The sequence below is a fragment of the Lissotriton helveticus genome, chromosome 7, assembly GCF_964261635.1.
Source record: "Lissotriton helveticus chromosome 7, aLisHel1.1, whole genome shotgun sequence".
Classification (NCBI taxonomy): domain Eukaryota; kingdom Metazoa; phylum Chordata; class Amphibia; order Caudata; family Salamandridae; genus Lissotriton; species Lissotriton helveticus.
Window position 1 is genome coordinate 1,133,615,313 of NC_136068.1, and position 72,089 is coordinate 1,133,687,401.

Sequence of the window (72,089 nt, forward strand, 5' to 3'; positions counted from 1 at the left end):
CATACCCTTCCCACTTAGGGCAACATATGCAAAAGAAACAATTTATGGACATAATGCTGGACAATGCAAACATTCACCCCCAGTCACAAGGATCTGTGTTTAATCCATTGTTCTTTTGCTCACCCTACCACCCCAGTTTCAACCCAGTCATAATCAAATCAGTCTTGACCCTGCTCCTCATGGGAACAGCCCAGCCAAAGCATGTCCTTCCAGGACCGGAAGCAAGCATTGTGCGACTGCTTTTTGGGCATCACCCCTCATCAGCCAGGCTAGCTTGATTCCAGTGGCGCAGTGAGTACGGAACCCACATCTAGGCAACCCTTCCCCCTCAGGGTGACAAAATAATAAGGCGTTGCATAAAAAAATGGAACATTGCGTCATGAAACATAACAGGTCTAAAGAGCAATGCAACTGGATTAATTTCTCTTATGCAAACAAATTATAGAATTCTAATAGCTCTACAGGAAACATAGTTACAGTCAAAACTACAATGGAAAAGTTACATACATGCCAGCACAAACAGGGGGAAACAAGCTTTGGCAAAGTCAATAGGCAATGCCTATGTGAGATCTAATGGCTTTGTCAATGTGATTTAGCCATGATGCAAATGGCCAAAAGTAAAGAAAAATAGATTTTGTGGCACAGCCAACAGTGACTCCATTATCACGATTTTTAGTTAATTAGGTTCAGCTATGCTGCCCTGCAGTCTGCATTGCTGTATAATCTTTACTATAATGTCCATATTAGTCTTTACTGTGGGGACCATAAGTGCACTCCTGACCTTTGCATGCGACCCCCTGTTCAAAATTTGCAGGCATCTATTTACGAGTTCATTGACATGAAAGGAAGCAAGCAACTAAGGTGTCCTGCACGGTTAACTTTTGGGCCAACTTCATTTTTTTTTACATACTGGAACAAAAGTGTAAATTATGAAAAAGTCACTTTAAGATTTTTGAATGTTTGTGCAGCTGAGGAATGTTTGATATGGTTGTGTCTAAATTGAAATATAAAAAAGGTGTGGGTCCAAGCAAGCTCCATGGATAAAGAACGCTGCAATACTCTTTCCTTTGAACGTTCTCACTTTGAGGCCAGCCAAAAGCCAAATTAACACCAGGCTTCCTCAAAGAGACAGCTTGACATCTGACCTTGGTTTTTAATGCCCAGCAAGTGTTATAATATCAGAATACTTTTACAAGCTGTTTTATTTCAGAAAAAGAGTGTGTGGAAGAAAACTGTAAACCCTGCTTTGGCATAGGGAGGGACAAACTCGACCTGCAATTTGAGACATGCCTATAACATTTCATAACAATTATTAACAGAATAGCAAAACAACCCTTGATGCTGAAAGACAAAGACTCATTTTCAAAAAGAGCACATGCATGGATGATTCTGATCAAGAAAAAACTCCCAAATCACAGTTTTACCTAGAAACACCTTGGTCTACAAGACTAAAAAACACACTTATTAAAGCACGGTTTGGCCTCCTTCCAGTATCAACTCATGTAACCATGGCTCCATGGTTGCGCTCATCAAATCCTATGTTCTGTCGACTGCAAATGGTGAAGAAAACATCACCCACTTAGTCTGTATATGCCAGGTATTGGCTGAAGAAAGAAGGGTATTACTAAAGAAACATTTTAATACTCAAGGAGTTCGAACCTGCAGACAAGTTCTGGTAGTGTGTTTTAAATCAACGAATATAGTCATGAACTCGAATTTTGCCAAATGTTTTATTCGGGTAAAAAGGAAACAAGGCTCTTGTGATTTCAAGTGCAAGAGGAGAGATTGGGTTTGGATGTGAGTCAGGAAGAAGTGGCGCTCAGCGGGTGCCTGGTATATGGGTAATGTCCGTAGAAGGAGTTGGTACGGTGCAAACAGGGCAGGGGAACAAACCCAGCACAAAACTGCCCCAGCCAAGATAGAGAACGTGTCCCCCTACCAAACAAATGCAAAGAATGTCCTGTGCACACGTATATACGTAATATAGTTCTCATGTGAGAACCCAATACATCTTGGTGAAAGTTCAATAGATGAGGTCGGAGTCCAGCGTCGTAGATTGTATATAAATGTAATGGTTCAGTGTGGATCAGTACATACGAGAACAAATAGCCGACACGTGTTTCGTAACACCGTGTGGGGGCTGTGACTCTTCAAGGCTGGGAAGGACACAATATATGTATAGATTAGCTGTAGTAAAATACTAAATACTTATTGTGACTAAGTTGGGGTATATTTGTTGTGTAATAGGTATCTAAAAGTGGTGACAGAGTGAGGTATTTAGAACACCCTAAACTAGGTGGAGACCCTATATTAGTGAAAAAAACATGGCATTAAGTGACCTGGAATACACAAGAGCATAATCCAAAATTTGGGCTGTGACACAGTGGAAAGACAAGATAAGTAAGGACGAATCAAAACGATCGTCAAATGGCGTGAATGACAAGCGGTAGCCGAATGATCTTTAATTGTTGTATCTAAGAGAAGACAAACTAATACTATTCAGAGGTGAAGCAACACGACACAACTGTGATGTCGGTATTACAAGCACAATGTAAGTTCAGCGTAAAGAACACTATCTCTAGTAGGCAAATTTGCATACACAAAGGACGCGTAAAGATTGGTGGATAAGGCCAAACGGAAATGGTGAAGGTGATCGTATCTCCGAAACAAATGATAAGGAGAGAACATGTCGCGTGTGTGCGCAATACCGTGTGGAATTAGCATTTTGAAATAAAGGATTGGCAAGGCCCAGGGAGGCATCTAAAAGAAAACAGAATTGCATGATCAGATGTACAGTAGTGGTGCGCAATATCACGTATAAATGTATTCTTAAACAGGTATCATGGAAGTATCTAAAAGAAGACAAAAGATAAAATGGCGAACAGTATTGCTAAGTAAAAGGCGAATGATAAGGGCACAATGGCATGTCCAAAGGGCTTGTGTTACCGTAATAAGAATCAAATCGGGCTATGTATAAAACAGTACATATAATACAAAGCGCGTTGGTACTTCTGAACATATAACTTGATCTGATAAACAGAGAAATCGAGCTATGTTAATCACAGTACGTACAATACAATGTGCATTGGTATTAATAAACATGCAGCAGGAAAAGATCTAAAACAGAGAAATTAAGCACGCATGAATAGGAACTAGAGCACTTGAGAAATAGTGCACTGTGTGCCTTAGAAGAAAAGGAATCGAGAAGTGAAATACGAAAAAAGCTTGCATTGGGTAGAAAAGGGAGAGCTGTAAGGACAAGGTAAAGGGTGTTACCTGTAAAGAGAAAATGAGTCTTTAAAACGTCACGACGCTGTGGGGAAAGATGGGGTAAATTAGCGGTCAAAACATGTGCTAGCAAAGAAATGTAATTAAAAGGAAAAAAGGAAAACGGTAGCTGAGAGCGCTTACCGCCAGCGTAATATGGCCCAAGATCTGGCAGCGCGGTTTGAAATGCCGAGCGCCTTTACGTAGTGAGTAAAACGAAGCCTCTGGACGGGTATGTCAGAGTTGGCATACTGTGGGGGTAAGAAAGGAAACATGCCCATCAGGCTAATTCAACAGGGGAGTAATTGGCATCAATATGGGGAGGACAAATGGACCTCTTACCTGGGCGAGTAGTAGTGAAGCACGGATGTGTGCCTGGAGCTCGGATCAACATCCAGGTAGTGGATAGCCCAGACAAAGTCATTTTTGTAGAGAAGAAATGAAAAGGAGAGTAGCAGTGCCGGAAGGGGCGGGATGGTAATCAGAGGAATGAAAAGTGGATGACTAGAGCGCCTAATGACTGAAACCCATAGGACAAACAGAAGTGTAAAAAGGCATGGTGGCACTGTGACGTGTAGTCCCATGGGGCACGAGTAGTATTCATGACGAAATGGAATCGCGATCGCGATCGCGGTGTTGTGCAAATTACCCCGAAGGAGGGAAAAAAAGAAAAGGGCGAGATAAGAGGGATGGCAGTGGTGAATAGGGTAAATTAGAAATGTAGATGTGTGTATGTAAGGTGAAGAATAGTATGTAAAGGACAGTAAACGTAGGTAGTAGACAAAATAAAATGAGTGAAAATTTAAAACATACACAGAAAAGAGCACATTGGTATGGATTAATTAGTCATAGGAAAATAGATAAATAAACCAAAAGACACAACAATTGGTTACATGTATATAAGTTATGAACTGTCATAATCACAGTGACAATATCCAGGTTTAAATGGTCGCCAAACAGGGTTCTGGTAACTCGGGATATAAGTGAAGCAAAACACAAAATTTTAACATTAATAGAAGGTTTCTTTAGTCACAAAAGGTCATGTAGGAGAACAAGACCCATTTCAATCAATACAGCAAAGGTTAGAAGTAATAGCTATATGCCAGTCTCATGAACCTAGGAAATGTTAGAGTTCGTGGTTGATGTTAAGCCCCTCCTTAACAGTTTGCAAGCGCATTATCCAGGTAGCTTCTAGTCTTCTCAGCTTCAGTTCGCGGTTACCCCCTCTGGTGTTAGGTTCCGTGACATCAATTTCAAAGAACGTGAGAGTCTTGTTCGGTCCTTGGGAGGGGCATGTATTAATGTGGCAGGCTACCAGGGATCTGGCGTCATAGTGAAGCATGGCCCTGATGTGTTCCATGATACGTTCCTTGAGGGCCCTAATGGTACTACCCATGTAGTGTCTTTTGCAGGTGCATTCCAGTATGTACACGACATACTTCGTATTGCAGTTTATGTTCTTTTTGATTTTGTAAATCCGATTTCTCCAGTCTTTGAATTCCTTTGTACTATTGCGTGCCCATTTGCAGGCTCCACAACAGCCACATTTATGGAAACCACAGGATAGATTGGTCATCCAGTTGGAGGTAATGTTCTTGATGGGGACAGTGGGGCTGAGTCTGTTTCTCAGTGTTCAACCTTTCTGAATGTGATTTGTGGTCTCCAACACGCTGATACTAATTCTCATAGAGAACGCTGAGAGGAAGGTAAGCAAACTCCAAACAGAAATCGTGAATCTAGAGAAAGAAATAGAGGAACTCGACCAGAAAGAAGCAACTGATAAGAACTACGCAATATTAAAAGAAGTACTCACTAAACGCCAGAACGAAATCAAAGAAAGAAAGACTAGACAATTAAAAAGGGACGAAGTAGACTACAACGAGGGTAGGGTCTTTACGTTTGCCCGCAAATACGACTGAGTCTTACAAAATACCGTGAAAACTAAAACCACAGGCCCAACTGAGACCGCCTCCACCTCCTCAAGTACATCATCACTTAGCACAATACAAACAAGTGGTAGCGATCCGGACAACCAAGATCAACCAAACTAAAGAACAACTACATACAAGTTTTTACAGGAGGTACGGAAAGGAGAACAGAACGCAACAAAGAAGGGATACAGGGGACAAAAAACTCGCCGTGGGCAAAGAGCAGGAAAAGGAAAAAGAAACCTACAAAAAAAAGTTGAGATCAGGGGACTGAGTACTGCGGAAGACGTCCAAGTGATCAACTTATCATCGACACCACTTGACGAGAACATGATCTCTCTTCTGAATAAAGGACTTCATTTCAATCCACACGAATTAGGGAACATGTGCAGATCCAAGATCGACCTTTTCAAATTTTTAGGAGGACTGACACTCAGGAGACACTTCGCCAGGACACCCGATGACACCAGAAATACTATCAAGTCACACGACACACGGATGCCCTGCACTGAGACCATTAACAACATCAGAGCGACCCATGTTTTACTTTCTATAACCGACACAGACATAGACCATAGACGACTCACCGCTAAGTGTGGGCCTCCTTCTACAAGAACTAGATATTGACCCTACCAATACCATCCCCAGCGGCTTAAAGACCAAGTCCAAATTGACTCCCACCCTTTCGGGGGGCAACCATATCGATATCTTCTACAATCTTGTGTTAGACGACCTTGAAAAGTATGAAATGAAGACCCGTACCAACCTAAACACATTAAAGACAAACTAACTAGAGGAGAGAGAACAGCACTTAACACCCTGAGTAAAAAGGACAACATCATAATAAAGGAGGCTGACAAGGGGGGCAATGTGATTGTGATGGACCGATCTGACTATGACCAAGAGATCATGAGACAATTACGGGATAACTCCTGCTACACAATCCTGGATGGTAACCCTATGGGCCCACTTACCATTGTTATCAATAGAAACCTACGGGAATGGCATTCACAGGGCCTGCTTGATGAGGATGAAACCCTGTACTTGAAAGTCGTGAGACCTACCTACCCTTGCCTGTACATACTTCCCAAGGTACACAAACAGGCACCATTCCCACCTGGGAGACCCATCATCTCTGGGATTGGGGGACCTACCGAAAGACTAGCAGAGTATGTGGATCTGTTTTTGAACCCGATGGTCAAGAATCTGGCATCCCACAACCAAACACATACTAGGAATTTTAAGCGACATCCAATGGCAACCCAATATGATCATGGCCACACTGGATGTGGTATCTTTATATACCTCGATCAATCCTACCCTGGGCCTAGAAACAGTAGCCAAATTACTGCACAACAGACCAGCGACACTATGGGCCCACACCAACATGATTGTCTCCATGATGGACATTATACTAAACAACAATTGCTTTATTTACGACCAACGTTGGTACAGACAGACGATAGGGGTCGCCATGGTCTATAAATTTTCCCCTTCCTTTGCCAACCTTTTCATGGGCGCGCTTGAGACAGAATGGATCTGGGGCACTAGAGGTGCCTCTTGGACGGAATATATCATCTACTGGGGAAGATACATTGACGATTGTCTCCTCCTTTGGACCGGATCCCAGGACCAACTCCACTCCTTCTGCGCACACCTCAACTCGAACAACATGGAGATACAATTCACCTGTCACTCTAGCTCCACATGCATTTCGTTCCTTGATATCGAACTGTACATAAAAAACAATGTTCTACACAGCAGACTATACCGTAAGGAGACCTCATGTAATGCGATACTCCACGCATCCAGCTCCCATCCCCTACACCAAATACATTCAATCCAATATGGCGAATTCACGAGGGCAAGACTGAATTGCAGTGAACAGTCAAAATTCAACAAAGAAATCTCCAATATGAGACAAAGGTTCTCCAGACGAGGATATAAACCCCGCATCATTGATAAAGCCACGATGAGAATACACAATCTTGACAGAAAAACCACTCTGGCCAATACCAAGAGGGCTGAAACGCCGAAACAAACAGCAAGACTCATCACCGACTACAACGAAATCAGACAAAGTCTTAATAAACATTGGAAGACTCTTCTCAAAGATGACATACTTAAGGAATATCTACCCACCAGACCACAAATCACATTCAGGAAAGGTCGGACACTGAGAAAAAGACTCAGCCCCACTGTCCCCATCAAAAACATTACCTCCAACTGGATGACCAATCTATCCTGTGGTTTCCATTAATGTGGCTGTTGAGGAGCCTGCAAATGGGCACGCAATGGTACAAAGGATTCAAAGACTGGAGAAATCAGATTTACAAAATCAAAAAGAACATAAACTGCAATACGAAGTATGTCGTGTACATACTGGAATGCACCAGCAAAAGACACTACGTGGGTAGTACCATAAGGGCCCTCAAGGAACGTATCATGGAACACATCAGAGCCATGCTTGACTATGACGCCAGATCCCCTGTAGGCTGCCACATTAATACATGCCCCTCACAAGGATCGGAATTGATGTCACGGAACCTAACACCAGAGGGGGTAACCACCAACTGAAGCTGAGAAGACTAGAAGCTACCTGGATAATGCGCTTGCAAACTGTTAAGGAGGGGCTTAACATTGACCACAAACTGCAATATTTCCTAGGTTCATGAGACTGGCATAAAGCTATTACTTCTAACGTTTGTTGTATTGATTGAAATTGGTCTTGTTCTCCTACATGACCTTTTGTGACTAAAGAAACTTTCTATTAATGTTAAAATGTTATGTTTTGCTTCACTTATATCCCGAGTTACCAGAACTCTGTTGGATGACCATTTAAACCTGGATATTGTCACTGTGAATATGACAGTTCATAACTTATATACATGTAACCAATTGTTGTGTCTTTTGGTTTATTTATCTATTTTCCTATGACTAATTAATCCCTACCAATGTGCTCTTTTCTGTGTATGTTTTACATTTTCACTCATTTTATTTTGTCTCCTACCTATGTTTACTGTCCTTTACATACTATTCTTCACCCTACATACACACATCTACATTTCTAATTTACCCTATTCGCCACTGCCATCCCTCTTATCACACCCTTTCCTTTTTTTCCCTCCTTCGGGGTCATTTGCACTACACCGCGATCGCGATTCCATTTCGTCATGCATACCACTCGTGCCCCATGGGACTACGCGTCATAGTGCCACCATGCCTTTTCACACTTCCATTTGTCCTATGGGTTTCAGTCATTAGGCACTCTAGTCTTCTACTTTTCATTCCTCTGATTACCGTCTCGCCCCTTCCAGCGCTGCAACTCTCCTTTTCATTTCCCCACTACAAAATGACTTTTTCATTGCTGCGCTGGGCTATCCACTACCTGGATGTTGACCCGAGCTCCATGCGCACATCCTTGCTTCACTACTACTCGCCCAGGTAAGAGGTCCATTTGTCCTCCCCATATCGATGCCGATTACTCCCCTGTCAAATTAGCCTGATGGGCATGTTTCCTTTCTTACCCCCACAGTACGCCAACACGGACATACCCGTCCGGAGTCTTTGTTTTACTCACTACGTAAAGGCGCTCTGCCTTTCAAACCGCGCTGCCAGATCCTGGGCCATATTACACTGGCGGTAAGCGCTCTCATCTACCGTTTTCCTTTTTTCCTTTTAATTAAATGTATTTGCTAGCACATGTTTAGACCGCTAATTTACCCCATCTTTCCCCACAGCGTCGTGACGTTTTAAAGACTCATTTTCTCTTTACAGGTAACACCCTTTACCTTGTCCTTACAGCTCTCCCTTTTCTACCAACCACAAGCTTTTTTCGTATTTCACTTCTCGATTCCTTTTCTTCAAAGGCACATGGTGCACTATTTCTCAAGTGCTCTAGTTCCTATTCATGCGTGCCTAATTTCTCTGTTTTAGATCTTTTCGTGCTGCATGTTTAATAATACCAACGCACATTGTATTATACTTACTGTGATTTACATAGCCCGATTTCTCTGTTTATCAGATCAAGTTATATGTTTAGAAGTACCAACGCACTTTGTATTATACGCACTGTTTTATACATAGCCCGATTTGATTCTTATTACGGTAACACGAGTCCTTTGGACATGCCATTGTGCCCTTATCAATCGCCTTATACTTAGCAATACTGTTCACCATTTTATCTTTTGTCTTCTTTTAGATACTTCCATGATACCTGTTTAAGAATACATTTATACGTGATATTGCGCACCACTACCGTACATCTGATTATGCAATTCTGTTTTCTTTTAGATGCCTCCCTGGGCCTTGCCAATCCTTTATTTCAAAATGCTAATTGCCACACGGTATTGCGCACACACACGACATGGTCTCTCCTCATCATTTGTTTCAGAGATACGATCACCTTCACCATTTCCGTTTGCCGTTATCCACCAACCTTTACGCGTCCTTTGTGTTTGCAAATTTGCCTACTAGTGATAGTGTTCTTTACGCTGAACTTACATTGTGCTTGTAATACCGACGTCACAGTTGTGTCGTGTTGCTTCACCTCTGAATAGTATTACTTTGTCTTCTCTTAGATACAACAATTAGGGATCATTCGGCTACCGCTTGTCATTCATGCCATTTGACTATCGTTTTGATTCGTCCTTACTTATCTTGCCTTTCCACTGTGTTACGGCCAAAATTTTGGATTATGCTCTTGTGTATTCCAGGTCACTTAATGCCATGTGTCTTTTCACTAATATAGGGTCTCCACCTAGTTTACGGTGTTCTAAATCCCACACTCTGTCACCACTTTTAGATACCTATTACACGACAAATACCCCAACTTAGTCACCATAAGTATATAGTATTTTACTACAGCTAATCTATACATACATTGTGTCCTTCCCAGCCCCGAAGAGTCAGAGCCCCCACACGGTGTGATGAAACACGTATCGGCTATTTGTTCTCGTATGTACTGATCCACACTGAACCATAACATTTATATACAATCTACGACGCTGGACTCCGACCTCATGTATTGAACTTTCACCAAGATGTATTGGGTTCTCACATGAGAACTATATTATGTATATACGTGTGCACAGGACATTCTTTGCTCTTGTGATTTCAACATAGCTAATTTGGTGGTCTACATTTGCAGAACTACTGTAAAAAAGCTTTCAAATTAAATATGTATAAAATCTAATTTGCGCAGTAAAATTAGCACTAAGAAAAGATGCGCATTTTTGAAATCTTTTTTAAGAAGGATATTAGGCTCTGTAAACTGATTTTAGAATAAATAGTAAGCAGATAACCTAAAGGTATTTAAGGAGGATCCTTAGATGTGTAAGAAGGACAAACCCCATGTGCCTAAAGTGCCTAAAGTATTGATTTGATTATGTGTGATCTTTTTTGTATATGTAACTGTAGGATGTTTAGACTTGTAATAAGGATAAACCATACATGCCCAATATACAGTTTTTTATGTGTGAGCTTTCCCGTTTAAATAACAGTATGATTTTTAGACTCATATGCCCAATGTATTGCTTTTACCATGTGTGTACTTTTTATGATTTTATATTGTATGATTTTAATTAATCAAACAATAATAATTACTTACCTGGGGAGTCTAAATCTAATAAAGCCACCAAATGGAAAGCCAGAAAACTTGAGTTACATACCACAAAGTCAATGGCAAGCAATAGGCAGAATGCATTGCCGGTCAACTTACTGAAACTTCCTGAGATATCTTTTGCATACAACACAAATGATCTGTCAAGTAGGCTGCGACCTTAAAAAAGCAGGAATGTTAGAGGCCTCAAAGACAATGGAAAGGTTAGGAAGGTCGTCACATACCTAAAAAGGTACAATATAGATGTTGCAATCCTGCAGGAGACACTCCTTAAGGTGGACAATAATGTGCTGACACAGCGCAGAATACAAGGCCAGTGCTTTGCAGCGGGCTTTACGTCACATGCCAGGGGGGTCTTGATCTGGGAGGGTGAAATTTGGTAGTGAAGCTAATTAATTGGACTTTGCAGGAGGCAGATTTATACTAGCCAACTGCTAAAAAGATGATCTGGGCTTTTTGCTGATAAGAGTGAATGGGCTGAATTATGACGATGCCCAGTTTTATCACTACCTAGGGGCACGACTGTATCAATGGACAGGACTACCACAGATTTGAGAAGGTGACTTTAATTGTATCCTGAACCCAGACACAGATCACTCCAAAGGTCCCCATAGGCACCCTTCGGAGTCCGGTGTGCCATCCTAGACTTGACGCAGAGGGAGAGTCTGATAGATATATGGAGACAAGAATCCCACACCGATGTGGGATACACACACAGTATTCATCCGTATATGATACACACGCTTGCATAGATTACTGGTTGATCTCCAGTGGATTAAAATCTTGGATCATGGACTGTGTACCACCGCCTCAAACGTATTCAGACCATTCCCTAGTGCAGCTGACACTAGAGTGTCGGGCACGTGGAGTCTCGGCTTTCACTTGCCATTTCACACCATACTCTCTTTTGGAGTCTGTCTTCAGAGCTGAGTAGGCACAGGCCATAGAGGAATATTTCCAACATAATGTAGGCTCAGTTACTACATTTGCATCAGTAAGGGAGGCCATATTCTCACAAATAGGAGGTTACATGGTTCCTTTCATGTGGCAGGATTCACCTCACATGCGAGGGGTGTGATAACATGGGTTGTATTGAAGTCAGGACTTAAGTTTGAACAATTAGAGACAGACCAAGATGGTCAATTCGTGATCACTAGATGCAGCGGACTCTGGTTGGATATGGTAATTGTGAATGTGTATGGGCCAAATTATGATAACCCACAGTTCTAAATATTGAACATTGCCAATGCTCTGGAGGGGAGATCTCAACTGTGTAATGGACCCAGAGCGAGATCGTTCGACTGGCCCATCACGCAGCATCTCGTCTGCAGCTAGAGCCATACATGAAGCAATACTGCGACTAGACATGGTAGATGTGTGGCGGATCTGTTCTCCCAACCAGGGTGCCTTCACACATTATTCAGCCCCACATGACCTGCATACCAGGATTGATTACAGGTTCGCCTCGAGGGCAATAAATACCTGGATTCAGGCCTGTGAGGTACACCCATGTCCGTATTCGGACCACTCCCCGATTGGCCTGACCATAGAAAGCCCCAAAAAGAGAATTGCTCCATTTACAGAGAGATTTCCGCCGTACTCACTACTTCACACCCCGTTTAAGGCAGAAATGGCAGAGGCCATAGACGACTTCTTTGACTTAAACGTTGGCTCATTAGAGAAGTTTTTGACTGTATGGGAAGCCTTTAAAGTGTATATACATGGGGTGGCAATGGCTAAGCACTCAGGAGTTCTAAAAGCACTTAGAGGTCAATAGAGTACCCTAGAGGGCAGCGTGAATGAGATAGAGCAACGGATATTAGATGGTTAGGGAGTGGAAGCTTGTGAGGAGCTGAGAAGTACGCTGTTAGAATATCAAGAAGTAGCAGATGACGAAGTGAAACATATGGGGGATTGACTGAAATAAACACAGATAGCGGGGAAAAGCTGAGGGAACCAGCAGAAGTAGCCAACAGATTCAGTCAGTACTACTTGCAGTTATACAGTTCAAGAGTATACACTGGGGAAGAAGAGATACTAAAATATTTAGAATATATAAAGCTTCCATGGTTGGAAGACGCACACAGGGAGTATCTAATGAGGCCCCTGGATACATTTGAGCTGCTATCGGCACTAAAAACAATGAGAGCAGGGAGATCCCAGGACAGGAAGGACTGACAGTTACGTTTTACAAAGCGGTTGCAGAGCTGCTTTTCCCACATCTGAAGACATTCTTTGAAAAGATGAGTGAGGAGGGTCAGATGCCTCAGTTGATGAGGGAGGCATTGATAATTACTATTTTTAAACCCCGTCAAATGTGCATCATACTGACCGCTCTCGCTCCTTAATGAGGACATGAAGCTGTACGCCATGATACTGGCCAACCGCATGGCCCCATTGGGTCCGTTGTTGGTGAAAACAGAACAGGAAGACTTTGTACCAGGGTGAAATCTGACTTATAATTTAAGGATGGTATTCAGATTCATACAACATACTATACCAGAAACTAAGGCGGTAGCGGTCTCTATATAGAGAAGGTGTTTGATTTGGTAGAGTGGGCCTTTATGAGTTGGGTGTTGCGCAGAATGGGGTTAGGGGAAATCTTTTTGCAATTAGTGAGTGTCCTATATAATATCCTTTTTGCCAGAGTGAGAATTGGTGACATAGTTACTGCCCCCATCAAAATTCCAGAGGATGCGTCAGGGATGTCACCTATCGCCGCTACTATATGTATTAGCGGCAGAACCTCTGGCCTGCGCACTCCAGGAATATCATAGCCACAGGGGGATCCGATTACCAAGATATAATTTAATCATATATACTTATGCAGATGACACACTATCTATATATATATAAAAACGAATGTATGTCTCTCTGTCTGTCTGTTTGTCCTTTAAGCATTACTACACCATTCATCCGATCACCAGGAAACTTTGGGGAGTTGTTGAGTACACTCCCGTGAAGGTTTCTGGCATAAAAATGGTTTAACTATCAGCCCCCCGGGGCCCTCATAATCTTTCAAATACTGATGTACGCATCAGACAGAAAAACAACAAATAGTGTATCCACAAGCACTCGAATAAATAAATAGAATTAAAACACCATTCATCCGATCGCCAGGAAACTTTGGAAAGTTGTTGAGTATACTCCAGCAAAGGTTTCTGGCATAAAAATGTTTTAAATATCGCCCCCCCCAGGGCCCTCATAATCTTTCGAATACTGATGTACGCACAAGACGGAAAAACAAAAAATCGTGTATCCACAAGCACTCGAATAAATAACTAGAATTAAAACAGCTTTCATCCGATCGCCAGGAAACTTTGGGAAGTTGTTGAGCACACTCTCGGGAAGGTTTCTGGCATAAATTTTTTTTTAATATCGGCCCTTCAGGGCCCTCATAATCTTTAGAATTTTGAAGTACGCACCAGACGCAAAAACAAAAAATCGTGTATCCACAAGCCCTCGAATAAATAAATAGAATTAAAACGACACTTTGAAATGCTTTCCATATTAAAATGAATACGTTTCAATAAAAATGACACAATGTAAATTGAATGTTATCAGAACGAGTTTCCTTGAATTTCCTTTCTTCGAAGATCGCAGCAACGCGCGATGGGTAAGCTAGTTGTATATAAGGGACCCGGTTACTAATATGTCGCCAGTGATTAGAGAAGTGGTAAGATATGGGGAATTTACTAAACTAAAAGTTAACTGGTCCAAATCTATTATATTTCCTTTGACCTCGACGGTTGATCCCATGGAGCTCGATTATCTGCTTCAATGGACTTCGGAACTTGTGAGGTACTTGGGCGTTAAGGTGCATACGGACTCTGCAGTGGTATTTACAGAGAGTTATGGGAAACTGGTGGGCAACCTAGAGGCCAATATAGAGCATTGGATACGACTGCCCTTGTCTTTCATGGGACGAGTGTCTATTATGAAAATGGTCGTCCTGCCAAGGTTTTTATTTCTCTTAGTGAATATCCCAATGGTATTGCCAAGGCACTTTTAAATAAAATTAAAATATTGATGGTCAAACTGGCTTGGGCAGGGAAACAAGCGAGGGTCAAGTGGGACATTCTCACATTACCAAATGCGATGGAAGGTCTGGGAGCCCCAGATCTAGACCAATACTATAGGGTGGCACAATGCTCACATGCACATGCCTGGATACACAAAATACCGGGATTTCCCCACATGCAGATAGAGAAAATGGTTGCTGCCCCTTCGCCTCTCCCTGCTATGATATTTCAAGTCCCCACACATAGGGCGGAAGTGTTATATTCTGCAAATGCTACGATACATTCTTGGCACTACTTACTTAAGCAACAGGCTGGAGCTATACTGTATTCACCTAAAGCCCCGATAGGATAGTGCAGCTGGTTGTCAATATGTAGGCAAAAGGCAGTGGTAAATGCCCTAAGATCTGTTGGCATAAATGATATAGGAGACTTGTTTACTGATGGAGGGCATGTGAGTTTCTTGTTGATTCCGGTGTAGAGGGAGTTGCCGTAGTCTAGCCTGCTGCTGATGAGAGCATGTGTGACTGTTTTTCTGGATTTGGATGGGATCCATGTGAATGTCTTTCAAAGCATGTGGAGGGTGTTGAAGCAGGTGGAGGATACGGCATTGATCTAGCTGCTCATTGTGAGCTATGAATCTAGTATGATGCTGAGGTTTTGTGCGTGGTCCGTCGTGGTGGAAGGATTTCTGATGGTGGGGGGTCCCAGGTGTTGTCCCATGCAGAGGGAGTGGAGCCAAGCATGAGGACTTTTTGTTTTCTCAGAGTTGAGTTTCACACAGCTATTCTTCTTCCAGGTGACAACAGCTTTAATCAGTTCTTGGAAGTTGTGTTTGTTGATGTTGTGTTAGTTGGAGAGGGGGAGGATGAGCTGGGTGCCGTCTGAATAGGAGACGATGTTGAGCCCATGGATTCTGACGATGGTTGTGAAAGGTGCCATGTACATGTTGAAGAGGGTGGGGCTGAGGGAGGTGCCCTGGGGCACACCACAGTTAGTATTTGTTAGTTCTGAGAGGTAGGGACGGAGTCTGACCCGCTGAGTTCTGCCAGTAAGGAATGAGCATATCCAGTCGGGGGCAGCAAAACGGAGCACCATCCCAGCCGTGAGGGAAACGGCGTCATAGACCAGCTCCTCACCACCTAGTCCCGCCGTGAGGGGAACGGCTCCTGTGCTTGCTGTCAGACGCCCGGTGCCACATGCAGCTGGGGAACCACAACACCCAGCTGACCCGGGGCTCGCGCGGCAGGACTGACGCTGTGCACGCGCCAGGAGGCGCCCTATCTACAGGAGCGCCGACGCGTTTGGGGGGCAGCAAAATGGAGCACCATCCCAGCTGTGAGGTAAACGGCGTCATAGACCAGCTCCTCACCACCTAATCCCGCCGCGAGGAGAACGGCTCCTGTGCTTGCCGTCAGACGCCCGGTGCCACACGCAGCTGGGGAACTACAACACCCAGCTGCCCCGGGGCTCGCGCGGCAGGACTGACGCTGTGCACACGCCGGGCGAACAAAGCGATACAAAAGGGGATGATGGCCGGAGCGTTTGAGCAAATCAAACACTCACCCCCAGTCAACTGATCTGGGTTTAATCCATCACCATTCTTTAGCCCACTCAGCCACCCCATTTCAGACATGGGTATATGCAAATCAGTCTGACCCTGTGCCTCATGGGAACAGTCCAGCCCGAACTGCCAAGCCATGTCTTCCATGGACCGGAAACAAGCATCCTGGGACCGGTTTCGGATTCATAATCCTCATCAGCCAGGCTATCTTGAATCCAGTGGCCAAGTGAGCAAGGGACTCACGTCTGAGCATACCCTGCCACACTTAGGGCGAACAAAGTGATACAAAAGGGGATGATGGACGGAGCGTTTGAGCAAATCAAACACTCACCCCCAGTCAACTGATCTGGGTTTAATCCATCACCATTCTTTAGCCCACTCAGCCACCCCATTTCAGACATGGCTATATGCAAATCAGTCTGACCCTGTGCCTCATGGGAACAGTCCAGCGCGAACTGCCAAGCCATGTCTTCCATGGACCGGAAACAAGCATCCTGGGACCGGTTTCGGATTCATAATCCTCATCAGCCAGGCTATCTTGAATCCAGTGGCCAAGTGAGCAAGGGACTCACGTCGGAGCATACCCTGCCACACTTAGGGCGAACAAAGCGATACAAAAGGTGATGATGGATGGAGCGTTTGAGCAAATCAAACACTCACCCCCAGTCAACTGATCTGGGTTTAATCCATCACTATTCTTTAGCCCACTCAGCCACCCCATTTCAGACATGGCTATATGCAAATCAGTCTGACCCTGTGCCTCATTGGAACAGTCCAGCCCGAACTGCCAAGCCATGTCTTCCATGGACCGGAAACAAGATTCCTGGGACCGGTTTTGGATTCATAATCCTCATCAGCCAGGCTATCTTGAATCCAGTGGCCAAGTGAGCAAGGGACTCACGTCTGAGCATACCCTGCCACACTTAGGGCGAACAAAGCGATACAAAAGGGGATGATGGACGGAGCGTTTGAGCAAATCAAACACTCACCCCCAGTCAACTGATCTGGGTTTACTCCATGACCATTCTTTAGCCCAAACAGCCACCCCATTTCAGACATGGCTATATGCAAATCAGTCTGACCCTGTGCCTCATGGGAACAGTCCAGCCCGAACTGCCAAACCATGTCTTTCATGGACCGGAAACAAGCATCCTGGGACCGGTTTCGGATTCATAATCCTCATCAGCCAGGCTATCTTGAATCCAGTGGCCAAGTGAGCAAGGGACTCACGTCTGAGAATACCCTGCCACACTTAGCGCGAATAAAGCGATACAAAAGGGGATGATGGACGGAGCGTTTGAGCAAATCAAACACTCACCCCCAGTCAACTGATCTGGGTTTAATCCATCACCATTCTTTAGCCCACTCAGCCACCCCATTTCAGACATGGCTATATGCAAATCAGTCTGACCCTGTGCCTCATGGGAACAGTCCAGCCCGAACTGCCAAGCCATGTCTTCCATGGACCAGAAACAAGCATCCTGGGACCGGTTTCGGATTCATAATCCTCATCAGCCAGGCTATATTGAATCCAGTGGCCAAGTGAGCAAGGGACTCATGTCTGAGCATACCCTGCCACACTTAGGGCAAACAAAGCGATACAAAAGGGGATGATGGACGGAGCGTTTGAGCAAATCAAACACTCACCCCCAGTCAACTGATCTGGGTTTAATCCATCACCATTCTTTAGCCCACTCAGCCACCCCATTTCAGACATGGCTATATGCAAATCAGTCTGACCCTGTGCCTCATGGGAACAGTCCAGCCCGAACTGCCAAGCCATGTCTTCCATGGACCGGAAACAAGCATCCTGGGACCGGTTACGGATTCATAATCCTCATCAGCCAGGCTATCTTGAATCCAGTGGCCAAGTGAGCAAGGGACTCACGTCTGAGCATACCCTGCCACACTTAGGGCGAACAAAGTAAACTGATTTTAGAATAAATAGTAAGCAGATAACCTAAAGGTATTTAAGGAGGATCCTTAGATGTGTAAGAAGGACAAACCCCATGTGCCTAAAGTGCCTAAAGTATTGATTTGATTATGTGTGATCTTTTTTGTATATGTAACTGTAGGATGTTTAGACTTGTAATAAGGATAAACCATACATGGACCGGAAACAAGCATCCTGGGACCGGTTTCGGATTCATAATCCTCATCAGCCAGGCTATCTTGAATCCAGTGGCCAAGTGAGCAAGGGACTCACGTCTGAGAATACCCTGCCACACTTAGCGCGAATAAAGCGATACAAAAGGGGATGATGGACGGAGCGTTTGAGCAAATCAAACACTCACCCCCAGTCAACTGATCTGGGTTTAATCCATCACCATTCTTTAGCCCACTCAGCCACCCCATTTCAGACATGGCTATATGCAAATCAGTCTGACCCTGTGCCTCATGGGAACAGTCCAGCCCGAACTGCCAAGCCATGTCTTCCATGGACCAGAAACAAGCATCCTGGGACCGGTTTCGGATTCATAATCCTCATCAGCCAGGCTATATTGAATCCAGTGGCCAAGTGAGCAAGGGACTCATGTCTGAGCATACCCTGCCACACTTAGGGCAAACAAAGCGATACAAAAGGGGATGATGGACGGAGCGTTTGAGCAAATCAAACACTCACCCCCAGTCAACTGATCTGGGTTTAATCCATCACCATTCTTTAGCCCACTCAGCCACCCCATTTCAGACATGGCTATATGCAAATCAGTCTGACCCTGTGCCTCATGGGAACAGTCCAGCCCGAACTGCCAAGCCATGTCTTCCATGGACCGGAAACAAGCATCCTGGGACCGGTTACGGATTCATAATCCTCATCAGCCAGGCTATCTTGAATCCAGTGGCCAAGTGAGCAAGGGACTCATGTCTGAGCATACCCTGCCACACTTAGGGCGAACAAAGCGATACAAAAGGGGATGATGGACGGAGCGTTTGAGCAAATCAAACACTCACCCCCAGTCAACTGATCTGGGTTTAATCCATCACCATTCTTTAGCCCACTCAGCCACCCAATTTCAGACATGGCTATATGCAAATCAGTCTGACCCTGTGCCTCATGGGAACAGTCCAGCCCGAACTGCCAAGCCATGTCTTCCATGGACCGGAAAAAAGCATCCTGGGACCGGTTTCGGATTCATAATCCTCATCAGCCAGGCTATCTTGAATCCAGTGGCCAAGTGAGCAAGGGACTCACGTCTTAGCAAACCCTGCCACACTTAGGGCGAACAAAGCGATACAAAAGGGGATGATGGACGGAGCGTTTGAGCAAATCAAACACTCACCCCCCGTCAACTGATCTGGGTTTAATCCATCACCATTCTTTAGCCGACTCAGCCACCCCATTTCAGACATGGCTATATGCAAATCAGTCTGACCCTGTGCCTCATGGGAACAGTCCAGCCCGAACTACCAAGCCATGTCTTCCATGGACCGGAAACAAGCATCCTGGGACCGGTTTCGGATTCATAATCCTCATCAGCCAGGCTATCTTGAATCCAGTGGCCAAGTGAGCAAGGGACTCACGTCTGAGCATACCCTGCCACACTTAGGGCGAACAAAGCGATACAAAAGGGGATGATGGACGGAGCGTTTGAGCAAATCAAACACTCACCCCCAGTCAACTGATCTGGGTTTAATCCATCACCATTCTTTAGCCCACTCAGCCACCCCATTTCAGACATGGCTATATGCAAATCAGTCTGACCCTGTGCCTCATGGGAACAGTCCAGCCCGAACTGCCAGGAGGCTCCTTATCTACAGGAGTGCCTCTCGCTCCTGTGAGTCGCGCGCGGGAGCAACCGGAAGAAGCCCGGGACAAGGGCAAGCCGTCTGTGGCCGTCCGGGGCAGGAGGAGGCAGGGCAGGGCCCCATCCCTAACGTCTGCCTAAAAAGACTACCACCGGCCAAAAACTGTAAGAGGAACTTGTTGTTCTCTTTGTGACTGATAAAGGGTGGGGTGTGGCTGTTACATTGTATGTATTAGCAAAATCTGTTTATACATAGGCTTCATGGGGAAACGTAAATCAATGGAGGGGGGGAACGTGCTGGTTACCCCCCGAAGCTCCGTAAAGGAAAGAAAGCAGCAAAGAGGGCAAGCCAGTCAGCTGGTAATAGTGTAATGGATCGTATTAATAATCTTGTGGACTAGTGCAGGGAGATCCTTGTGGCTGATCAAGGACATATCAGCAAGGATGCCACGAGTAATAAGGGAGGGGTTTTCTTAAAGCCAGTAAATGATCCTGTTGAACATCCAACAATTCCAGATATGTTTAAGGCAAAAAGGAAACCTAAGGATGGCATGGTTAATCTCATCAGAGACTGTTTAATTACACCTAACGAGTCTCTTAGCAATGAAGGTCCGATTATCCACCTTGATTCCGAGAGTGAGATCCTGACATCGCCCCAGGCCCCCCAGGTACTTCTTGGTAACAGGTTTGCGGTCCTGGCTGATATTCATAATGAGCTCCCTGCCCCTTCAATTACCAACAACAGTAGGGACAAGGCAATGTCGGTGGAAGTTAGTACTTTAACTAACCTTGTTATTTTATTGCGGGATGAAATAGAGTCCCTGAGGGCATTGATTATCAACTTAACTTCTACGGTCAATGACAAATGCGAGGGTTTAATAAAGTTCACGTCTAATGTGACACCTGCAGCACAAATTTCTTTTCCCATAAAAACTCATGAAGTAAGCAAAGTACATCTAACTAAGGCCATGGATAAGCATAGTGACTCGACTATGGTGCATGCTGCTGTTCCTAGCTCTGCCCACCTACCCCTGGAAGAAAGAAAGGAAGGGCTCTTTACACAACGCTCTAGAGGAGAGGGAAGTGGACATGAGTTAAGACAAAAACCCATTGGTCCTGCCGGACGGCAAATAAAATCTACTGGGGTGGCTGTGGGTTCGGCAACTGTAGAGGCCAACAATTTAGGGAACAAAGGGAATATCTTTCCTAATAAAGCTCACTCCCAACGGAACAAAATATATATGACTAATGTTCCTAAATTAGGGAAGGCGAAATTTGGTAATGGCGAGCACCCAGATTCTCTAACCAACAAAGCCATTCACTGGCTGCGCCACGTTAGAGGATGCCGCTCGGTGATTAGGGAGGACATCTTAGAGGCAAAAAGGATAAGTTCCCCAAATTCTACATGTGACTCTATAGAGTTAACTTTGAAATCTGCATTCCTTGCTGACAACCTCTTTACACTGGAGTTTAGATCTAGTGCTCCATCCCAATCGCAGATCCAACTAAGGAAAACATGTCCCCAAACTCTGGTGCCCACTTCTAACGCCACAGGAAGAGTAAGTGTGAGGAACTGCTCTGGGTTAGATTACAATGATTGACAAAGATCGGTCCCACCGATAGCAGACAGCGGAAATTTGGAGGTTCTGAATGGTGGGAAATACATGGAAGCACCAGAGATAATAGAGGCAACAGGGGTTGAATTGTGGGATGCTGCCCTTTCAGTGAGACCAAATTTAGAGGTTGATACCAGGAGCGGGGTTGGTTCTAAAAACAACCGGCATCAAGGGATGCCATGTGAATCAGATCAAGGGCAGTCTACAGATACCCCTGTAATTATTTCATCAAGTCGTCTGATAGCATCAGGGATGGTGTGGGGAAGTTAGTTTCATGGAACATTGCCGGGTTGCGTTCTAAACAGGATTCCCAGGACTGGCTAAGCTTTGTTAATAGTTTTGACATGTGCATTTTTCAGGAGACATGGCTTTGTGAACCATATTTTGCCCAAGGATATCTAAACTACTCTGTGCCAGCATCCAAGGGTGCAAAGGGACGACCTATGGGTGGCTTAACCATTTGGGTCCGACAGAGTCTTTCGTTAACTATTAAGGTGGTAGACACCAGAAATAGAGATATCCAACTTATTGGAGTAGACTCAGGTATTCTGGGTCAGCTCGATATCTACAATGTTTATGCAAGGGGCAGTAGGGGTGGGAGGTCAGAAGTTTTAGCGGCTTTGGGTTCCCTCATTGAAACCCACTCCCAAGATAATAACATTGTTATTGCTGGTGATCTAAATCGAACCTTCGAACCCCTGGCTATTGACGATGATTTCCTTGGGGATGAAGAGAATAGGCAATGGGGCGTCCCCAAATTAGACCTGAAACCTGTCTCTCGCTGGTCCGAGGATGTCATCTGTCTGAATGCCATATGCTATGAATGGGTCTTAGAGCATTAAATGGGCGGACTTTGAGCGATAAGGTTGGGGCCAGCACTTTTGACAATGGACGGCACAGAAGTAGAATTGATTATGTTTTATGCAGTATAAAAATATGGACCTGGTTTGTGACATGGAGGTTAAATGGAGGATCGATAGTGACCACAACCCATTGTGCGTAGAGCACAAATGGTGGACATCTGCTAATGTGATCACAAACACTGAGGGGGCTATCCCACCTTCTATTCTCCCTACAAACGACATGCGCAGGTTAAGATGGGCACATGTTGTGACCAACCAACAGGCTATTGCTAATATTAACACTGAAGCTGACAAGGCAATAGTGACCATTTAACAAATTAATCTGTCCAATCCAGGAACGAGCAATGTGACTGCAATCCATGATACCCTCTTTTGTGTTCTCAGAAATTACTTCTTGAAACCAGCGAAGAATAATAGAGGGGGAACTTGTAAGCAGGCAAAATGGTACAACGCCCAATGCAGGAAGGCACGACTAGCTCTAGGAACTGCTATTAAAGGCAGACAACCTGTGGCAATTCGAACTGCCAGAAAAGAATATAAGGAAAGTGTAACAAAGGCAAAGAAATTATGGGATGAGCTCCATTTGCTAGAGTTAAAAGCAGCTAGTGATAGGAAAGACTCTAGGTTCTTTTGGAACATCGTAAAGTGGGGCAGAGAGGGAGTACCCGACCCTCCTAATAACAACATACCTGAGGAGGAGTGGGTCAATAATTTTAAGCCCCAGTATGCCGAAACACAGTATGCCACCGTGGTGGTCAGTTTAAGACCTGCCTATTATAAAGATAACTCTTTTAGTACTAATGCGGTAATGAAGGCCCTTAGTACAGTGTCCAGTGGTAGAGCCCCAGGATTAGATGGCGTGCCAGCAGACGTCTTTATTAACAATAAAGAGCGTTGGAGTAAGTACATCTATCTTCTTACCAATGCAATTGCTCAGGGTGCAACTATACCGACATCCTGGCAAGGTGCAGTCATAATACCTGTATTCAAGAAAGGTGACCGATCCCAACCGGGCAATTATAGGCCCATAAGCCTTATTGAGACCATCCAAAAGGTAGTTGGGCGATTGGTTGTAAACAGGCTCCTTGACTGGGCCGAGGAGAACAGTGCTTTGTCCCCATTTCAAGCGGGATTTCGAAGGTCTACTAGCACGGTGGATCAGGTGTTCCGCTTCACCTTACTACAGTGGAGGACTGTGCTGCTGGGTAGGGGCAGCCTGTACGCGGCTTTTGTCGATTTGCGGGCTGCCTTCGACCTGGTACCTAGGTCCAAACTGTGGTTGGTGTTGAGGAACCTGGGCCTACCAGGAGAGTTACTGACAATGATAATGAGGCTCCACGAAGCAAACTTCGCTAAGATCCAGTGGGGGGGACAGGGAATGGTGACCGCAGACTTCCCGGTGGAACGGGGTGTCCGGCAAGGATGTTTGATGGCGCCCACACTTTTTACACTATACATTAACGGGGTTGTTGCTCGCATGTTGTCTTCAAATGTGGACGCTCCCTCATTAGCTGCCACCAAAATACCTATTTTAATGTTTGTAGATGACACGCTGATTTTATCTAAGACCCCGAGTGGACTACAACGTGCTCTGTCTATCTTTGACCAATTCTGTGGGGAGCATGGCCTAGAAGTTAATGTGGCCAAAACAAAACTTATGGTCTTTAACCATCATCGAAGCTTTAAACCCAAGTTAACTATGAACGGTCGTTCCTCAGAGGTAGTGAATGCCTTTACATATCTGGGAATTCATGTATCTAACGATCTCAGATGGTCCCAGCATATAGATATTGCTACATTGGAGAAGTGTGGCTCAATGGTTAGAGCGGCAGACCCTGATGCAGAGGTCTAGCCCAGGACCAGGGTTCAATTCCCCGCCTCGGCGGGGCTTGGGCTCAAAAAAAAAATTCCACGGACCTGATAATTCTCGCCTCGGTGCCTATTCCAATCATGGAGTCCCACTCTGCAACTCTGGGCAATAGCTTGCTTAATCTCCACAATGCCCCCACAACGCTAAGGATGCCTGGTCTCCACCTTGGGGGTGCCCAGGAGTGGACACCTCACAGGGAAATCCAGGATGGGTTCCACAGCGGTATTCGTACAAGCGCCTTGAGACCCTTGCGGGTGAGTAGTGCGCTATACAAGTATACATTTTTTACATTAAGACATAGGCAATTGGCTGGTGCTCTTGGTTCAGAACACGGAAAATCTTTGACAAAACCAATAAAACCAGCATTGCAGGTATACGAAGCCAAGGCCCTCGGCTCTGTGCTTTATGGTGCCGAGCTGTGGGGATTTGAGAAGGTAGTGGCACTCCAAACTTCGGAAAATAAGTTCTTCCGGGCTATCACCGGTGTCCCTAAGAGTACCCCATTGTTGCCTCTTAGGTGCGATCTGGGCAGGAAAGCTGTTACAGACTTGGTTAGGCCTCGTCCGATTCTGTATTGGCGGAGGCTTTGGACTACGTCTGAGCTCTCCCATTATGCTGAGGGGTTTCTAGATATCATTAAAGCGGATGTGTTCCATAAAATAGGATGGCTTAAAACACTTAGAGTAAATCTAAGTGAACATGGTCGCTTTGGGAAGATCCAGCGGGAACCATTTTTCCAACCCAAAAAATCATAAAAGAAATCTATTGGGAGAAGGTGGCCGCTCGGAACTGGAGTAGTACTAGTGCAGCGTCTATGGCTGGAGGATTCTTAGAGGCCAAGCTGTATCCCTGCCTCGAATCCTATTGGGACGCCATAACTAGACCAGGTGACAGAAAGCTCCTCTTCCAATTAAGAGCAGGCGCTTTCCCCCTTAGATCTCTGACAGGAAGGTGGGGAGGCAGACTTACCAACAGCTGCCCTGCTTGTGGTGCCGCCAAGGAAACAATTGGTCATTTTTTATTTACCTGCACAGCCTATGCTGACCCAAGACGCATTTGGCTAACACCAATGTGTAAGAACTTGGGTACCACTAGCAGCACTGTAGCTCTACGTATTATATGCACTAGCACTTTACTGCCCCTAGCAATAGCTACAGCTAAGTATCTTGGATGGGCGTGGTCTATTAGACAAAGACTGTTAGACACTTGATTGTCTTTTTTTTACTGATTAGTCTGTCTGCACTTTATATTTGTACATTTTTACCTTCAAAATTTTATCTATAAAATTTTACTCTGTACTAGTATTTATGTTTTAATCTGCTTGTCAGTAATCAAGTCTCACTTTTTAACTGAAAGTCTTTTTTTAACAGAAATGATTGTTAGTCTGATTTTATATTTGTGACAGTACATGCTTTTATGAGTGAACCTCGAATAAAGCAATATTTGACTTGACTTGACGTGGTGCTTTGTCGTGGATGCCGGCGTTGTGGAGTCTTGTGGCTAGGGTGCTGTGGAAGACAGTGTCAAAGGCAGCTGAGAGTTCCAGGAGGATGAGGGCTGCCATTTTGGAGGGAGTGGATGTCGTCGGTGGCGGAAAGTAGGGTGGTCTCGGTGCTGTGGTTGCCCCGGATTCCTGATTGGGAGATGTCAAGTATGTTGTTAGTTTTGATAAAGTTTGACTGGCAACTGGACGTTTCGCTCTGGTGGAAGGGTGGGGTCCATGTTCACTGCTGAGGGGGATTATTTTAAAGCTAGGGAGCTGCCGGTGCTTCTAAATGAACAATACAAGACAAATAGATTTAAAGCATACTTTTATAAACATCTGTTTTGCATTGTTGATTAAGAATAGCCCAGTAGCCAGTCCGGCCCTGGTTGACGGCCTTTTCGATGACCTTGGCTGTGAATGGAAGCAGGGAGATGGGCCTGAAGTTTTTGAGGTTTGTCTTTTCTGCGGAGGTTTTTTTCCGGAGGGGTGAATTTCTGCTTGTTTCCAGTCAGCGGGGAAGGTAGCTGTCTCGAGGGAACAGTTGACCATCTGACATAGTTTGGGAGCAATGGCCGAGGCAGCTCTGTTGAAGATGTGATGTGGGAAGGGGTCTGAGGCTGCTCTTGAGTGGATGCTTTTCATGGTTTTCAGGGTGTCTCTGTCATGAGTGGGGTCCATTTGAGCAGGGCATGTTGGGTGGCGTTGCATGGAGGGAGGGATGGAGTGGTACGGGGGTCTTGGTTGTTGAAGTTGTTGTAGATCCTCTTATTCTTGTGGTGAAAAAGGTGCTGAGTCTGTTGCAGAGGTCTTGGGAGGGTGGGATGTCTGTTGTTTAGCTGCAGGGTTTGGGGAATTCCTTGTTAATGGAGAAGAGGTCTTTGGGTTTGTAAGCGTTGGTGAGGATTCTGTTGTGGAGGGATTCCTTCCTTATGAATTTAATGAGATGGTGGTGTGTGGTGGTGGCTACTTTGAAGGTGGCGCGTGATTCTGGGGTTTTGTTGTTCCTCAATGTTTTTTTGAGTCGTGTGCAGGAGTGTCTGGATTCTTGGAGTGTAAAGGTGAACCAACTTGCTTTCTTGATTTGATTTCCTGTCGCTTTCTTGAGGGGGTGAGTGTATCTGCGCATTTTGTGATCCAGCTGTGGAGGTTGTATGCTGAAGCGTTTGCATCTAGCGGAGTCAGTGGTGAGGTGCTGATGAGGGCAGAGGTGAGCTGGTCTGCAATCACTTTTTTCCAGCTTCTGCGGAGGAGGGTAGGGTTGTGCTTGTGTACTGTGGGTATTTTGAAGGAGTAATGGATGCCATGGTGGTCTGTCAAGAGGAGTTCTGTGGTGTGGCTGTAGATGCTGTTTCCTACGGTGAAGATGAGATCAAGTGTGTGTCCTGCTGTGTGCATGGGTGTGGTGACTAGTTGCTTCTGCTTGTCGAAGAGGGAGGAGGTGTTAGAGTCATCACGGTTGTCCAGGTGGCAATTCAGGTCTCCAAGTAGGATGTAATCTGTGTTGGCGAAAGCGCGGGGTGCGATGAGGTCAGTGAGGACATCTGTAAAGGGAGAGCAGGGTCAGGGTAGCCTGTAGATGATGGACTGGACCTGGAAGTGGATGTGCTCCATGAGTGTTGTTGTATTGTGCGGGTTGGTGGTCATCATGCGGTGGGTGCTTTTGTGAACTATGGTGATGCCTCCTCCTGGGAAGATGCCATGGTCCTTGTGCAGGTTCTATTATCAATCGGGAATGGCAGTGGAGATGTCGGGTGCAGAGTTAGTGTTGGTCCAGGTTTTCGTGAGGAAGGCGATATCAGGCGAGAAGGTGTTGAGGAGTTCCCAAATTACCAATGCGTGCTTGTAAAGGGAGCGTAGGTTGAGGAGGATGCAGTTGAGTGGTTTCTGAGTGGTGGAGTCTGGAAGCTGGTGGGTGCTGCTGGTGCATAGAGGTGTGTGTCATCAGTACATTAGCACCCTGTCATGCGAAACCATCTTGAAATCAATATATCACCTTATATTTGCATTATTCATTTATTGATGTAACTAGTATTAGGTATTAGACATACACATTATGTAATCAGTATCTATTTTGGTATAAACAAAATGGTTCCCAATTTATTGAGCCGCTATTCACGTAAAGTAAAGGAGCATTTACATTTATGTCTCCTGTGTCTCAAAGTGACATGTGTTGCTATGCATGCTAACTGTCAACTTAGTTTCTTAAAGATACACCTAAAGAACGTGAAAGATCCAACAATAACTGCCGTAGCACATGGCCATCAGGGAACATTTGAAACACGGGTAAATCACGTTGGCCGCGAGTGGCACAATAGTACTTAAACCGCTCACGCGAACAACTCTGTGCTTGGTCTCATCAATGGCAGCTCTTTCCTGCACTCCACCTTTCCTCGCAGCGACGCTTACTTGAATCACCGAGCTACACACCTTGTGACTTCCAGCTCCAGCTTCTTCCGACTGAAAAAAGAAAACAAGAGAGATAAGTAAACAAATACTTGAAAAAACGATCTGTGGTTCGCTTTATTTAACAATTGCAATTGTTTGTTTTGGTTAAGCAGCCACAAAGGAATTTTAGAACAAACTATGAATACCATATTCGTTTTTTGAGGAACAAGTTGAGTCTTGAAGTGCAAAAAATTAACAAGCTATAGAAAACTTCGAGATCTAATTTCAGTTGGTAAATAATTACACATGAAGGAACTGTGTAAAAGACTTGTGACATTATTTTTGAACCTTTTATGAAAACAAGAACTCATGTCATTAGGTAGAAGATATAAGAGACTTTAAGAACTCTTACTTCCTTAAAAACTTGATGTCAAATTGATGGTCTAATATATATACAATGTTGTTCATATCATTTTAACAGAGTATACAGCTAATGAAGGAAGCAGCACTCTTTTAAAGTTCCGAATATTTTTAATAAAAAAAGAATGTTTAAAGAGAGTATGCATGATAATGACGATCCTTGTGAGAAAGTGCCATCTTTCTTGCCTTGGTATACCCCCACTTTATTTCTGAACTGCTGATGTACTTTGACTGAGTGTGCCCTGGGTCACTGCCAAACAGGTACCCAGGGCCTGTGTTCCTTCCCTACAAAGAAAAGCTATGCTAAAAGAAAACACCCAATTGACATCTCTGGCCACCTGTCAGCCCCTAGTAAATGGTACCCTAGGTACCCAGGGCATGGTGACCAGAGAAGACCTCTGAGAGCTGCAGCACTTATTGTGCCACCCTCAGGGGCCCTGTACCCTGGCACCCACACACTGCCTTTGCAGGCTGAGTGCCTAAGTAGAGAACTAAAGCAATAGTCGACATGGCACACATCCCTGTGTGCCATGCCCACAGAACCCACTGCCCTGGCATACTTCAGTCACCCCTCTAGCTGGGTGCCCTATACCAGAGGTGCCCCTACAGTACCCAGGGCCATTCCTGGGCACTGTAAGTGCAATGATGCCATTTAAGAGTATATGGTGCTGGGAGGTTGTCATTACGAACTCCACAGCACCATAATGGCTACACTGAAGACTGACACGTTTGGTACCAAACTTCTCAGAACATTAAACCCGCACTGATGCCAGTTTGGGATTTAATGTAAACTGCACAAGAGGGTATCTTAGAGATGCCTCCAAAACCCAAACCTACAATCCACGTCTGGGCTGAGTGACTGCAGAGGCTGCCACACAGCAGACCTGTTGCTGGGCCCCTGGGTGGAGAGCCCCCCGCTCTCCTGGGCCTGCAACAATGCACATCCTGGGCGAGGTGATATGTCTCCTCCCCCAGGATGGACAGGGGGAAGCTTCAAAGGCATACCGCCTCTGAGAGCTTCTCCAGACCAATTGCTGTACCCAGCAACCAGCCCCCCACCAGGCCTACCCCCACCCTGGTGGGAAGACTGGAGGGAAAAACTACGTCAGGAAGGGGGGTGTGCCAACCTGTGTCAACTCCACCCCTCAGGTGGAGGAGGCGAGGTGAAGCACGACCCCGGACCCCGGCCATCTTGTAGATGGGGAGTACTCAGTCAGTCAAAGTACATCAGCAGTTCAGAAAAAAAGTGGGGGCATACCAAGGCAAGAAAGATGGCACTTTCTCACAATCCTATAGGTAATATTGCTTTTATACATAATTAATATTTTTTGATATATATAAAACTATTTTTAACTCTGAAAGAACGGTATATTACTATTGCTCTATGTCAGTATAGATGAACCCAAAAAGATTTCCTACATCTGAATAATTCCCAATCAAGTGCAGATTCTATTAGAAGCTATCCTAGGACTTAGAGGGTCCATACTTCCAAGAAGGTTCCGATTTTCTTGTCTCTCTCATTCCCAATCCCCCTTTCCCCTTGGGACCTTTCCGAAAACCAGTTATAGGAAACATGGGAACCCGAAGGTAGTACACTAGGGACCTTGGGCGTTTAGCCTATTACAAAAAAACAGTGGACCCTAGTAGTTTGGGTGATCAGGGTAAGGATAGACACAAACTGGAATAGTATTTATGTCCTTTGTCCAGCCGGACAGGAATTTATTTGGCGATGCACACAATCAGAAAGTAATGTCAAGGGGGCACAGCCCGTGACCCACAGTGAACAAGACAAAACAACAAGTATAGGCAAGAACGAGCAAATCGGTCTGTATACTTATAATCAGTGAACAGAATTGATTGTAGTTTGAGTGACCATTGTACATGGCCACGCCCCCTTTCCTTTCTGTACCCTCCCCGCTCCCGCCTCCCAGCTGCTCCTCCCTCCCTCGCACTTCGCCTTAAATGGCGAACGTGCGGACGCGCAGCGATGACGCGCAGCGGGCGCGCTGACTAAACGCCGAAGGTGCGCCAAAGGTAAGCCCGTCTGCGCCCGTCCGCGCCTGGACCGCGCCCAGTGCCAGGACCCCTGGCCCCCGCAGACCCCAGCCCGCCCGCCGGACGTACGACGCCGCCACCCTCAACGCCGGCCGAGTCCCGGGCTGCTACCGAGCCACCCCGAGACGCACCCACGGACCCTTCTGCTGCTACGCCTGCAAGTTCACCTGCATCCGGACCTGCACTACTCCAGCACCAACCAAGACTACGACGAGCAACAGCAGCAGCCACCTGAAATGCATCCTGCTCAACACCCGCACCGTCCACAGGCACGCCATCGAGATCTGGAACCTACTCGACACCACAGCCCCAGACGTCGCCTTCTTCACGGAAACCTGGATGAATGCCTCCTCAGCGCCCGACATCGCCATCGCCATCCCAGACGGCTACATGATCATCCGAAGGGACCGCATCAACCACACCGGAGGAGGCATCGCCATCGTCCACAGGAACACCATCCGCATCACGACCAACACCGACGACACCCTCGCAACCGCCGAGCACCTGCACTTTCAGGTCCACATCAACCCCAAGACTACCCTCAGAGGCACCCTCATCTACAGACCCCCGGGACAACGCACACAATTCAGCGAAGACATCGCCGACTTCATCAGCCCGCACGCCCTCTGCTCCGCTGACTACATCCTCCTAGGGGACCTCAACTTCCACCTGGAGAACAACAACGACCGCAACACCACCACCCTGCTGGACAACCTCGCCAACCTGGGACTCAAGCAGCTGGTCACCACCCCCACCCACTACGCCGGACACACACTCGACCCCGTCTTCTCATCCAGCAAGGACATCGCCTTCAGCCACGCCACCGGACTCCACTGGACGGACCACAGCTGCGTCCACTTCAGCTTCGGAAGGACCACGATCCACCACCACCAGCAACAGGTTGCACCCAGGAGCTGGAACAAGATCACAGCCGACCAGCTCGCGACCTCCCTGAGCATGAACTTTCCCACCAGCACAACGAACCCTAGCCAGGCGGCCACCAACCTCACAAAGTGGATCAGCGACTGCGCAGACGAGCTCGCCCCCCTGAGGACCCGGCCTAGCAGACCCGGTAGCAAGAAAGCCCCATGGTTCAACGACGAACTCAAGAGCTCCAAGAAGATCTGCCGAGCCCTCGAGAGAACCTGGCGCAGAGACCCAACACCGGACAACATGACTGCCCTCAAGCTCGCCACCCGAAAACACCACCAACTCATCCACGCCACCAAGAAAACTGCATTCAAGGAACGACTGGACAACAACGCACACAACAGCAAGGAACTCTTCAACATCGTCAAAGAGCTCTCCAACCCCAACGCCGGAAACAACGACATCACCCCTTCGCAAGACCTCTGCAACTCCCTCGCCTCCTACTTCCACAACAAGATTGCGGACATACACAACAGCTTCAGCACTCAACCGGCGCACGCCACGACCGAACCACCGCCCCCCACCACCACCCTCCGCGCCTGGACTCCGATCAGCACCGAAGACACCGTCCGCACAATGAACTCCATCCACTCCGGATCGCCGACCGACCCCTGCCCTCACCACGTCTTCAACAAGGCCGACGCTGTCATCGCACCCCACTTGCGGGACATCATCAACACCTCCTTCGACACCGCTACCTTCCCGGAGAGCTGGAAGCACGCCGAACTCAGCGCCCTACTAAAGAAGCCTTCAGCCGACCCCACCGACCTCAAGAACTACCGCCCCATCTCGCTGCTCCCGTTTCCTGCAAAAGTAATCGAGAAGACCGTCAACAAGCAGCTGGCCGCCTTCCTCGAGACAAACGGATCCCTCGACCCCTCGCAGTCTGGCTTCCGGGCCAACCACAGCACCGAGACCGCCCTGATCGCAGCCACCGATGACATCCGAGCGCTGCTCGACAACAGAGAAACAGCGGCCCTCATCCTCCTCGACCTCTCCGCGGCCTTTGACACTGTCTGCCACCGTACCCTAGTACAACGCCTCAGCAACGTCGGAGTCCAGGAGAAGGCACTGGAGTGGATCATCTCCTTCCTCGCCGGAAGGACACAGAGAGTCCACCTCCCTCCGTTCAGATCTGAAGCCACCGAAGTCATCTGCGGCGTTCCTCAAGGCTCCTCGCTCAGTCCAACCCTCTTCAACGTCTACATGAGCCCCCTCGCAGACATCGCACGCCAGTACAACCTCAACATCATCTCCTACGCCGACGACACCCAGCTGATCCTCTCCCTCACCAACGACCCCGCCACCGCCAGAGCCAACCTTCACGAAGGGATGAAAGAGGTAGCCAAATGGATGAAGAACAGCCGCCTAAAACTGAACTCGGACAAGACGGTTGGGATGACTCCTGGTGGCCCCCCACCCTAGGCAGCGCACCCAAACCAACAGACCACGCACGCAACCTGGGCTTCATCCTGGACTCCTCCCTCTCTATGACCAGACAAGTCAACGCCGTCTCCTCGTCGTGCTTCAACATCCTGCGCATGCTACGTAAGATCTTCCGGTGGATCCCCACCGAGACCAGGAAGACGGTCACCCAGGCCCTCGTCACCAGCTGTCTGGACTACGGCAACTCCCTCTACGCCGGATCCACCGCCAAACTCCAGAAGAGACTCCAGCGGATCCAGAACGCCTCAGCACGACTCATCCTGGACATCCCCCGTCGCAGCCACGTCTCCGGACACCTGAGAGACCTGCACTGGCTCCCGGTCAACAAGAGAATCACCTTCCGTCTCCTCACCCACGCACACAAAGCCCTACACAACCAAGGCCCAGGATACCTCAACAGCTGCCTCAACTTCTACGCTCCCAAACGCCAGCTTCGATCGACCGGCCACGCCCTCGCCGCCGTCCCCCGCATCCGAAGAGCCACCACAGGGGGACGGTCCTTCTCCTACCTCGCCGCCAAGACATGGAACTCCCTCCCCACCCACCTCCGCCTGACCCAGGACCACCTCGCCTTCAGGAAGCAACTCAAGACCTGGCTGTTCGAGCAGTAGCGGACCCCCCTCCCCCAGCGCCTTGAGACCCTCTGGGTGAGTAGTGCGCTATATAAATGCGATGATTGATTGATTGATTGATTGTACATAGTATTCACAAGCATATTCAGTACATATGATCCTACTGTGTCGACGACGTTTCGATGCCGAAAAACAAGATAAATGGCATCATCTTCAGGACACATATATAAATCATGTTTGTCTTGGAATTATAAACAATTGCCTTTCATGCAAGACAGATCCTTAGGCGGGGAGGTAGTACAGGTCGAGAGACGTGGATCGATTTGGACCAATGATAGCGTGTATTTCAGATTATCCTGCTTTTGAGTCAATTAGACTGTCCGGATCACGGCTCGAGTTGTGCCGGTTGCAGAATCGCAGGACACGGCATCTCTGGCAGAGATCGCTGAGCGATCCCCGCCAGCGACCCAAACTACTAGGGTCCGCTGTTTTTTGTAATAAGCTTTCCGAACACCAGAGCATATTTCTTTTTTTGTGTTTCGGGAGTGCTCGGGGAGACTGGGGTACGGTTGTCATCAATCAACCAATCAGAGTACTTGTAGAGTGCGCTACTTACCCGTGAGGGTCTCAAGGCGCTGAGGGGAGGGGGTGCTGCTACTGCTCGAAGAGCCAGGTCTTGAGGAGTCTTCTGAAGGCAAGTAGGTCTTGGGTCTGCCGTATGTGGGTAGGGAGGGTGTTCCAGGTCTTGGCGGCGAGGTAGGAGAAGGATCTGCCGCCGGAGGTCGTTCGTTGGATGCGGGGGACAGCGGCGAGGGCGAGACTGGCGGAGCAGAGCTGGCGGGTGGGGTTGTGGAAGTTCAGTCTGCTGTTAAGGTAGGCTGGTCCGGCGTTGTGCAGTGCTTTGTGTGCATGGGTGAGGAGCTTGAAGGTGATCCTCTTGTTGACGGGGAGCCAGTGTAGGTTTCCAAGGTGGTAGGTGTTGTAGCTGCGGCGGGGGACGTTGACGATCAGTCGGGCAGAGGCATTTTGGATGCGTTGTAGTCGTCGTAGGTGTTTTGCTTGGATTCCTGCATAGAGTGCATTGCCGTAGTCCAGTCTGCTGCTGACGAGGGCCTGTGTCACCGTCCTTCTTGTTTCGGACGGGATCCACTTGTAGATCCTGCGGAGCATGCGGAGGGTGTTGTAGCAGGAGGAGGAGACGGCGTTTACCTGCTTAGCCATGGAGAGGGAGGAGTCGAGGATGAATCCTAGGTTGCGTGAATGGTCGGTGGGTGTTGGTGCTGTTCCTAATGTGGTCGGCCACCTGGAGTCGTCCCAGGCTGAGGGGGTGGGTTCGAGGATGAGTACCTCCGTCTTATCCGAGTTCAGCCTCAGACGGCTGCTCCTCATCCAGTCGGCGACGGCCTTCATTCCCTCATGGAGGTTGGTTTTGGTGGTGTGAGGGTCCTTGGTGAGGGAGAGGATGAGCTGCGTGTCATTGGTGTAGGAGTTGATGTTGAGGTCGTGCTGGCAGGCCACTTGTGCGAGGGCCATGTAGATGTTGAACAGCGTCGGGCTGAGGGATGAGCCCTGGGGGACGCCGCAGATGATGTGGCGGCTTCGGATCGGAAGGGTGCGAGGCGGATGCTCTGGGTTCTGCCCGAGAGGAAGGACGTGGTCCAGTCAAGGGCCTTCTCTTGGATTCTGGCTTATAGGAGGAGTGCGATGGCAGACAGTGTCGAAGGGGCCGAGAGGTCCAGGAGAATGAGGGTTGATGTTTCGCCGTTGTCTAGTTGGTGCCTGATGTCGTCTGTGGCGGCGATGAGGGCTGTCTCGATGCTGTGGTTTCTTCTGAATCCATACTGGGACGGGTCCAAGATGTTATTGTCTTCTAGGTGGCGGACCAGTTTCCTGTTGACGATTTTCTCGATGACCTTTGCTGGGAACGGGAGCAGGGAGATGGGCTAGAAGTTCTTGAGGTCCTTGGGGTCTGCCTTGGGCTTCTTGAGGAGGGCGTTGATTTCGGCGTGCTTCCAGCTTTATGGGAATGTCGTTGTTTCGAAGGAGATGTTGATGCCCTTCCGTAGTTGGGGTGCGCTGGCTGCGTCTGCTTTGTTGTGTGGGCACAGGTCTGTCGGAGATCCTGAGTGGATGGAGTTCATGACCTTGCGTGTCTCGTCGTTGTTGACGTTGGACCAGGAGGTCAGGCGGATGGTGCTGGTGGTGTTCGCAGGGGAGGAGGAGTCGGGCGTAGTCGGGCGGTTGTGGTGTTGAAGCTGTTGTGGATGTCAGCGATCTTGCGGTGGAAGAAGATGGCGAATGAGTCGCACAGTTCTTGTGAGGGCGGGATGTTGTTGGCGTTGGTGCTGGGGTTGGAGAGTTCCTTTACAATGCTGAAGAGTTCTTTGTTGTCGTGTGCGTTGTTATCCAAGCGGTCTTTGAAGGAGTATCTCTTGGCTAATCTGATGAGGTAGTGATGTCTGCGGGTGGCATCCTTGTGGGCTGCGTGGTTGTCCAGTGTGCATTCGTGGAGCCATATTTTCTCCGGTTTCCGGCATGCGCGTTTGGAGGTCTGGAGCTCGTTGGTGAACCAGGTGGCTCTCTTGCTGGTGTGGTTGTTGGAGGGTTTCTTAAGCGGGCGCGGGTGTTGGTGCAGTCGTTGATCCACTGTCTGAGGTTGCTGGCTGCGGCGTCTGGGTTGGTGGGGTCGGTGGGTGGGTTCTGGGCGAGGGTGGTGATCAGCCGGTCTTTGGTGACTTTGCTCCAGCAGCGGCGAGGCAGCTGTTGGGTGCAGTGGTGCGTGGTTGGTTTCTTGAAGGTGAAATGAATTCAGCAGTGGCCGGTCCAGTGGTGTTCGGTGGTGTGGTTGAAGGTGACATGGGTGCCTGTGGAGAAGATGGGGTCCAGCGTGTGGCCGGTGGCGAGGGTGGGTACAGTGACGAGTTGTTTGAGGCAGAGGTTGGCGAGGTTGTCGATCAGGGTGGCAGAGTAGGCGTCGTTTTTGGTCTCAAGGTGGAAGTTCAGGTCCCCGAGGAGGATGTAGTCTGTGGAAGCGAGTGCGTGGGTGCTGGCGCGGTGGAGTCGCTGAACTGAGCCCGGGGTCCAGGGGTTCTGTAGATGAGTGTTCCTCTGAGAGTGGTGTTGGGGTCGGTGTGGATCCGGAAGTGTAGGTGTTCGGCGGTGTGGAGGATGTCGTCTGCGTGGGTGGCGACCTTGAGGGTGGACTTGTGGATGATGGCTATTCCTCCTCTGGTTCCGTTGGCGCGATCCCTGCGGGTGATCTTGTAGCCGTCCGGGATGGCTATGGCGATGTCGGGTGCCGAGGAGTTGTTCCACCAGGTTTCGTCAGAAAGGCCACGTCTGGGTTGGAGGGGTCCAGCAGATCCCAGAGCTCGACGGCGTGTTTGCGTGCGGAGCGAGTGTTGCGGAGTAAGCAGCGGAGGTGGTTAGGTCCAGTCCTTTGAGGTTTCGTGGTTCTGTTGCAGGTGAAGCTGCAGGAGTGGCAGGAGAAGGGTCCGTTTCCGGGTGGCCTGGAAGCAGGTGTGGTTTCGGCCGGCGTTGAGTGCGTGGAGGCTGCTGGCGTCGCAGTGGAGTTTGGTGTTGTGGCGTTCGCGGGGTCCAGGGGTTCTGGGGATGGGCATGGTCCAGGCGCAGACGGGAGCAGACGGGCTTACCTTAGGTGCACCATTGGCACGCCAGTGGCACGGCCGCGCAACTGGCGCCATTTGAAGGGGAGCAGGGAGGGAGGAGATGCTGGAAGACGGGAGGCGGGAGGGGATGGCGAATGGGCACGGGGTGGCGGGGCTGCAGGGGTAGCAGTGGCGGGAAATTGAGCAGTGGGCAAGGGAAAAACAGCGCCCAGGAGGGCAGAATAGAAGGATGCTGGCACAAGTGCTGGAGGAGCTACAGCGGGGGGGAGCGACCTACCTGGCGAGGTCAAGGGTCGCTCTCCTCACTGCGCAGCTGGCGCCTTATGAAGGGGAGCTGGGAGGGAGGAGCAGCTGGGAGGCGAAAGGCAGGGGACGGTGAATGGGGGCAGGGCGGCAGGGGTGGGAAATTGAGCACTGGGCAGGGGGGGCAAGAGAAAAACAGCACCCAGGAGGGCAGAACAGAAGGATGCTGGCACAAGGGTTGGAGGAGCTGCAGCGGGGGCGAGTGACTGACCTGGCGAGGTCAAGGGTACCTCTCCTCACCGTGCAGCTGGCGCCATTTGAAGGGGAGCTGGGCGGGAGAAGCAACTGCGAGGCGGGAGGCAGAGGATGGCGAATGGGTGCGGGGGCCTGGCCGCAGTGGCAGCAGCAGCGGGAAATTGAGCAGTGGGCAGGGGGGACAAGGGAAAAACAGTGCCCACGAGGGCAGAACAGAAGGATGCTGGCACAAGCGCTGGAGGAGCTGCAGCAGTGGGGGAACGACCTTCCTGGCGAGGTCAAAGGTCGTTCAACAAGGTCGATCAACAAGGTCAAGGAGCACAGGTGAGTGGTAGCTTGACAGTGGGTGATCGAGGGGAGAGCGGGTTAGCTGGGAGGCAGGAAGGACAGGGGCAGGAGGAGGGGCTGCAGGTTCAGCAGCAACGTGGGAAAAGCATAGGGAAAAATGGCACCAGAAGAGGAAACAGAAGGAAAAAAGAGAAAAAGAGGGTGCAGAGAAAATAGGCAGAGAAGGAAAAAAGAGGAAAGAGGCAAGCAAGGCAGAACAGCAGAGGAGCACAGTGCTCTCCTACTAGACCAACAGGGATGAGGTTCAACCAGGACCCTGCGGGTGGAGAAGGGCCTCAAACACCCTGCAGCATAGCACTCTGGGCTCAAGGGGCAGTACTCAGTGGTGGATCTGCACGGGGGAGAGCAGTTGCACTGACAAGCATATGAGTAAATACACTACTGCACCTTCCTACAGAGAATGGGATTGCCGAGGCACAACATTAGCGGGTATCTTGAGGCCCCAAGGGCATCAGACATGATCACTGATATTCTAGATGACAAAGGGCGGACACTACTTGACCCAGAGTATATCGTAAATCAGTTTAGTAATTATTACGCAACCTTACATTGCTCACAAATTCAACAGTTAACAAAACATTGACAGGCTATCTGGCCCACATTAAAATGCCTTGTTTGACTCCTGAACAAAGGGAACACTTGATGGCGCCCTTGCAACTCATTGAAAATTGTGGTGTACTGTAGAGCATGCCCTCTGGGAAAGCACTAGGGTCTGATGGCCTGACGGTGGCATTTTATTAGTCCTTTCAAGGTCTTTTAGTACTGCATCTAAAAACAGGAATGATGCCCCCACAATGAGAGAGGCGTTGATAGTGACATTACTAAAACCAGGGACGAGACCCATTCTCTGCTCATCGTACAGACTGCTAAATGTTGATGCCTATATATATGCAAAAATTAGCCAACAAACTGGTGCTCCTGTTGCCAGGGGTTGTGCGCCCAGAGCAGGCGAGGTTTGTCCTGGGCCAAAGTTTGACTCACAGTTTGAGAAAACTCGTTGAAACCATACAGTGGATAGACCAAGAGGTCAAAGCTGTGGCCATGTTCCTAGATGACGAGAAGGCATTTGATTCAGTAGAGTGGGGGTTTATGTTCGCAGTGCTCCTTGCAAAAGGTGTTGGTGAGATTTTAATTTGACTTCTCTCAATACTGTACACAGATCTGGTGGTCCCTGAGAAGGTGGAGAATGTTGTCTCCAATGTCTTTAACATCTCCAGGGGAACCAGACAAGGGTGCCGACTGTCACTGTTATTATATGCTCTGGAGGGGATCCAATGGCTTGCATACTCTGTGAGTTTCACAGCTGTAGAGGCATCCTATTCCCTGGTTATAACATCATTATATCAGCATATGCAGATGATACTCTGTAGTATATCCATTATCCTGATGTCAATCTCTCTGCCATACTCAGAGAGTTGGTGTTATTTGAGGGACACTCCGGCCTCCGGCCTCCCGATCCACTGGGATAATGTAGTATTCTGTATATTGTGTGTTTACATGCTTTCTACTACTCCACCTGTAGAACACTCTCTAGTGATATCATTTGGAATGTTGGTGTATGAAGCAGTCAGTTGGAGTAGGGCTGAGCGCCCTGCTGGATGCTCCTGGTGGGGCTGAATACTGATGTACTTCTGATCTTCTATCTAACTTCAATAAATCCTTCTGAAACTTATCTACAAGCGTGGAGTCAGTTACTACATTTATGTCTACCATTTTTCCCCTTACCCCTGCCACGGCCCCCCTGCTCTGGAGTAACCTCTAAAGTGGTCTACTGACTCAGTACGTTATTTGGGTAAAGGCATTCACCCTGACCCCTCAGTGGTGGTAAAATTACGGGCTGGCAATACAAAAACTCAATGAGGATGTGGATAGATGGATTAGACTCCTATTGTTTCTTGTGGGGCAGGTAGCATTTATAAAAATGGTAGCCCTACTCAGATTCTTATTTCTGTTTCAGAATATACCACTTTTGCTACAGCATACTATGTTTCAATGATTGTGCACACTAATGATCAGATTGGCCTGGCCGGGGAAGCAACCTAGATTGTGATGGGATTCACTCACCCTCCATTATGTCTTGAGCGGACTTTATGCCCCTGACCTGGATATGTATTACAGAGCTGCTCAGAGTACATTTCCATATTACTGGATTCATGGCCCACAGACAGTGCCCCATCTAGATCTATAGAGGGATGCAGCAGATCTAATCACTCTTCCACAAACTTTTTTTGCACCCCATCAAGACGACATGGGATTTTTGACTCCTTAGGGGTTACGACACAAGCATGGCATGCATTGTTAGATAGACAAGCAGGGCTCTCTTATACTCCCTGCAATGGTGCCTGTGGTTCCTGTTGGGACAGGAGGAAGGGGCATGGCAAGCCATCAGTTCCCTAGGGATATTTACTATGGGTGACTTTTTAACTGAAAGGTTGGTGGTGAGCACATGGGAACACATCCAAGAGACAGCTCCACAAATGTCGGCAATGGCTATATATTATTATTACAGAGTCAGACTTACATTACAAGACTCATTAGGGGACGATATGTTGGAACCACAAGCAATGGATGCCCTCACAACCCTAATACAGAACAAAACAACATTCAAATGAATAACTAAGTTCTACACTAAAACAAAGTTCTACTCTAGCACAAGGGGGACACAAGCCAGCGATGTTAAAAGCCAGAGTGGACTCGCAGCGGGACTTGGGGAGCCCTCTAAGTGATAGGCAGTGGCAATATTGTTGTGCCAATACTAAAACAATGTCCATGAATGGGCGACATAGACTTATACATTTTAAATATCTCTATACGGCTTATTATATACCTGATAGGCAATACCAGTATGGGAGTATATGACTACTGAGGTAAGGTATTCCGTGAATTGGGGTCCATAATGGGCACAACATTTAAACCACACATGAAGATGGCACTACTAGGTTATGATTTAGAAGTAGAGAAACCTTCCAGACCATTGATAGCCATTGGCCACTTGTTGGCCAAGAGACGGGTAGCCATGAGGTGAGCACAAGGCCCCTTCCAACAATAGAAGACAGGCATGCTGATATGCTTTACTGTAATACCTAATCTGATACGTACATTGATCTACTCCCTCCACAAATCCAACCTAAAAGCTACTGGGGACCATATCAATTAGACTTTATAAGCAAGGAGACACAGGTGGAGAATGGCGATTCTGATCATTATGAATGATTGGGGTTTCGCACAGGATTGAGACAGTCCACTAAGGAGGGAGTCATCTTATATACTGATTGAAGGGTGCATTTGCTGAGATCTAGGGTGGTAAAATGTGGTTCTTTAAATGAAACTGTGCTAATGCACTATATTGCTACTGACCTTACAGTATCACATGTAAACTCGGTCAGCCATAGGGCTCCAGGTCGGAGTCTACTACTTTACATCTGATGCAGTGTGTTGATTCATGCACTATACGATATATATTTGTATCATCTGGTCTTGATGTATGCTGTTTCTATTGGTTCAATAAAAGCAATTATTTAAAAAAAGAGAAAGATCCTCTTCCATCCTGTTGCACTGTTTAACTCACTTGGCCCCAACATGGCTGAAGGACTTGAGGACAAGGCATCCTCGCATTCTTCGATACTGATTTGAACATACTAGCTAAGGGGGTGCTTGATAGATACTCTCAGCTTTATGGAGTACCAAAGGGCCAGCTGAATGATGCAGCACACAACGTAATCTGGAGTGACTTCACTGCGTGCTGCAGTGCAGTGTGTCTCTGTACCTGCGATGGACCTAGATGTCCATGAGCGCAGTGGGCTTGTGTTAGTACAGCACAAACAGCTCAGACAGTGGCAGCCACTCTGTGTCATATTTATCACAAGGAACCTGGAAGGTTTTCATGAGTCAGTAACATATGAACGTGGGTGAACATTAGGCCTGCATGTGTGATGGATACAGCGTTGCTCACAATACAAAATGCCTAGCCTTTTGAATGGGGCCAGTAGTTGTCAGCTAAATGCATAAGGGAGTCTGTTTTTGAGCACACCAAGTATACGAGGTCCATTCATGACGTGCTGATCCAGTCAAGGTTTTCACTTTGAATTCTGTGACTTGTAGTCTTTTTCATTCCATAGTAATACAGGACCACAATTCCTAGTTTCCCTTAAAATAACCACCTGGTTTGGAGCGGCACATCATGTATAGAGCTACAAAAATGGCAGCTATGAACATGGACTATCCATGTCATTACTGTGGTCCACTTGAACCATTGATTACATATGACAGAGATATGACCACACTGCCACATGACTTGCAGCACACGCTAATACAAGGGGCCTCTGCCGTCTTAGCGTAGACCCCGCATTTGTGGGGAAGTCTTTGCACTTGGGACAGAATCTCAACAATGAGAAACCTCATTATGGCGATTACACTTCGATTTTGGAGACTCCCCCACAACTGAGGGGTCTCGACTATGAGGGCATGGGCCCTTTGTGATCAGGCCCCAATTTTTAAACTGCCCTTTTTATACTGCCCCGGGACAATTCTCACATGCAGTGACATTTAATCCCCAAGGGCAATGGAGTCCTTTGAGAGGTTGTCTACACTAATCATCTACAAGTGGCCGTGACATATTGCATGGCCAGTCTTTTGACTCTTGACAACATTGTTGTTTACAGACATCATGTATGGCTTAAAAAGCAGTTTCAGAATGGACTTTATGGACAGAGTATTAATTGTCCACCAATCATCATTGAAAACAGACTGAAAACAACAGAAAGGCTGTAATGCAACAGGTTGCTCAGGAAAAACAGTGTCAACCAGCTGGTCACCCATCTGCACACATCTGTTTTGTGCAATGACCCATTTGCCCGGATTCAGACCTAGGTGAGGGTCCATATGTATGTGTAATCCATGATTTAAAGTAATGTTGTGCAAGACACAACAGGCTACTAGTATCATACACACAACTTCAGGGAAGTACAGCAGCAACCCCTATGTGCAGATGTGCACATCTGAATTGTGACTTGAGGAGGCCAAAAGTGTGCTCCATGATGGCTAGAGTACGTATGTGTGCCCTATTGTACCTGCGCTGAGGTACAGTGGTTGCACGCCTGTATGGTGTGAGCAGATGAGGGAAGAGTCCATAGGCTGCATCACCTGAGGAGGAAAAAGAATAAATATTTGTACAAGTCCCTCTTGCATCTGTACAGTACAATGTACGAAATGATACATGCTGTGTCTGCTAGGGCCAGGTATATGGCTTGAGGATTGGTGTCTTATATTGGTGTCTTATATTGGTTGCATATGGTAAAGAAACATTTAAACATATTATTTCATTGTGTGGTGCTTGGTACTTACCAAGAAGCCACCTGTTGCCAAATTCTCCACTGCCATCCACCAGGCAAGAGGTCACCTGTAGAATACATAGCTGTCAATCAATCAATAAATACTTTATTTGATTGACTTTGGCAATCATAAAAGTACAATAAAAACAATCATATAAAAATATTAAGAACATCAGTTAATATCATTAAGTGAGTGCTATATGATTGTTAGAACTGGGATTTCTGGTTGGCTAAGGCTTGTGCCAAAGCCAGGCAGAACCCACCACTCTAGTCAGGGCAAGGGAGTTACACGCCAAAGATAACCCCTGCTCACCCCCTTGGTAGCTTGGTACGAGCAGACAGGCTTATCCTGGAGGCAATGTGTAAAGCATTTGCGCACGCTCACAGCAACAACATCCCAGGCACACTGCAAAAAGGAACTCCACACAAGGTTATATAAAAATAACTTTTGTATTCTCCAATACACATCAGATAGTAATCACACAATATACATTGTGTCAACTGGCACCGGCAATATTCACAAGGGATTATTTACACAGGACAGGGCCACGTGGGCCACTGTCAGAGTCAGCACTTAGTAGAAATAGTACTTAATAACAATTGTAGAACACAACCAGTAACCACTGGTAAAAGGTATGTACACACTACGCAATACTAATCACCATAGGCATAGATCACGCAGGAACACATAACCTCACTAGTATAAACTATATTAGGCAAAACGACCTCATAAGCATGAAAACACATCTAGAGGTATCACAGGCATAACAGCATTGCACATTAAGCATAAATCACATTAGGCCTAACCAGTATAAATACAGTAGGCAATCACCTTGTGCCACATTTAGAGCACATAAATCACATTCAGGGCCTTGCGCGGTATCCCCATACCAGCCTCCCTGGCCAACTGGCCATCACAAGAAGGGGCTCAAATGCCCTGTGTCCCGAATGTCAGGGCGCGCTGCCATTGCAGTGCCAGTCTGGGGTGAGCCGTCTGTGCAAACCTAAACGTTGCAGCTGCCCACTACTTGCTGGGCAGCTGAGAACAAGAACAGGGCCTAAACGCTGCAGCTGGCACTTAGTGCTGCGCAGCTGTAGAAGGCCAAGGTAGGGGCGAAGGAGTGCGACTCACTCCTGAGTCCAAGAGAATACCTGTTCCTAGAAAGAAAAACCTAAGCGGTGTAGCTGCCCACTACATGCTGGGCAGCTGGGAACTCAAAACTGCGACATGGGCCCTCACTGGCCCTTAGGCGCAAAGACTGCGCCAAATGCTGGAGCCACGTTGGAGCCATCTTGGCTCTGCAAATAAATACTGCGCCTTTGAGCCCTCTAGGCTCTGAAAACAAACCTGGGCCAAGTATGGTAGCACACGGCCTCAGTAAATAATTAACAATCAACTGGAGCCATCTGGCACAGGTTGGAGCCCAAAACGGGCTCTAAATTAAGTGTGCCCCCAGTCCTTCATGGGGACTCTAAACAAGACTAGGGAGCCTCATGGGAGCGGCCCGCTGCTAGCCGGGGCCGCTCGGTAAATGAGGAGGGGCTACTGTGCCTCGAAGGCACCAGCAACATAGAGCCCCCTTCACCGGGTCTTCGCATGGGACAACCGTTGGGGTAGCCCTCTGTCGAGCGGGGCTGCCCTAGGGAGAAGCACCAGCCATGTCTCCCACCCCCACCCTCACTCACCGGCTCGAGCAGGCTCTGGGGCGGCCTAGTGCAGTGCGATGCGGGGCTCTCTCCTCCATCACGGGAGCCCAGCGCTGCTGTCGGCGGCCTTGGCTGCTGCTTCGCTGTTTTCCCCCAGGCTCTCCTCAGGCAGCGGTGTCTCCTCCTTTGGAGCGGGTCTCTCCCAGGTTTCGGGAGCCCCGCCGAACTGCCACAGCACCACTCCTCCACTCCTCTTCTTCCAGGTCTCCCTCCTGGTCATGGTAGCCCCGCAACACTTGGGCTGCTGGCGGCCCCGGGGCTCTCCCCAACTCACGGGACCCCGGGCCGTGGGAGGCCATTACTCGGCCACTTCTCTTCCCACCATCTCCGTGGGTCTGGGCTTCCTGTTGACGGCGGAAGTCCCGCCCCACCATAGGCATGACGCTGCCTGACTTCCGGCCCGGGCCTATAGCGGTTATTTTAATCGCGGCAAAACGCAGGGTGGGCACCTGTATTTTTGAAATTAACTTGCGGGCAAAGTCGCGGGGTGGGCACCCGCACAAGTTAAATAATTATAGGAGCGGGGTGGCACCTGCATCAATAACAAGACAAGCAGGGTGTGCACCTGCCAGTAATTATCAAAATAAGCACCCGCAATGACCCTGAGGAGGGGGGATCCTCCAGGCAGGGGGAATCCCTCGCACACGCTGCAGCCCAGCGCTGCAGGGTTAAAATAGAGCGCTCCCAGGGCGATATGAGCTCCAAATAAGTCCTTTAGGTATCCAGGGGCAAGGCAGGGCCCAGGGGCCAGGACACAGGGTCCTCCAGCAGGGAGGCAGCCCCCATGGCGGTCCCTCCTGGGCCCCATCGGCAGCATGCCCCGCAGGAACAGCACACCCTGAACTGAGCAGTTTACATGGGGTCACAGCCTCTTTTTATACACACCTTTTCTTTGTCTGGAGCTGTAGGGCAAGGGGAGAACCAGTGACAACTGGTTCTTGAGCAATTTGTTTTGCTCAGCCCCTCTCCCCATTCACAGGACAGGCTAGGGGCATCAGATGCACCACAGGGGGCGGAGCCAGCATTGTGTAGGGAAAGCACAGCCCTATTCAGGTCCCAGGTGCACTCCCCCCTGCCATGAACATGCAGACCTCTCCATTCACCACCGGGGCAGACCCATACTGACTTCTGGAGCCAGGCACACCAGCCAGCTCCAGCCAATCACAAGCCAGACAGTCAATTCACATTTACTGCACAGACATGCCAACTTCTAGAAGTGGCACTTCCTCACTAGACACAATACATCCACGCACATCATCACACAGCATTTAATCTCACGAGTTCGCACATACCAAACTCGACCCTGCACTCCCCACACATCAGGAACTACCATGGTCACACATATTCCCCATGCATTCCTATTGGAGGGCAGGCCACTCTCACCGCGCATACACAGAGAGTGCACGCACTTTACCCTGGACCACAGGGAAAAAGTGCGCAGAGGCCTACAATCACCAACACCAGGTTACAGGAACAGGCTAGGCAAATGCAAAAAGTTTCGGGGTGAACCTGCCAAAAGGGCCAAGTCCAACAATGATAATATCTTAATAATCTTCTATGGTTCACCGGCATATCCAGTGTTAAATAAAATTCCTTTTTATCACTACATTTTACCAAAGTATAATGTATGCAACAGCATTTACGCTGTGAGTTTTGCAATCGGCGTTCTTGGGTATACTCAAAAAATGCTTTTTTGACTGATGCAATGACTGATTTGGCTATTTTCTCAGTGAATTAAAAAAATTGCAATAGGCCCAGATTTGAAAGGGTAGTTTTTAAGTAGCTCAACCATGGTATATGCAAACTATATTTCAAATTCAAACAATCTCTTAATATTAATCTGTTAAAATCCAATTCTTTTTTAGTCCATATAGAGCACCATAATAGTATTGGGCGCAAACGTATATAGTCAGGTATATAACCTGGCCCTATCTCTTCAAGACCTATTTCTACAGGGACATTCTGTGGGGTTCCTTACAGTTTCCTTAGATATATATATTCTGCCATTTGTATTAAAATAGTAGATTTGTAACCCCAGATTTCTGCCCCATAGTTTACAGCCGGGACGCACTTAGCAATATAGAGGTATAATATGGACTTTATGGGACTATGGCCTAAACGCCTGGAGAAAGCATTGATACTAAATGCCACCCTGTTAAAGGATTGAGTATGTGATTTTTATAATGGCGCCCAGGACAGTCTGCCATCCAACAGTATGCCCAGGTAGCTAAACCTGTCCACCTTGCATATTGTGTTATCCTTTATCACATATTTTCTTATCTTGGTGTCTATGGTCCTTAAGTCAAAGTATATGATTTAGTATAATTAATTTTTAGTCCCAAGTCTTCCATAAACTCATAGAATTGGTTCAATAAAAATTCCAAGCCATTAGCTGTCAGGAAAATAAGAACAGTATCATCCTCATACAACAAAGCGGGAACCGTTCTATGTCCTATCCTTGGAACGTCTTTGCAATTACCCCTTAAAAACCGATCTAATTGAATTATATATAAAATTAAAATAAAAGGAGCTCAAATACATCCTTGGAGGTCCCGTCTCCCCTGCTTAAAGTGCACAATGCATTCTCCTGATGGGCCAAATCTTACAGTTGCCTCGAGACCGTGTGTTGGTTGTGCAAAAGCGCAACCATGGCTTCATCCATCCCCATGCCCCTCAGCACAGCCCACAGCTTGGATCTTACCACTGTGTCAAATGCTGTGCTGAGGTCCATAAACGTTAAATGTATACTTTCTTTTTTAGCCACAGTGTACTTGTTAATTATAAGATATAGATTCAACTTCTATTCGATCGTGCCTCGTCCCGACCTGAATCCATACTGAATATCTTATAGGATATTGTTATCATTGGCCCAGGCTGTTAGAGGCTTCAACAAGGCCCTACCCAACCCCTTTACTTCTGCATCTATCAAAGAGATTGGACGGCAGCATGCTGGATCAGCACAGTTCCCCTTTTTAGAAACAGGTATTATAATCGATTGCTTCCACGAAACTGGATTATGATCACAGGCTGCGGCATTCAAATGTTGCATGACCAAATGTGCCGAAAGATCTATACATGATTTTAAAAAGTCACACAAATGGGCCTCGTTCCTTCCCTGTTGACAGTTGCATCATGCCTTCCCTCACCTCTTCCAGTACATAGTGGACAATTTTTTCTGTAATAGTGCAGACATTGTTGTATATTCGCAATCTCCTGCATATATGCAACCAAAATGGTCTTCCCATTTTTGCGCAGGTATAGTAGCACTTAAGTCAACTACAGTGCCCTCATTAAATAGTGGCTGATTTACTACCCTCCAGAAGACTGCACTATTCCTTGTGTTGCAAGCATCTTTAAGCTTATCCCAAGCTTTTCTTTCAGGGCATTTAGTATTTTCCTATGGGCTGATGCATATGCCTTCCTGGCCGCTTAAAGTGGGCATGTCTTCCTTGGTGTAGACTTTAGAGCTGTCATTAGATCTTTAAAGGTCTTTGAACAATTCTTACTGAACCGTTTAGGACCTGAACTAATAACCATGACATTATATCTGGTCAGGGCTTGCTGAGTCACTTTGCAGATAGTGGAAAAGGAATCTAGAATCGCCAGATCATTTGCATCTACATTCAAACAGACCTTAAATTCGCGACTACGCTTTTGTACCAGATCCCTTAAAAATTCCTCCGGGAGTACTTTCTCCCAGCTAATACTCCGGATGTATGACGTTACAACGCATGCTGTTACAACGCGGTTTTTACAACGCATACCATTACAACGCATAGCGCTTTGGGGTGCTGGATAGTGATTAGTTTCATTTACTATTCCAACTCCAGTCCCCGTGGACACTAGGGAAGGTGTTGGATAGTAAATTAAATCTATTCCCTGTCCTAGAGCGCCCCCCAGCGCAATGCGTTGTAATGGTTTTCGTTGTAAAACCTGCGTTGTAATAGCACTGCGTGGTAAAAGTTGCGTTGTAAAGGATGTTTCCCAATACTCCTCCCTTGAGTTTTGGAAATGAACAGGTCTTTATAAATATTGGGCGGCTTTGCTTCAAGATCATTCCAACTAAACTTTGGAGTTACTGGCTTGTGATCACTAAAAATACTCCATACTATGTTAAAATCTGCCAAATGCTGAAGCATGCGAGCAGAAACCAAAATATAGACAATAGTTGAATTTTTGTTTCTTCCTTTAAAGGTCGAGACAGCCCTGGGTGAAGCATACTCTTCTCTACATAAGAGATTAAAAAGGTTTCGTTCTGAGATTAAAAGATTAAGATTATCACCTTGACTGGTATGCATGAAATGAATCCGCTGTGGTTCCTCTAACTGGACCTGGTCCTTTTCCTCAACACAGGTGTCACAGGGGTGTAGGTTAAAGTCTCCTGCCAACAAAACTATTGAACAGAAGTACCACTCCAGCACGGTTTTTACATAAAAACTCCTAAACTCTGTCTTCAGGGATATCTTAGAGGAAGGTGAATTAAAAAATATTAATTATCAAGACTTTATTGTGATGGACAAACAATAGTAATACTCCCAGGATATTGCTAGATTCAAATGTTATCAATTCAGCAGTACAGTCTAGTCTCAGGCTTATAAACTTTGCCAAGCCCCCTTTAGCTTTATCAAATTGGGACAGATCTGCCTTAACATGAAAAGCAATAAACCCATTCATAAATAGTTTCCCCTCTGCATCCAGGTTTCTTGAAAACACACTATCCCAAATGCTTTGCAAAAATACATCCTTTGGTTATCTGCGAGTAATGTGCTTATCCCAGCAATATTCCAGCTTAATATGGACAGATTATTTTTTATCCTGTTTGTAGGTGCTCCCTCGCCTATTTCCCTCCCTGTTTTATCTTTGACAAACAAATGCTTATCCTCAGTTAATTCTGACTGACATGGGTAATTCACTTCACTGGGCAGTTAATCCACATCTGCTAAAACATCAAAACGATTGTGTGTTGTTATATCAGGATAGTTGTACTTACGCACCATGCCCCCTTCCTTCACACTGACTTTTGACTGAGTTCTCTCTCTAGATATCCTTGGAGCCCTACTGGTCTCCTGACTCAGTTGGTCCCCTGGCCTATAAAAATTACCTAATGGCAATAAGACAATATTAGTAAAATCCATTTGACAACTCAAGTACATATCTACTGCCTGCGTACACTGTATGCACATCAATAAAGCTACCACTGGCATTACACACAGCCTGAACATTGTGAAAGTGCCAGCGGTGGCTGGTGCAGAACATAAGTGCAATGTGGCAAGGTGATTGAAGAGCTACATGGGGCACACGTGAGAAGTGGGAAAATAGGTTGAAATCTCTAGCTATCCCCTGCTTCTGGTCAGTGTATGGGGCATATGTATAAGGAGATGTACTCTCCAACTGATGCAGCTCAGTACATGATGCAAGCATTTAGACTTGCTTGCCTGAGAGATGCAAATGAGGTAGCCAGAAACCGTCTGGAATGAACCAATAGCAAATACAATGGAGAGCTGCTAGGATCTTGGCATAGGCTGGGATTGTCTGGGCGTGGCATGTCAGAGTCAAGATCCTGCTCCCACTCACAAATCATCTCCATGATGACATTGGGGAAAAACGGTATCTGAAACTGACATCTTGGCTGGACATCCCAAAGAGGTGTATCCTTTGTCTAAGAATCCTCTCTGCTCTTCTCTTCCTCCTCCTTCAGTCTCATGGTAAGGGGCAAACCAACAAACACATTCAGTAACATGTTGAAAAGTCTGAAAGAGTTTATTTGTGCAGCTCTGATTTTGTGTTTGCAGCAAGGCTGGGATTGGCTGTTGCACTCACAACTTTCAGCTGGGTGGGAGAATATCCACGCGAGTGCAAAATCTCTGCGTCGAGTGCTGAATCATTGCCCCGACTGGGGATTTAAAGATACTACTCATAACTCATCTTTGTGAATACCGAAATTCATAAATGTAGAGTTTTGGTTTCAATTTACCTTTTTGAATCAGGGCCAAAGTCCATAGCAATGCAACCAGATAGTCCCTTTCTATCCTGTCAAAGGCCTTTTCAGCGTCGAGTGACAGAGCCATGGCCTCTTCAGGCAGATCCACAGCCAGCCAGATCGCATTTGCTTGAATCGCATGCATTGATATAATTTGGAGGTAGTCAGAGGTCGCAGCTGTGACTTCTAGCTTCCTCCCTGCTCTTCCTGGCACCTCCTTGGCGACCCTTGGACTCAGAGGGGGCAAACGTTTTGCCTCCTTTGAGGCCGGGGGATGCAAAGGAAGTGCTAGGAGTAGCAAAGAGCAACTTGGAGGTCATAACCACGATCCCTGACTACCTCTAAATGACGTCCAGTTACGCATGTGGTTACACAATGATTGGCCCGGGACAAACCCCACCTATGAGTGATGGATCAGGGAAGGGATAACCTTCTTGATGCAAGCTGCCATGACACTGGCCAAGATCTTCACATTGCCGTTAATGAGGGAGATTGGGCGGTAACTACCACAGAAAAGGGGACCTTTCTTTGCTTGGGAATGACCATGATATGGGTCTTGTTAGAGAGAAGGCCCAGTGAGTATGAATTGTCTGCCTCCTTAGTAGCATCATAAAGGAAATCCACCACCTCAGTTTTAGTGCATTTGGAAAATTCAGCTGGGGGGCTTTCTACCCTGGGGGCTTTGTGGCAGAGAAGGTTAGCGATTGCCAATGATATTAAGACACCAGGGCTTGCTGATTGACCTCGCAAGACTCAGGTCTTCAAGCAAGCAGATGGGGAGTGGTCCGAAAATGCCCCCTCCTGGAAGGAAGTGTCAGTTACGAGAGGGAGCATGGACTGCGTAATGAGGAAGGAGTACAACCGTGATTGACTACCATGCACTGGGGAGATATACATATATTCCTTATCTGTGGGATGCAGGAGACGCCATAAGTCCAAAAGGCATGGTCCATCCTGACGTCCCCCAAGAGAGCTCGGTCCACATTTTGTAATGTATCAACGGGGCCCATGCTGTCTATGATCGCATCTCAAGACAGGTTCCAGTAGCTGCACATGAGCAGGTGTGTAGCATCAATCTCTGTCAACACCCGGTTAACTCGACGAGAAAAGAGTGTTTTCGCCCTGTCAGAGCATAAACAGTGCCCATGTAGAGCACCCTGTCACCAATCCTCAGCTTGGCGAATGCACAGCGACCCTCCGGGTCAATCCAGGACTTCAGTACCATGTGCAGTAGGGTCCTACATATCAGAATCACCATGCCACACTTCCGGAGCTTCACAAGCCCACCGGCCAGCATCTATGGTTCACCTTACCCACCCAGTGCCGTTGAAGCTTCTCTGCCTACACAGCAGTGAAATGCATCTCCTGGATTAGGGCTATGTCGACGTGTTTAGAGTTGAGGTACGGTTGAAATAGTGTTGGACGCCATGCACGTTCTAGGGGATGACCTTCAGTACTTCCCGTGAGAGCATATCTGTAAGCGGCTCTGAAAGGGGGACCTAAAACGCTTTTCAAGAACATAAACAAAACGAGCTACGGTATCGCTGATTTAAACAGAAAAAATCATCAAATTAAATTATGTGAGCGAATATGTCATTTTCTTCAAAGAAACAGTAGTGCAGCTGGTGCAATCAGGTCTAGACTATGAACGAAAATCAGCCCAGGCAAACTGTTCAAACCAGCACTGCAGAAGGTGGCAACTAATATGTGGCGATGGCAGTGTTGATTATAGGCTCACAAACTGCTCTGAAACAGCACCCTGGCATGTAGACTATTAGAGAAATGCGAAGTGGCACAATGGCCAGTCTGCAATATAATCTGGTCCATGGGAGTGAGGATAAGAACGTATTTCAATTATGACAGCTTTTTATAGTGCTTAACTAGGGGTATGTAGATATAATTTTCTCTGCTTGCATTAGGGCCATATCTCACACACTTGCTATGACGCTGACTAGGAATCAACAGTGCCAATGTTAAATAATTTGCTATTCTTCCCAGTACTTTCAGACGGTGGTTGCTTGCACCATTTTTTTGTGGTCTGGGCCTCATTTTTCCGTATCAAATTAATATTTACAGAGGAGATGAAAATGTGGAGAAATGAAACAACACGTAGGTCGAAAAGACAGGGGAAGAGAAAGAGAGAGAAAACTTCACAAAGGGAGAAAGCAGGAACCTGCAGGAGCTGAGGGTAGAGGTGCAGGGAGTGTCTGGTTGCGTATTAAAGAGGCATGAGGTGGATTTAAGACCGCCAACCTTGGTATTTGGCGAGTCGACGTTTAATTGTAAAAGAATATTTAGGCATTTTCAGTTCGCAAAAATGGGTGCACGAATCTGCAAAGTTTGTCCTAGTGAAATACACACAATTTTGGCAGAAAATATGTAATTCATGAAATGCATTTCGCACGTCAACTGTGTGAAACTCTGAAAGCTAAGTATGCCCTGTACAAAGTCAAATTAGATACTGGCATAAAATTATCTGTAGACTGTAACACATCTCATGCAGTAGCTGTGAAACTTATGTGTGCCACGGCTACAAGACATTTTCTGCTCGAACCAGCCCCTGCGGTTGAAAATTGCAGCAACAAAAAAACCATTACCGATTAATGGAGAATTTACCACAAAAAACCCAAGTGAACAATTAGAATTACTTGGAACTATGCGTGAATAATACACAATCTGTGCAGACCTAATCGTAATACTGTGCTGGAAAACCACCTACATTTTGTTTTCCTTTGTGTGAACTACGTACTAACCCATATTTATTCATGTACGACTTATTTAATATATCACGTGTGCTTCACTTGCTTTTTTATATCACAGAGTTAAGTTGTGATTTTCTATCCTGGCAACTATTTTGAAAAATAATATCCTCTCAGTGGCTTTTCCACCTTTTGGAGCCCATGTCATTTCACTCAGTATCTATACCCCATGTTAGACAACTTTGAATCGCCAGCCAATGGACCTACAACCCCAAACCCAACCACCCCACGCCACAATTACCCCATCACGTGTTACAATTGATGGCATCCCTCTGTGGGCCCCAACACATTTTGGAACAGATTTCATCCACCTCTGTAGCCATAGCTGTTAAAGTTCATGCGTTCAGATCAGCGTGTTAATGCAGTCTGGCTGGTGCACCTCTGCAGCTCACAATCCCTCCCCTATTACAATCCACGCTTAACCTCCCTTAACCCTGGGTTCATATCTCACCTCGCCTTCCTACCCGATGGTTTACCATGGACACGGGAGGTCTGCAGCTTTCTGGACACCATGTCGAAGCTTTCCCCTCCCTGTGTCATGATGCTCTCCATACTAGGGATCTTAAAGCCCCACAACCCCACACACATCAATTGAGAACATTACTTCCACTTGTCGGAGTCCAGCTTCAGAAAATGAGCCTTGTTATACCTAATTATGCCTTGAGGGTTCTGCTCATTCTTTCTGCAGGAGGCGCACTCACCAGCATTTGAAGGTGTTTTTATTTCCAGCTAAGCAATCACTGAATGTGGACTGCTGTCTCAGCAAGGAGCGTGCCCCAGAAACAGGACAATCCCCAGCCTGAACATACAAAGATTAGCATGATGTAATGAAATTAATCAGAAACGTTGCCAGTTTTCTAGATTTAATGGACTATGGGAATGTCGTTTATCCCTTTGCACTATTTATGTTCAATGCTGTCAAAAGGAGATTACTGCTCAGCCCGTAAATCATTGGTCAGAAACCATAATGCTGATGCTACAGTTCCTTTACTCTGGGGTCGTAATGAATTCATATCTCACGCAGCGCAGCCCCTGCTTGGCTCTACCAGTATCGCCTAAATGACAAGTGCAAGTGCCGCAGAGACCTATGGGGCTGAGGTTATCATACTTTAATTGACAAACCTGCTCTCTGCCTGGAGCCCTGTGGCAAACTCCAAGAAGCTTCCTTCCTGATTGGCTGCTTAGCATCTTGGCCGCTCCTCGCTTCTTAAATTGTAAAGGCCATAGTCCATGTTCAAGAGATCATTACGAGTCTTTTCTGCAAATGCGTCTGTATTCACAGCATGGAGCTGCCCGAGCATCCAATGGAAAGAAGGGATCAGACAAAAACAGTCAAGGGATTCTTCATGTTCAGTCGTACAGCCTTGATTGTTTTCTGGACTGGGACCAGGGCCACGTGAATTATGCAATTGTGCGGCCGTGGCGATTACCGCATAGTTCTAGATATGCTGCATTTGCCACAAATTCTATTATCTGCCACATAATCTGAAGATTTTTTTTTAAACTTTATTTTTTATTTTTACATGACGTTAAAACATCGACATCACAACATAAAGCAAAATGTAGTCCCATTGAAAACGGAATTGTAATTGTTGGGTCCACATGGCGTCTCTTGGATTCCACAGAGGAGCTAATTTAAATCACAGTCATGATCTGCAGATTTTAATTACAAAAATTAGTTTCTAGCTCAAACGGTTCAAAAGTTGCTAAATAGGCAGCTACACATGTTGACCCGCAGCATAATGCCCTTTGTAAAGATGGACTGGTTGGCTTTCTGTTTCTTATTGCTATATTTGGGTATCAAACTCTTACTGATGAGGTGCAATTAAGGCCCAGGCAGTGTTGCCGAGTTTAAAAATGACAAAATAATGAAATACAATTTAAAAATGTGCCGCATTATGCAACTTAATTTGCCTTTTCTTGTCTCATAATTTACTCAACCCTGCCGCATAATTCGGCCCTCTCCTGCCGCATAATTCCAGTGGCCCTGACTAAAACAAGTGCAACTGATCACAGCGGGATGACATGACTGGCAGTAGATGAATGGGTGCAAAGAACATCTAAAGCAATTTGTAAATTTTAGCATATGGCCCCTGAACCTTTATGTGTCCAGACTTAAGTATGATAAACTTTTGCTTTTCTAAATTAAAAGTGGCTAATGTAAACTAAAAGTTTTCACTAGCAATGAGTTCAAAGCTCCTCAATTTAAAATGTCAAAATATAGTGGTTTCCTTACCTACCTACAACTGAGCAAAGGTTTTTTTTAGCTTATAACTGAATGCATATTTTTTGTGCTTCCAAATTGCTTTTTTGTGATGCTTTTTTATGCATAATGACAAATATTTGAATATCGTTTCACAACAAGTTTACCTTTTGAGGAATAAGAGCACTGTACCGTCAAAGAAACTGTAACTCTTTTCTGCAGTCTGTATTTTAATTACAACTATTTTGTCATCGTTAAATATGGGAAATGGTGACATAAATTATCGCCAGTCTTGATTTTTACCCGAATGCAACAAAACGAAAACGTATCAACTTTTCCAAAGTTCCGAAGGCTGTCCAAAATAAGGGGAAAAAACTTTGCAGCTTTACACATCACATACACCGAGTCAAGTCATGCTTGTTACATAGTGTTCTACTATGTTGCTAAATAAATATGTCTTGGCACTTTTCCACTTTAATTTGTTCACTGTTCTGTACTCGGTGTAGACTGAAAATAGCAAGAACAACTTTGTGTAACCTCCCTATCGACCACAGATCTGTCTCTCTTTCACTAATAAAGAATGTATTTTGAGGCATGAAGGTCAGTGGATTCCAATCAGCAAACGTACTCTGTCTAATTTATGCAGCAAGGAGCTTAAACTGTGCGTCATTTCTGCCTTTTCCATCTGTTCGGTTGAGATTAAGTCATGGGTTTATTGGTAAGCTTATAGTCGAAATTACAACTAAATGAAAAAAAGAGGTTCTGAGAACAGTGGTCCCCAACTGGACTTTGAATTAGTGAAGTAGATAAAAACCATTGAGAAAGTTAATGAAAAGCTGAAAAATGAAACACAGTTAAAGGAAAAGTGGAGCAGTTTGTGTCAACAATCATGTCATGAACATGAAGGATTATTTACGACTTTTGCAGAATTTTTGTCACACACATTGACCCAGGTTCTCGTAGCTGCCAGGCAACGCCGCACAACCCAAAGAGGATGTGCTGCGTGACAGGGAGAGAGCAGGAGAGCGCCATATTCACAGAGAGATCGTACTCTCCTCTCTTATCTCTAGTGCCAGTGATGATTTTAGCTGCTGTGTGCCAGGCACACACCTTAGCACCATAGCACCTGGAGGCTTGCCTGAGTCTCAGTGGCGTAACACAGGCCCCCCGCAACCCCTGCAGAACAGTACTCTGGCTGTAGAGCCCCTCATTGAGTCCAGAGGGGGCCCATTCACGAACCTTGAAGGGGCCCCCCCTCAAGTTTTGTTACACCATTGTTAAGTCTATTGTAGGTTTTGTACCGGAAGGTTACTCTTACAGTACAAAATACTAGTTTAGACAGACTCCAAAGCTTTTCCTACTTTGTAGGTGTGCTGTACAATGCAGCACACATGCAATGTTGGAAAAGCAAGGAGAAATGACTCAATTTCTTCTTTTTATGTCTGCTTTCCAGTGCCCCATGACGCAAAGTAATGCAAAGCAGCGTTTCACAATGCATTGCATTATTTTTCCATACAAACCAACGCAAATACCAATTTCCTTTAATTTGTTCATCCCAAAACAGGTTTAGTGCATGGTTTTGTTAAAAAAGGAACGCTAACCCAACACTAAAACTTTGAGAATCTGGGCCATAGTGTGACATGTGGCGGAATGGCCAAGTCCAATAGGCCATGGTAAACCTTTAGGTCTCAACATGTAGACAGCTTTGTTTACAACCTGCTGTCTCAGTTACAATGTACATAGCATGGTCATTTGGCCAGATTTGATTGCTTGGTTGTCTACCTCATTTCCCTGCTCTTTATTTAATGGCACTTATTACCTATTCTTGTATTATTCCCCAACAAAGCATTTTTTTCTTTATCAGGAATTGTATCGTTCAACGGCTGACATGAGGGGCTTATTTTTGATCTGGCTTTTAGCCCTTTTGTTAGCTCTTTTTTCTGTTTCCAGGGCACAGTAGCACCACACTACTACCGGGTCACTCACTTTGGGCATAAACTTTCCCACAGCTTTCTCCAAGACCAGCTCCTTTGTTCCCTTTTTATGATATTGTTTGTGAAGTCTTGTGCGATTATTTTTGTGAACCGTTTATGTGACACTTACTTCTCCGCCGCTGCAAAGCATCCTGCACATAATTATGTCATTTTTTTAATTACTGTTCCAAGATGGCCGTCCACCATATGATATAATAATGAAAAATAAAGTAGAATATACCCATTACTTATGCATGCACACTCACCAAGGCCATGTTTGAATGATTCTTCTTCTGCTTTAGGAAAAATAATTTCAAGATGGCCACCATGATTTTGTGTTCATGCTTGGCCATCTCGTAATGATATTTGTTAAAGCAAAATAAACCTCATTCAAAGTAGTCACCTTGCATGCGCATTCAAGTATTGCAGTTATCTTTCAATATTTTTTTTACATTCAGAATAATCCTTTCAAGATGACCACCTCACCTGCATGTTCATACAAAGCAACCAACTAGATTACAAAATAAACTAACAATTCCCACAGGTCAAACAATAGTAAACATAAACCAGAGAGTGACAATCATCTTTGAACTCTAGTACATTTGTTTGTACCTGAAAGAACCTCACTACCCAATGGCGACATACTTGTCTGCTAGGTTCTCACTGAGTTTGAAGTCTGAATTATGCTTCATCTATTTTATGGAATCTTCTTGTTAGAATACCGTCATCAGCTTTCATATAGGTGCAGAATTCCTCTTCAAAAGTGATATCGCTTGGGATAAGCTTTAATGAACTCAAGTTACGTTCTTGACTCAGGGAGATAATCTTTTATTCCTTCTTAACACTTACACTACATATTTGATATGATATAGTGATGAAAAAGAAGACAGGCCAGCAATTCATCAGAAGACACAGAAGTCCCTTCATACCTGGGGAAGGAAGAGTGGGAAGAGCTTATGACCTCCTACTCCCAAGACAAGTGTAGGAGCGGGCTTCCCGCAAACACTTCAAATATGACAACTGGAGGCAATCAGGAACAACAGGCGGTGGGGGCGACTAAGGGAGAGCAAAATGCTACAATAAATTTAGGAAACCAAGAGGGATCTCCAAAACATAACAATTATGGAAGTGCTTGGCTTGTCTGTTACAAAATGTGCAACTCCTGGTGGAGACCCTCCATTACCAATCTGACAAGATGGACACTCAACTAACGTTCCTAGACACTTTGGCTGTCTTTGTGGTTGCCATCGACGGGAAGTTGGGCACATTAAATACGCTTCTACAAAACAAGTATGACTACTCGCAAGGCATCAATTTGAGCTGCGGTCCAATTATTGATAAATTGGCCTCCCTCCCAGTAATGCTGAGTGAACTGTGTACACAACTAAAATGGTACCCGAAGTGCCCAAATAACCAATCTTTTGAGAGCCACTTGGAAAAAGAAACATATGATCCGATAAACACAGTCTCAATTGAAACCCATAACAAGGGATACTCCATGATAAAGGATACCCTGGTTCAATTGGTTAAAGGAACAAAGGGCAGTGAAAAGGGCAGTGAAACTAAAACATTAGTTGGCCAAACATCTGAAGCCTCATCGGAAGACAATGTAGACAAACAAATGAACGCAAAGCAAAGGCGAGTGAAAAAACGAAAACGCAGAAATCAAAAAACAAATTCAAACCGTGAAGGATTCAGATTTCTCTTCGGGACGTCATCTCCATCAGCACAAAGCAAATTTAAGTCTGGAAATGACATCAGCTCAGCAGGGACCCCTGAACGAAATACAGTAGCTGTAAAAGAAACAAATCAGACCGTCAACAGAGTGAAGCAAGTAACTGAGAAAATGCAAGTGCTTGGGAATACTATGAATGAAGATTTAGAAGCCCCACATCGAGAAAGGTCTAGCATGATCCCGAATCAAATAAAGAGGAAAAAGCATCTCTCAAGCCTGCTCAGAAGCAATAACAAAAGAGGAATACCATGACTCGTTTTATCGTCAATCGAACAACGAACAGTGAATATACTTTGGTAATAAAGCTTGAAAATGATAACGACCAATGCACACAGATTAAGAAGCCACAAGAAACAACAAAGTGTGACCGTAAAGAGATAAATGACAGTCAACCGGCCTCCGTTACTCAAGCAACTCCATCTGTCCCTTTAAGGGCCCACTAGAGACAAGAATTGAAGGCTCCTGCAAAAGAATTGGGAACCACACTAGATCCCCCTTGGCATGGAGAGGGAGACCAATTGTTTAATCCAAGGCGACAAAAAAATTGCGAAAGAGAGAGAGATGAAGCAGAATTTCTAATCATCAGGTATCATCATCAGCAACACGAGGATATGAGCTTACATCACTGAGCCATACCAACAAAGGGACCAGAAGCTCAGAGGAATTAAGGAATGTAACAAGCGCTATATGGTTCAGTCCAGATTATATCTCGAAAGGTAGGAATGACATTCTGAACATAGGTAATATTCTACGGCTGTTAGCTCATATTCCCTCTTTGAAAGAAGTGACAACCTTGGATCTGGCTTCTATCGAGTTTCTAGATAACAATGAAACGGATGGTGAAAAAACAAAAGCAGCAGGACAACGTCACCAGTTGCACAAAAAATACTAGTAGAGGCTCATACATTAAAAAATTGGGGGATAAGAATCACTCCTTATATAAAGCCAAGGTACACAGAACTATAATTCCGGCAAAAAAGGTGGAACTTCAGGATTCTGTAAACAGATCTGGAATATCGGTGCTGAGAGGAGCGAAGGGGAAATGGGGAACAAGTAATTAGCAACATCCTAGTAACATCAGAAGCATCCAAGATGGTCCGAAATTAACAACTGGATTAACAGATTTAAGGTGGATCGCTAGAACAATAAGCAACCAAACAAATTGACCAAAACACAGCTCCCATTTAATATCGAGTAAGCATAATCATCCACGAATATGCTCATGGAACGTTAATGGTCTAGCCACCAAAATGACTGACTCAGATTTTGTTACCTATATAAGATCTTTTGACATTGTGGCACTACAAGAAACATGGCAAGCAGACCCCACACCTTCAGGGATATTTGCGTTTCTTTACTTGTGCACTAAGGAAGGCAAAATATGGTCACCTCCAAGGTGGTCTAGTAACCTACGTTTCAGTCACAAGTGCTCATATGGTCAAGGAAGGTGGTCCAACTTCTTTAGAGTCAATGGAAGTAAACCTTCTCAAATCACAACTAAAACCGTGTAAAGGGGGCATAGATCTTACTTTGATCAATGCCAATGTCCACCCAAAAAAGAAATCAAAGGCAGCAAAAGAACTATGCGACTTTCTGGAGGAGTGCATAAGGGACAAACCTACAACAGATCTTTTGCTCACTGGGGACTTTAACCTTAATCTTATGGGAACCTCGTCAGATGACGAGATTCTAACTCAAAATTCGGCTTGGGATATACCATTACAAGGGAAGCCACAAATATCCACACGAACAAAATAGGAAAGCAGATATTATAACACCTCGAACTTTATAATATCAGAGCACTAAATGGAAGATTTGCTGGAGATAAGTAACCCCCCAGCTACAACAATTCACTCAACAAGAATCAATACTACACTGGATTACACTTTTATTTCATTAACTTTATTTCAACATATGACTTCATATCAGATAGGTGAAAAAGCTGAGAGCGATCACTGTCCCCAAGAAATTGTCCTCAAAGTTAGTGTTGGACTTTGCCCTTTTTGGCAGGTTCACCCCTGAACTTTTTGCCTTGTCTGTAACCTGGTGTTGGTGAATTTAAGCTTCTGGACACTTTAACACTGTGGTCCAATGTAAAGTGCGTTCACTCTCTGTGTGCGTGTGGTGAGATTGACCTGCCCTCCCATAAGAATGCATAGGGGATAAGTGTGTCCGTGGTAATTCCTGGTATGAGAGGAGTGGCGGGGCGAGTTTAGTATGTATGAACTCGTGAGAACAAATGCTGCGCAATGGTGTGTGCAGATTTATGATGAGTGGTGGAGAAGTGCCATTTTTAGAAGTTGGCATTTCTGTGTGCTATGTGTCTGCCTTCCCGATGTGGATTGTATGTCTGGCTTGTGAGTGACAGGGGCTGAGAGGTGTGGGTGGCTCCAGGAGGGGTAGTGTGAGTCAGCGCTAGGCTAAATGGGGCACCTGGGCTAAGAGTAGCGGGAGGGGTAATCCACTGACTCTGAATTGGATGGTGTCTTCCTTAGTGAATGCTGGCTCCGCCCCCCTGTGGTGTGTCTGACGAGCCCCCACCTGACAAAGGGGTAGAAGAGCTTGCCAAACAAAGTGCTCCAATTCCCCCCTGAACAAGTTGCATCTGGTTCCCCTATGCCCTGCACTTTAGGCAAAGGAATTAGGGATATAAAAGTAGGGGCTGTGACCCCATGATGGGGTTCAGTACCTGTTCCCAAAACTTGCGGGGGCGTGCCGCTGCTGAGGCTTAGGTGGACCTGCCAGGGGGGCTGCCTCCCTGGACCAGGCATGGCCCCTTGATTCCTACAGACTTCTGGGACTTGGCTGCATCAAGCACCTTGTGAGCACTACGCTTTGTGTTAATTCCCCCCCCCCCTCCCGGGGTAGCATGTGGGCTTTTGCTGTGCTGCATTGCATTGCATTAGGAGGAAGAGGGAATCTATGGAAGGAGTTAGAGCAACACTCAGCCTCACCAGCTGCCAAGCACCACAAAGGCAGCTTGGCGACTACTAGCTCAAATCAGCTTTGGGGTACCCCCACAAATCTTTTAACGCCTAAAAAGCTGGTCAGGAAAACAATCAAATGCTTTTGTGGTTGAAGCAAGGCATCCCTCACAAAAAGGCCACATGGCTGGATGACTGAACTCATATTCCACACCAGCACCATAGAACTACCTTTAATTGGTTTATGCTAAAACTGTTAAAATGACGTTTTTAAACTACAAGTTGGTCCTGTTACACTGTATCTGGCATTTCCCACACTGGCTAAAGGTCAAGGCGGGTTCCTCCTGTTGATTATGTGGTTCAGGGCCAGAGGATAAGCTGCATTTGTTATGCTCCTGCGATGAACTTTTGGAAGAACAAAAGCATCTCCTAAAATGCCATTTTAATCAGCGAGGATACGCTCACGAAGACAAGCAGTTCTTGCCTGCTTTGCACCCCATGATCCACAGCTGAAGTGTAGTCTTGTGAAGTTTATGAAGGTGGTGGAAAGGAAAATGCCAAGACTTGATTCCTAATTGCCTATAAGATTTTTATGATTTTACAAAGAAATGAAAAATTGTGATTCATGAAATATTGTTTTTATTATTGCATGTAGATCTGCTTTTAAGTCTTGATGTTTGTATTGCGATGGTTTTAAATAATTATGCAAATAAAGATTACTTACTTACTACTTACATTCATATGGAATAGAGACAGTGGAATGGTTCTTAATCAGAAAGACAACCCAATTTTTCTTTAGCAGTTGTTGAACTGCACTTTGTATTATATTTACTAGTTGGCTATGATGAATGGACTCTTCCACAGCATAATGCTACACAAATATCTTTATATCTATTTTTGAGCAAAACAATGTATTCAGGGACCCGATTTGGATGGAAAAGGCATCATCCCACATGAGATTTAATTTTAATAATTTAACAATCTCTAAAGAAGCAAAGGAGAATTTGATCAAACTGATGAAAGTCTGCCGCACACATTCCAGACTCAAGTTCACATATATAACACCCAGTAAAAAGTCTGCCATTTCTGGATGTTATGCACAGGAAAAATGCTGAGATAACCACTAATATATACATCAAACCAACACACAGGAATAATTTGTCACACTATACTCATTCCCATTAGAGGTCATTCAATGACAACTCAGGTTTTGCCCAAGTTTTATGGCTAAAAATATCATTCTGAAATCTTTGGTCTCACTGGCAGGAGGTCTATGACCCCCTGACATCGGCATATTTAGAGTTGCTCCCTAGGGAAACATTTAAGCATTTGGGTCTCTGGATCACCAAAAATGAGGACGACTTTATGCGGCTCAATGTACAGGCACAGTTGGCCTGCTTCAGGGAGGATATCGCGCATTGGAGATGCCTCCCCGTCTCCTTGATGGGTAGAGCGGTCATTTTAAAAATTATGGCCCTCCCATGACTATTGTATGTGGTCCAGAACACCCCGTACCTGATTCCGCAGACGTTCTTTCGATCCATTGGATCTGAACAGCGTCTATTGCTGTGGGGGGAGGCAGCCCCAGAATCGCACTTAATAAACTCCTGAGAGGTGTATACGAAGGGGGCCTCGCTGTTCCTGACATTAGAAAATACGACTGAGCATCTCAGATCTTCAATATTAATGGGTTGGCCTTCTGACCACTAGAGGAACCGGCGTACAGGGTAGACCGCTTGGCATTCGGTAACAACAGTTACTCGACTGAACTCTATCGGAAAGGGAGAGGTAATTCGCTCCTCCCAGTACATACCTGTACGGTTTCAGAATTCTGGCATTCGGCAGCCAAAATGACTAAGTGGGCAAACAAGCTTACAGAACAACTTCCTCTCTGGGAGGGTGGTCAATTGGGAGAACTGAAATGACTAACGGGCTTCCGCAAATGGAGCCAAGTAGGGATTGACCATCTGGGTATGTCTGGAAGAACGGAAAAATGTTGGACTTTGACACATTGCAGAGACAGTTCCAAATGGAGAGGCGGGAGTATCTGCGATACCTACAGCTGCGCCATGCGCTTCATTGCCATCTGCAAGAGGGAAACCAGGTACCAGAATACTCGCCACTTGAGAACCATCTACTCCTATACCCCATGATTCATAAGGCCATCTCTCTGACTTATTGGAAACTCATCAACAACACCTCAGACTGTTTGGGCCCACTGAGGGAGGCTTGGGAGTCCTATGTGGGTCTATTAGAGGACGACGATTGAGGTAAGGTGCTACAGACCCCCCGAGAAATAGCTATAAGAGCAAGGTTCCGGCTGATTCAGCTCCGTATTCTCCATAGATCCTATCCCTCTCTATTAGCTTACGTCTGAATTGGCACCTGCGAGACTGATGAATGCGTGCGGGGTTGTGGCGAGAAGAAGGGTCCTTCTTTCATATACTGTGGTCATACTCTAGGATCCAAACATACTGGGAAGGTATAACTCGAGTGATGATGAATGTGGTGGGTGAGAGCGTCCTGCTTGAGCCAAGGTGGCTCATTTTGGGAGTAACTGGCAAAATTACATGGCCGCAATGGGCCAAGATCCAGCTGGCTCTGGCGGGAGGAGTGGCCATGAGAAACATCGCCCACGCATGGGGAGCAGGGACACCTCCCACACTCTCAGCCTGGAAGAAAGACCAGGACTGGTGCTACGGGGAAGAACGGGTGATATACCAGAGCTGGGGGTGCCCACTAAAAGGCAAAAAGATATGGGGTGCCTAAGTATAGAGGCTGTAGCTAAAGGCCTTGGGGAGCATTGTGCAGTTATGTGGGAGAACTGATGCCTTGAATTATGACAAGAGAATGAGGTTGTTGATTGGTTGACACCTATCTTGAGGAGCATATCATGCATACGAACCCTGTATCAAATGTCTCTCCAAATAGATCATTCTAAACCGCCAATGTACTGAAGCTTGCTTATGTTCAATAAACAAGAGATGAGTGAAAAATTTTGAAACCGAGGATATCCCACAAAAAACCTGTTAATGCTAAGAATAAAGTAAGAAAGAAACACTGAATGGAATTACTGAAAAAACAAATCATGGAGCATATTCACAAGCCCCTATCGCCACCATAATGTGACACTGAAAGTGACATTGTGGTGGCGATAGGGGCCTCGCCTTATTCACAAGGCAGCGTGAAGCCACTTAATATGGCTTAACGCTGCCTTGTGAATAGGCCCCCTTTCACGCTGTGTTTACCGTGAAAGGGGAGTGCAGTGGGTGTTGTGGTGGGCATTCCACTGCAACACCCATTGATATTTACACTGCCCCCTATTCACAAGGGCAGTGTATATTGTAGCTAATGCCAAACTTAAGACCAGGAAAACCCGGGTCTTAAGTTGGCGATACGAGGAGAAATGCTTTATTTCTTCTCGTTTTTGCATTTTCCATGTGTGCTGCCTTGCAACCGCGCTCATTGCCAGGGCCGGTTTTCGGCCGATTTTGTTACAGGGCTGCAAAAACGGCCCTGTAACAAAACCGGCCCCCAGAGGCCCAAAACCGGCCCCCTCCCATGCGGCGCACCGGGGGATTGCCCGGTGCCCGCAATGGCCAGTCCGGGCCTGGCAGTGGGCTCAGAAGGGGGTGGGGCAGCAGCACTACAGGAGTTCAGCTGCAAGACTCCAGTGTCTGATGAGTCATTAATCATGATGACATCCACGATAAAATCAGGTGGTCGGTGTAGCGCACCCCAAGAGCGCACATGTTCAGTTTAGGGCTTAACATTTTTTGGGCCCATCCCGCACATGCGCACTGGGCACTGCCCATTAGAAGAGAGAGAGTTGTTCCATGCCGCTCTTCTAATGAGCAGCCTAGTGCGCATGTGCGGGCTGGTCCCAAAAAATGTTAAGCCCTAAACAGAAGATGCGTACTACTGCTCAAGCCAACCCTGACGCTGCTGCTGGAGCAGCGTCTGGATTGGCTGAGAGCAGGCACCAACGCGGAAGTTGGACCCTGGCCCAGGAGGACTTGCAGAGGCGGCGCGGACCCGGTAAGTTTAGTTTGCTTAATGCTGCAGCTTTATTTTAAACTCCCCCACCCGCGTGCGACCCCCATCTAGTTTTGGCATGCGAGCCGCGACTGCTCGAGTCGAGTACCTCGTTGCCCTGGCTGGGAGGCCTCTGAGTAGCTCTGCAGTGTGTATAGTTTGTTATTTACTTCAACTTTCCTTCTTCACGCGATCGATCGAGCAATTCAGGCCAGTGCTGCTAAGTGCAAGAGCAGTGCGTGGCGTGTCCTTCACTGCCATCATCCTCATTGCATGCCATTGCATCGAACCCAGAGACTGACTGATTTGAGTGAGTGACCTGAGGCTCAGCGTAGTCATCGGACTCATCAGTCCGATACACTGTCTGCCACGCCACCAGTGATAGTGTAGTGTGTGACAGAGAGTGACAGTACCATAAGAGAGTCAGTCTAAGCCTGCTGTGCAGCGCTGCATTTAATTTATTATGCATACTAATGCATATATGATATAAAATTGATGATGTGTTATATTGTTGCATCGTGTGCATGTCATGGCCCGCCACCATCATAATGTATTAAAAATGGCCATGGCAGAACTGCGTCACGTTACTTTACTGGTAGACGGGGTAGGCCCTCGACTAGTGGCCTCCTGGCAGGCTGCAGGACAGGCAGCGCACTGCATCGATAATTCGTTCGTCGGCGGGGGGGGCCTAAGCATGAGAGTGACACCTGTCACCCTAGTCTCGTGGATGAAAAGTGAAACTTGGCACCAGTCTCTGAGATTGTGCAGTTGCAAACTGTGCTCGTGCGCGTGCCATCGCACTGACTCAGCCCAATTTAATGCCCTCCGGCATGTGCACATGCACAGAGGACAGGGCTCCTTGCTCGAAGTCTTCAGTCATGCCAGCTGTTCACCTCACACAAAAGTGAGCTCTGAATGTTAATTGCTGGGGGCAATTTTAATAGTACCACTTTAGTCAGTCAGTCTGTAATCAAGCAACTGGTGGCGGAGGCGGTGCTCATGTAAGTAAAGAGCCCTGATACCTTCGGTAAGGTTTGCGCTATTTAAAACTGCAAAAAAACACAACTTAAGAGTGGTAGGGTAGGGTCAGCCCAGCGTGTGAGCAAGAGTGTGGAGGGACTTCACACAGGGCATGCGGGGAGGCAAGGAGGGAGGTTTACAAACAGACTGACCTTGCAGACAAGGGGTTTTAACTAAAGTACAGCGACAGGAAAGCACTGAAGTAAGGCCATATAGCCTATAGGTGTTACCTTTTTCAAAGCTTGACGGGTGCATCAAGGGTATACATGTGCTGTCAAAGCAAGGTGGTTTCAAAAAGAAGGATTATCATTTTGTTTTTATGTAGCACACGTATCGTTTCTAAGTGCTATGTATAAGAGAAGTTACTATTTCTGTAGGTTTGTGTCCTGATACGTTTGTGACAGGAGGACCCCCTTCCCTTCATTGGTTGAAGTATTGCTAATTTTTTATACATTCATTTATTTACGTCACTGACACCTCAATCCATGTGTGGAAGAGGAAGACATGAAATTGTATGTCCAACACTTCGGAAGTCATGTCACTTTCTTAACCTGCTGATGTAGCACTAGTGTACAGTCCTCGCTTATATACTGTTAGTACCATTGAGTTGGGTTACCACCCACCAGTTATTACAATAAGAGTAAGACGCTGGTGGTGCCAATTTAAAGGGGGAAGGGTGGAGACTGGAGGCAAAGAGGGAAGATCGATGTAAGGTGGTGGTGGCTGCCGCTTACTGCTACCACAGGGCTATCGTACTCCATCCTCCGATCACCCCCAACACTATACCTCCGACCTATGGACAGCCCACACCCTACCAGGCACTGTGAGGCACGCATGCATTGTGGTTATTCTGAATAAGCAGCTACCATGTTATTATATGACATCCCTTTATTAATGTAATAACTGCACTTCCACAATTGGTTTATTAGCCTTCTTGCTTCTCAAATTTGCTTGACAATGCAATGCACCATTTGCCCACTCATTTTTCAAAATTTTACAAACCCCCCTTTAATTGATCGGGCTCGTTCGCTCCGCTCACTCGCCAAGGTGCTCTCTCATGGGCACTTTTTGCCCCACCACTTTTGAATCTCACCAGCCACCACTGCAGGAAGGTGTACATAAGCAAACTGTTTTAAAAAAATGCTGTTTTGTACTTACAGGTATGCTGGATGAAGCAGCACACATGTAAGTTACAAAGTGGCATTTTAGGTTTGTTTATGTGCAGGAAGGGACACCTTCCTGTATATAAACAAACCTCCCTGCTTGCAGACACCGTTGCACTCTGGTGCACGGGTGCCTGCATTGGCGCTAGTTCAAAGTTCAAGTTCAAAAAGACTTTATTCGAATTGAAATAACAATTCATAAAAGTGTACAGATAAAAATCACAATTTAAAATATCATTTTTTCATTCTAGTTTAAACATTACTAAGGTTTGACTTCTTAAAAAGGAAAGCGGTTAAAAGGAATAAAAACAGTACAAACAGTTAAAATAGATAATAATTAAAAACATTTAACTAACTCTTATTATCCCATGACGATAGACTTTCTCACTCTTAGAATTGTATTCAGAAAAAGGCTCACTGTACTAATAGTAAGGCAATCATCTAAGGACCTAAGTTTATTATAAGCGTCTCTTGAATTCCTTAGGCCCCAAGTTAACAAAAGGGGTTTTAAAATTTGTCGTCTCAAATGGCTATATAAAGTGCAGAACAGAGTGCAGTGTATGTTTGATTGAAAGGATTTGTCATCACAAGGACACTGCCTTTTTACCCTCGCCCAGTCATTGCAGGTCGGGAATGATATGAGTCTATAAAAGGTTTCCAGACGAAAGTAAGTCAGGAGCCTACGGTGATGTAGGGGGTGTTCTAATGCAAGATACAACTGGAGATCCCTCTGAGGTGTCACTTCATCGTGGCTCATGACAGATTTTTTAGACCTTTCGCCCTTCCACCTTTGTCATTTCAAATGTTCCAGCAGCACCTTTTTCAGCGTAGATCGCGAGAGAGATTCCAATGAGGCTGGGTCAGTAAAGTATTCAGGATGACCAATCTCACTGGCAAAGTTCTTAATGTAAATAAGCCATTTGATGTTTTTCAGCCCGTCACAGTTTAAGCAGTCCTCTATGATGGATCTATTCAATTCTGTGGCAGGGTTGGTCCAAACATTGTGCCAAAGTAAAACTGGGGCGAGTTTTATAATATCCGTAATAAAAGTGAGAGCATCTTCGGCATGTAATACATATATAGGGGTGCTCCTTGGTGTAGCAGTTATAAATCGGAGGAACCTGTTCTCAATTTGCTGGATCGCCTCCACTTGCTGCCAGCCCCAGATACCAGACCCATATGTCCCAATAGCCACACATTTCGATTTGAATATTCGGAGGAGCTCCATTACTGGCCTGTTTCCTATTTTATTTGCAAAATTCATGAGAGCCCCAACTGCTCTGTTAAATGCCACGGCCCGTGCATTCACGGCCGACTTCCAAGTGCCTTGTCTATCGAAGTGGACCCCAGATAACAGAAGATATCGGCTAACTCTACCTTCCTGGTATTTAAAACAATTGGGCATGGTAGTCTATGTTTATTTGGGCCGCACGACATAGTAAACGTCTTCGAGACGTTTACACATAACCCTCTAGTGTTCATAAAGTTAGTGAAGGTATGTACGGCTTTCTGGAGACCTACCTTGGTCTGTGAGAGGATGGCCGCATCGTCAGCGTAAAGTAAAATGGGAATGGGTTTGCCCTTGATTACGGGGTAATCATGGTACTGCTGTGTTTGGCAAGAACCCACTCCATTAATGTATAGATTAAATAGCAGGGGGGCCAAAATGCAGCCCTGCCTTACCCCTCTGCTAATCTTAAAAAGCTCTGTACATTCCCCCCTCTGACCGTATCTAACTCGGGCACCTGCCGCCACATAGAGTTCTCTGATGTATACAATTATTTTATTGTCCAGCCAAATGTCCCTCAACGTCTGCCAGAGACTGTCGTGCAAAACGCAGTCAAATGCAGAGCTGAGGTCCACATAGGTCACATCCAGATTCCATTTCCTTGCATGAATATATTTCGAAATGATTAGTGAAAGATTCAGCCCCTGTTCAATTGTCCCCCGCCCTCCCCTAAACCCATACTGAAAGGGAGGCAACACTTCCTGTCCCTCCACCCAGTCCTGAATACGAGCAAGAATGACCCTGCCCGCCATCTTCATGAAGCCATCTAACAAAGAGATGGGACGATAGCAGGCAGGGTCATTCCTGTCCCCCTTCTTGTATATCGGGACCAAGATTGCCTCCTTCCAGGTTGGGATAAAACCTCTTTTCGTCATGCAATTCAAAACTCTAGTGAGTAGAGGAGCCCACAGGTCTGGATACATTTTAAAAACATCGATAGGGACAGAGTCTGGGCCTGGTGCTTTCACGGCTGAACTCTCCCTTAAGGCTTTATATACCGCCTCAAGTTTGAATTGAATGTCTAGGGGGAACGGGAAATCCTCATCTTCTGAAGGTATTGGTGTTTCGGAGGCTAGTACAGGGAGAACCTTGGTGCTATACAGGGCCTGAAAGTGGGACACCCACTCCTGGGCCGTGATAGCATTGTCTAGGCGAGGACCTTGGCTATCTTGGTAAAAAGGCGCATTCACAGCCTTCCAGAAAGCAGCAGTGTCCTTTTGTGTTGCTGCTGCATGGAGGGCTTCCCAGGTTTCAACTTTTAAATCTTTCTTCCTTCTAATCAAAGCGGCACGGTACTTACGCCTTTCCCTTCGAACGTGAGCTCTATCTAATGGGGTAACATGCAGTGCATTTTTAAGTTCCCGCAATGCCCTGGAGCAATTTGGATCAAACCACCCTGGGGTTCTCTTAACTATATTACGTGGATCTCTAGTCAGAAGGTGTTTAATTAAACAACAAATTTTATTAAAAGAGACCAGGACATGTTCTTTGTTCTCTTCTAACGTCAAACACTTAATGATTTCTTTATGGGAAATATTCACTAGGTTTTTTTGGAAGCTCTCTGGTATTACCTTCTCCCATTTGATGCAAAATCCATTACGCTGGCCAAGAATAGGGTTAAAATCATAATTACGTTGAGTATTAAGGGGCCGCGTGTCCAGGTTTAGCTTGAAAGTAACTGAAATGGGGTAATGGTCACTAATGCCACTT

At 46.3% G+C, this 72,089-nt stretch overlaps 1 long non-coding RNA gene across 1 annotated transcript; it reads right to left on the minus strand.

Annotated features, from left to right (window-relative positions):
- Positions 1 to 28,266: 28,266 nt before the first annotated feature.
- Positions 28,267 to 54,563, minus strand: LOC144767274 (uncharacterized). Its single transcript, XR_013598129.1, has 3 exons — positions 54,490 to 54,563; positions 43,606 to 43,660; positions 28,267 to 28,436 (listed from the first exon to the last, which is right to left on the minus strand). It is a non-coding gene; the product is annotated as an uncharacterized LOC144767274 (long non-coding RNA).
- Between the last annotated feature and the right edge of the window lie 17,526 nt (positions 54,564 to 72,089).